Genomic DNA, 72,089 nt, shown 5'->3' with positions numbered 1-72,089 from the left:
TCTCCCTCTCCCTCCCTCTCTCTCCTTCTCCCTCTCTCTCCCTGTCTCTCCCTCTGTCCCCCCCTCTCTTCCCTGGAAGGCAATCAGGAGACACTTCCTTGTAGCCTTGGGCTCTAATGAGGTATGCGGCTTCCCCTGCAGAAGAGAGCAGTGGACCATAAAACCTCCTCATTGCAAGAACAGACTCCCCAGCATCATGTGTCTCACAGCTTGCATCACAGTCATCTGACTCCTTTTGCTCCAGTGGTATCTTTTCTGGTGAGTGGAACAAGGAACTGGGGAGGCCTTTTGGTGTTTCTTCCTTTGACTATCTGTATAAGTAATGAACTGTCTGAATCACAAAGTGACTCAAGGTATCTTCCACATCAGCCAGGTGCTGACCTAGGCTTTGACATGTTTTAGGAGATTCTCCCAGGTAACCTTAATTCAGATATTTTTTTAGAGTAAGCATATGTCAGTCTTCTAATTGGAAAGTAAGGTTACTAAATCTGACTAACGGTGACTGTGAAACTGACACGGCCCCCATCCACCTGCCCCAGAACACTCACCAAAGACTTGCAGCTGGTACTCCTGGGTATGAGTGATAAGGGAAGTCCTCAGGTTAATGTGGGCCCGGTAGTACCCTGCATCCTCTTGGCTCAGATTGCCGATCTGCAGGGAGTGGCCTGGACCCACCACATTCATGCGGCCCCAGTACCGGCTCTCCGCCTGGTAAAAGGTGTCTCGCCCTCCACCTTCTACTATGGTGACTGTGGCAATTGCCCCAGGGACTGAACGGGACATCCAGGAGATGCTCTCTACCTGCTGTTCTGGCAGCACATGCAGGGGCAGAGTGACAGACCCTCCTAGGGTCCCAGTTATCACCAGAGGTGCTGAGTCCTCTCTGGACATTCTTGGACCTGTGGACACAGAAGAAAAACTTCAGGGCATTCTGACTGAGCCAGGAGGTTACAATGGGCCTGAGTCAGGAAAGGGATGACCATCCCCGTGTCATAGATGAGAAAACGGAGACCTCAAGCATTGAGGTGGCCTGCTCAAGGCTCCATAGCTAGTTAGTGGTAGAACTGGAGCAGGAGCGAGTACCCACCCCTTCACGCAGGAGGCTCTTCTTCAGTATCAAACTCATTAACATATGATGAAATAGCTACCCAAATGCTATCCAAGGACTCCCAGGTGCCCAGTGGAAGGGAAACTAGGGCAATTCTGGGGAAGTACCTGATGATCCCTGCTGTCACTGGCTGACAGGCTAGGTCAGAACTCACCCGACCCAGCCCCATCTACAACATAGACTGTCTGTCTTACAGCATCCCCAGAATTGTTTGTCTGTCCAGCCACCTCTCAAACAGAAACCAGCTCCTGTGAGGCCCATCAAGATTCCTGAAGTGCATCTTTCTGGGGCAGAGGGACGAGTGTAGTGCTGGCCAAGCCAGTTTAGGGTGCTCAGTGGGCCAGAGGTTGAGATCCCAGCCTACACTGAACTTAGAGAAGAGTGTAAGCCCTCAGGCACCAGGCAGACTGCTCAAGTTCAAACTTTTGCACTACTAGCTGTGTGATCTCAGGCAGGTAGCCCTCTGAATCTCAGTTTTTTCACCTGTAAAATAGAAATGTCATCTAGGATTTCATAAAGGTTAAATGAAATAAAGCAAGAAAACATTATCTAATATTAGTACTTATAATAATTATTAGAGTAAATTATTAGAATTCCTTCTCTTCCTCCTCCCTCTCTTCCTCTTCCCCCTCCCCCTTTTCAGGACTGGGAAATGAACACAGGATGTTGCACAAGCAGGGCAAGTGCTCTACCAGTTCTTTTAAATTTTTTAATTTTTTGACAAGGTCTTATTAGGTTGCGTAGGCTGACCTCAAACTTGCACTATCCTCCTTCCTCAGCCTCTCAAGTACACTATTAGTATTTTTTTTCTTGGAGACAAAAAGACAAAACTCACTAAGTTGCTTAAGGCCTCACTAAATTGCTAAGGCTGGTCTAGAACTTGTGAGCCTCCTGCCTCGGTCTCCCCAATCACTGAGATGACAGGCAAGCACCACTGTGCCTGGCACTATTAGTATTCTTAAAGATACGTAACATCATTGGAATAAATTAGTGAGTGCACCAAATTTGCACTTCATTAAATCTAGTCATCATCCTTGTAGAACACTTTTTAAGTATTTTTAAAAATTTTCATTCATGCACTATGATCATATACAATAGTGGGTTTTGTTGTGATGTATTTGTACACGCACATGACATAACTTGACCAGTTTCATTCCCCAGTACCTCTTCTTTCCCTTCTCTTTCCCCCTGATTCCCTTCCTCAACTCTAATGGTCTCCTTTCAATTTTTGTGAGGTCTCTTTTTAAGTGTTTTTCTAACTTCCACATAGGAGAGAAAACACCTGACCCTGGACTTTCTGAGACTGGTTTGTTTCACTCAACAAGATGCTGTCCGGTTTCATCCATTTTTCCTCAAATGACATAATTTCCTTCTTTGTGGCAGAGTAAAACTCCATTGTGTATAAATACCACATTTTCTGTGTCCATTTATCTATTGAGAGATACCTAGGGTGGTTTCATAACTTGGTTGTTATGAATTGTGCTGCCACTTCTCAGTAGCATGGACCATCTCTGTGTTTTTGCCACATACACATGCAATCCCAGAAGGCAGAAAATCTGACACAAAGTCTGTCACACAGTTATTTAGAGAGAAAAGGCAGCATGGCTCAGGGAGGGATCTGTGTCCTGATTTGAACTTGGATTTGGAAGCACTGCTCATATCACTAACACCTAAGTCAGATGAGGAGCCTCCTTGTTAAAAGTAGAACCAAGAAGTCCTGTGGTCACCATGAGTGGGAGGATGCACACCACGCTGGGGACCACAGCATCTTGGTGTGTTCACCACAGAACCCACTGGACAGCTCAGGCTAGCTCTGCCTGGAGCCAACTAGTGGGAAGCATCCCACAGCAGGGTGATACTGACCAGTAGACCCTCCTCTCTCCAAACCGGGCCCTAGGTCTGATATCTAGCCTGGGGGAATCCAACCAGGGACAAGCAGCTTTGTGCACCCTTAAACCCTCAAGTACAATAACTCCCTGGGCTCAGTTCAGGTTCTATTCCCTTGATGCAGCCTTGTCCAAGCTCCATACTTCCAGCCCAGCCATGCCTTCCCTTTTTCTGAGATTTTATTGGCTAATTTTGTTTTAAACATGTACTTCCTTCTGCCTCACACAAATATGTGTGCAATGTGTCTATCCCCAGATCCATAGCTCCCCAAAGAGAGAAGATGGTGAAAGGGATTAATGCCTGACTAATAAAACAAGTCAGGCTGGGTGGGTTCACCTCATGGGTAGATGTGGTGGGGTAGATGTCAGGCTCCTTGGCGTGAATCCTGTTTTCTGACACCGATGAAAGGAAAGTGATACAAAGGAGTCAGAGGCAGGACACAAATCCCAACAGCCAGACACTTGGCTGAGCACTCTGTACACATATTTCATTTAATCCTCCTCAAAAACTTGTAAAGTAGGTATTCTTCTTCCCTATTTCCATTTGGAGATCATGAAATTTAAAGAACTTAAGAAACTCGCTCATACTCCTCAGCTAGGGAGGGTAGAGTTCAAACTAAAACCCAGGTGCTTCTGACCCTAAAATTGATGCTCTGTATGCTACCCTGTACTGTCAACAGCAGAATTTCCCACACTGAATTCCTCCCCCATGTCACACTGACACCCCTTTTCTAAAACACACACAGTGATCACTAAGGAAGGGCCTGACCAGAAACCATGACATGGAGACAGCTCCATGTGCATGCTCTGCAGCTGAAGCGGAGGGTGTTACAAGAATCCAGCTTCTGGTTTCAGTTCTCTCTTTAATGGTGGCTCTGTGGTTCTCTGAGACTCTTGTTGCTGCCCTGTTCCCATAGTTGCATTCTGCTGAATAGTTGCACTGTGCTGACTTTCAGTTTCACTGACCACCTGCCTGTGCCAGCGCATGGTCACTGAGGCTCCCAGCCCTATCATCTGAAAACCTGGTGTAATACTACCTGCCTTATTCACATCCTAGTGTTGCATTAGAGATCCAGATTTTTTACACATAAGTGAAAGCCTTTATCATCTGCAAGTTTTAAACACAGTAAAGAGGTTCATCAACGTGTTAAAGGCGGGAGTAGGGACAATCTTGGAGGCAAGTGACTCTGATAGCCAGTATAATCTGGCCCCACCCCCTGCCCACCCCACTCCCACCCCCACTCACCCTGAAGGGGGAACAAAACTGAAAGCTTGGAACTCAGGAGATAGACCAGAACACAGCCCCTCACCACAAATTTCTCAAGAACTATCTTCTTTTAACCCACATGCCAAGCCATCTCCTGCCAGGGATCAGATCCTCATCCGGGGCAAGCAGTGAGAATCCAGAGGAGCAGGAAGAGCCCACAAGGCGTTGGGCTTGAAGTCATTTGGGGGACATAGAAGTCCCCATCCATCATGAGAGGTGACTCTTAGGGACTAGCAGGAGAAGTAAAAAGTGGAACAAGACACAGAGCACCTACTACAGAACACAAACCCCAAGCAGCATCCCTATGGGTCCTTAAAAACCTGAATGTCTCAGGAAACACACTTGAAAGTGCAAGAAGCAGAAAAGGCAGGTCCTGGAAGTGGGTGTGGCTGATCCCCTGTCTGGTGCCCCCATCATTCAGCCTCTCTGGAAATGTTCAGGGTTCTTGAGCAACATCAGTAGAAGAAATGTGGGGATCACAAGGACATGGCTGGGCCTGCATGACCTGAGATTTTTGCAGAGGCGTAAGCACATGTGTGCACATGCACGCACGTGCGCGCACACACACACACACACACACACAGAGTCTGGTTCCCACAGAGGTAGCACCTTCAGTGAAAATTGCCCATTCTTAGACTAAACCATTGTGCAGGGCAGGTAGAAGATGGTGGGAGGGATGGACTTACCCATGAGAAGACTAAGGAGGAGCCAAGACCATGGTAGAGAAGGTGCCATAAGGATGGGCCAGCCTTGCAGCAGCAGGAAGATTGTGTGTGTGAATGTGAGCCCACAATGTGAGCCCACAAACATTTCCTGTATTTGGTGTCACCACTTTAATCATACGTAGTTTTCAAGTCACAAGATGTGAAGATGAGGGGGACACAAAAGAAGGAAGGATGAGAATCACCACAGTGAGCTATTTAAAAACCCAAACCACTGCACATATGGTGCGAGGCTACATCACGTACAACCAGAGAAATGAAAAGTTGAGCTGCAATTGTGCACAATGAGTCCAAATGCATTCTGCTGTCCTATATACCTAATTAAAATAAATTAATTAATTAAAAAACAAACACAAAACTAATGATGTCACAGACTTACTTTAAACCCTTCAGGGGTCTACTATCCCTTACAAGGCGAAGAAGTGCAAAATCAAAATCTCGGTGGGCAAGGCCCTTTATGATCAGCTTGCATCTTGTTCCCAATCCCAGCTTCATGTTTCATCATCAAATGTCACACCTTGTGTGACTCCAGTCATGCAGAATACTTCTAAATCAGTCCCCACCTGCTTTTCACTATTTGTTAAGTTGTAGATGGGCACAATACCTTTATTACATTTATTTATTTTTATGTGGTACTGAGGATTGAACCCAGTGCCTCACACATGCTAGGAAAACGTTCAACCACTGAGCTACAACCCCAGTCCTGGAAATTAGTGCTCTATCTGACCTGCAATTCATTTTTTTTAATTTTTAAATTTGTTTTCATTAGTTATACATGATGGTAAAATGCATTTAGGCACTTTGATATATCATACATAAATGGGGTATAATTTCTCATTTTTCTGATTGAACATGTTAGAGAATCACATGGGTCATGCAGTCATTTTATGTACATAAGGTAATAATGTCTGTTTCATTTTACAATCTTTCCTATCCCCATAACCCCTCCTCTCCCTTCACTTCCCTCTACCTAATTTAATAATACAAGTTTTCCCTAGCACCACTCCCCTTATTGTGAAATGGCATCCACATATAAAAGAAAACATTTGGCCTTTGTATTTTGGGGATTGGCTTATTTCACTTAGCAACCTTCTCCATTTTACCTGAAAATGCCATGATTTTATTCTCTTTAAAGCTGAATATATATACCACATTTTCTTTATGCATTCATCTATTGAAGGACACCTAAGTTGGTTCCATAGTTTAGCTATTGTGAATTGAGCTGCTATAAACATTGACGTGGTCACTGTAGTATGCTGATTTTAAGCCCTTTGGGTATAAACTGAAGAGTTGGATAGCTGGGTCAAATGGTAGTTCCATTCCAAGTTTCCTGAGGGATTTCCATCCTGCTTTCCATAGTGGCTGCACCAATTTGCAGTCCCACCAGCAATAAATCAGTGTATCTTTTTCCCCACATACCCGCCATCACTTATTGTTGCTTGTATTCTTGATAACTGCCATTCTGACTGGAATGAGATAAGATCTTAGAGTAGATTTGATTTGCAATTCTCTAAGTGCTAAAGATATTGAGTATTTTTTCATATATTTGTTGATCCATTGTATTTCTTCTTCTGTGAAATGTCTGTTCAGCTCCTTAGCCCATTTATTGATGGGTTATTTGTTTTTTTGTATGTGTGTTAAGTTTTTTTTTTTTTTAGTTCTTTATACATTCTGGAGATTAGTGCTCTATCTGACCTGAAAGTAGAAAAAATTTGCTCCCAAAATGCAGGCTCTCTCTTCACATTATTGATTGTTTCTTTGACTGAGAAGATACTTTTTAGTCTGAATCCATCCATTGATTCTTGATTTTATTTCTTGACTTTAGGGATATTGTTATGGAAGTCAGATCTTAGGCTGATGTGGTTAAGAGTTGGGCCTATTTTTCCTTCTATCAGGCACAGGGTGTCTGTTCTAGTGCCTAAGTCTTTGGTCCACTTTGAGTTGATTTTTGTGCATGACGAGAGACAGAGGTTTAATTTCATTTTGTTACATGTGGCTTTCCATTTTTCTCAGCACCATTTGTTGAATAGGCTCTCTTTTCTCCAGCGAATAAACATTGGCACCTTTATCTAGTATGAGAAAGTGTATTTGTGTAGGTTTGTCTCTGTGTCTTCTATTCTGTACCATTGGTCTATGTATCCGTTTTGGTGCCCATATCATACGGATTTTGTGACTATAGTTCTGTAGTATTGTATAAAGTCTGGGATTGTGATGCAACCTGCTTCACTTTTCTTTCGAAGGATGGCTTTGGCTATTATGGCTCTCTTATTTTTCCAAATCAATTTCATGATTGCTTTTTCTATTTATATGAAGAATGTTGTTGGGATTTTAGTTGAAATTTTATTAAATCTGTAAAATGCTTTTGGTAGTATGGCCATTTGAACAATATTAATTCTGCCTATCCAGGAGCATGGGAGATCTTTCCATCTTCTAAGGTCTTCTATAGTTTCTTTCTTTAGTGTTCTGTAGTTTTCATTGTAGAGGTCTTTCACCTCTTTTGTTAGATTGATTGCCAAATATTTTATTTATTTTTTGACACTATTGTGAATGAGGTAGTTTTTCAAATTTCTCTTTCAGTGGATTCATTGCTGATGTATAGGAACTCACTTGATTTATGGGTGTTGATTTTATATCCTGCTACTTTGCTGAATTCATTTATTAGATCTAGAAATTTTCTGGTGGAATATTTTGGATCCTCTAAGTATAGAATCATGTCATCAGCAAATAGTGATAGTTTGAGTTCTTCTTTACCTATTTGTATCCTTTTAATTTCTTTCTTCTAATTTCTCTGACTAGAGTTTTAAGGATAATGTTGAATAAAAGTGGTGAAAGAGGGCATCCTTGTCTTGTTTGAATTTTTAGAGGGAATTCTTTCCATTTTTCTCTGTTTAGAATTATGCTGGCCTTGGGTTTAGCATTCATAGCTTTCACAATGTTGAGGTATATTTCTACTATCCCTAGTTTTTTAGTGCTTTGAACATGAAGGGATGCTGTATTTTGTCAAGTGTTTTTTCTATTGATATGGTGAATTACATTTATTGATTTTCATATGTTGAACCAACCTTGCATCCCTGGGATGAACCCCACTTGATTATGGTGCACTACAGTTTTAATATGTTTTTGTCTGAGATTTTCCAGTATTTTATTGAGAATTTTTGTACCCATGTTCATCAGGAATATTGGTCTGAAGTTTTCCCTCCTTGATATGTCTTTGTCTGGTTTTGGTATCAGGGTGATAATTAGTGTCATAGAATGAATTTGGAAGGGTTCCCTCTTTTTCTATTTCATGCAATACTTTGAAGAGTATCGGTGTTAATTCTTCTTTGAAGCTTTTTTGGAACCTGGCTGAGAATCCATCTGATCCTGGGCTTTCCTTGATTGGTAGGCTTTTATGTTGTTTTCTATTTCATTACTTAAATTTATCTGTTTAAATCATGTATGACCTCCTCATTCAGTTTGGGTGGATCATATGTTTCAAGAAATATGTCAATGTCTTTGAGATTTTCTATTTTATTTTATTGGAGTATATATTTTCAAAACAGCTTCTGATTATGTTCTGTATTTTAGATATGTTTGGTGTGATATTTCCTTTTTTATAACATATTTTAGTAATATGAGTTTTCCTCTCTTGTATTTGTTAGTGTGGCTAAGGATTTATCAATTTTATTTATTTTTTCAAAGAACCAACTTTCATTTTGTCAATTTTTTCAATTGTTTCTTTTGTTTCAGTTCTGTTGATTTCAGCTCTGATTTTAATTATTTTGTTTCTTCTACTGCTTTTGGTGGTGATTTGTTCCTTTTCTAGGGCTTTGAGATGTAATGTTAGGTCATTTATTTGTTGACTTTTTATTCTTTTAATGAATGAGCTCACTGCAATAATCTTTCCTCTTAGTACTGCCTTCATAGAGTCCCAGAGATTTTGATATGTTGTGTCAGTGTCCTCTAAGAATTTTTTTATTTATCCTTGATTTCTTCTACTATCTACTCATCATCCAATAATATATTATTTAGTCTTCATTTGTTGGAGTACCTTCTATTTTTATTCTATCATTGACTTCTAATTTTATTCCATTATGATCTGATAGAATGCAGGATATTATCTCCAATTTTTTGTATTTACTAAGAGTTGCTTTATGGCACAAGATATGGTCTATTTTAGGGAAGGATTCATGTGCTGCTGAGAAGAAAGTGTATTCACTTTCTGGTGGATGAAATATTCTATATATGTCTATTAAGTCTAAGTTATTTATTATATTATTTATTTCTATAGTTTCTTTGTTTAGTTTTTGTTTGGAGGATCTATCCGGTAGTAAGAGAGGTGTGTTAAAGTCACCCAGTATTATTGTATTGTGATCTATTTGATTCTTGAAATTGAGAAGGGTTTGTTTGATGTACATAGATGCTCCATTGTTTGGGGCATAAATATTTACAATTGTTATGTCTTGCTAATATATAATTCCCTTAAGTAGTATGAACTGTCCTTCTTTGTACCTTCTGATTTAACTTTGGCTTGAAGTCCACTTTATCTGTGAGGATGGAAACCCCTGCTATTTAACACGATCCATATGAGTGATATTTTTTCCCAGCCTTTTACTTTCAGTCTGTGGATATATTTGCCTATGATATGAGTCTCTTGGAGACAACATACTGTTGGGTCTTCTTTTTAATCCAATCTACCAGTCTATGTCTTTTGATTGATAAGTTTAGGCCATTAACATTCAATGTTATTATTGAGATATGATTTGTATTTTCTGTTATTTTAACTTATTTCTCATTTTTAATTTGACTTAGTTTTTCCTTTGATTGACTTTAGTGTACTTCCTCCCTTTGCTGATTTTCACTATTTTTTTTCACTTTATCCTCATGGAATATTTTGTTGAGAATGTTTCATAATGCAGGCTTTCTAATGGTGAATTCTTTTAACTTTTGTTTACTACGGAAGGCTTTTATTTTGTCATCAAATTCACAGCTTAATTTTGCTGGATGTGAAATTCTTGGTTGGCATCATTTTCTTTCAGAGCTTGAAATATATTATTCCAGGACCTCCTAACCTTGAGGGTCTGGGTTGAGAAATCTGCTGAGATCTGAATTGGTTCCCCCATACATAATTTTTTTTTCTTCTCGGGTCTTTAAGATTTTATCCTTATTCTGTATTTTAGTCATTCTCATTATAATATGTGTTTATGTGGGTCTGCTGTAATTTTGTGCATTCAGGGTTCTGTAAGCCTCTTGTATTTGATTTTCCATTTCATTCTTCAGGTTTGGGGAATTTTCAGATATTATGTCATTGAAAAGATTGTGCATTACTTTAGTTTGTATCTTTGCTCCTTCATCTGTCCTGATAATTCTTTTTTTAAGTTTTTTTTTAGTTGTAGATGGACACAATATCTTTGTTTTTTATTTATTTTTTTTTATGTGGTGCTGAGGATCGAACCCAGTGCCTCACGCATGCAAGGCAAATGCTCAACCACTAAGCTACAATCCCAGCCCCTCCTGATAACTCTCAGTTTTGGTCTTTTCATGTTATCCCATAATTCTTGAAAGTTCTTTTTATGGATTCTTACCATCTTCTCTGCATGGTAAATTTTATTTTCAATATTATACATTTTATCTTCATTGCCTGAGGTTCTGTCTTCCAAGAGATCTAGTCTGTTGGTGATGCTTCCCATTGAATGTATAATTTGATTTATTGATTCTTTGTGTGTGTGTGTGTATGTGTGTGATCTCTAATTCTTTATTGAAGTGATCTTTCACTTTCTGTATTTTCTCTTTGAGTCCACTCTTTATGCCATCCTTTACTTCACAGATGAGTTTATGTACAATCTAAACTCCTTCTCAGACATTTCTTCCACTGTGTTGTCAGTGGATTTTGTTATTGGAGCATCTTGTTTTGTGTGATGTGCTTTGTTCCCTTGTTTTTTCATGTTGTTTGTGTGTTTTCCCATCTAGCAATGTGGACCTGAGGCAGCACAGATTCTACCCTGTAAACTTATATTGTTCCTGAAGGTTTCCAGTACCTCGCCTTTAAGGGTAAGACCAATATCAACAACACTTGGTGTAAATAATATATAGCCTCATACCTAATAGCTCCCACTAAGGCATCTACTACTTTCTTGAAATAAACCAAAACGCTGAGTTCAATAGCTGTCTATAGTATAAACAGAAAATTTGTTAAAATGGTTTATAATTTCAAATGGTGGATGAGAGAACAGAAGTAGCATAGTACACAATATTCATGGGGGAGTAAGAGAGAAGCTAGAGGCAAAAATTTACATCTTAGTTGAATAGACTGACTGGGTGGAAGAGGAACTGACAGAGATTGGCTGTTGGCGGGAGAAAAGATAGAGAGAGAACCCAGGAAAAAGACAAGTGAGAAGAAGAATATAAACAAAGAAAAAATTTAAAATGGAACAATACAACAAAACTGCAAAATACCATTCATATATCACCATCTTCCACACATTGATGCATTAAAAAACAACCTGCTCCAAATATGATAAAGATGTTAGAGAATAAAAAATAAAATAAATCTTGATGGAAATTAAACTGTCTCTGTCCTGGTTCAAAACTTTCTCAGGCCTGTCTCTGATGTCTCAGGGGATTTCAAGGCCCAGATCAGCCCTTGCAGACCCACTCACTATCCCATGGATCTGGATTTCAGATACCCAAGGCTCAGCCACGCTGCAGTCCCAAGATCTCAACAGCTGCTCCCACTTGCAGAGAGACCACCAGGGATATGCTCACATAAAGGAGCAACCCTGAGAAGCAGCAGCAAGATGGGGACCACCAGCACTACCAGCAGGAAGACCCCAAGCACAGCAAAACCCACAGGCACTCCCACACTGGACCGCCACATCCTGGCCAGAGTCCCCAGACAGAGGCAGCTGCAGCAGCAAACCTGCTGGCACCCTGGCCCCACAGGCCCTGGCCAACATCCCAAGATGGATGCTGCCACATGCAACCAAACCTGGAGTCTCCCTGGCAGTAGGCCTCTGGGGAATGGTGGTAGTGGTAGTGGTGGGGGTTGGTGGCAGCAGATGGTGCATCAGTGGCAGTTGTAGTGGGACAGTAGCAGCAGAGGCTGCAGCTGCAGAGACAGCATCACCCAGGAGATCTCGGGGTGTTGACAGTAGTGGTGTAGGGAGTAACCTTGCCCAGAAAAAAAGGTCTCCAGGCTTGGCAGGGGCATCCACCCCTCATGCAATTTCATTTATAGGAGTATCCTTGTCCCTACCTGTCTTGGTGCCAAGACATCCGTATTCTCCTGCTCCTGTATTTTGGTACCTCTTATTCTTTAGACTTTGTTATGGTTTGGATGTGAGGTGTCTCCCCAGAGCTCCTGTGTTGATGCAGGAATTTTCAGAAGTGAAATGATTATATTGCAAGAATAGGAACATAACCAGTCCATCCTATTTGAATAGATTGACTGGGTAGTAGCTGTAGGCAGGTGGAGCATGGCGGTAAGAGGGAGGTCAATGGTTGCACACCCTGGAAGCATTCGTTTTCCCTGTGGTTACTCTCTTCCCCACTTCCCTGCTGTAATGAGTTGAGCAGCTCTCCTCTGCTGTGATATTCTGCCTTACCTCCAGCATAGATTGATGGGACTGGCCAACCATGAACTGAACCTCTCAAACTATGTTTATACAGCCGTCAGTTGTGGAATGGGAAACATCTACCGCCATCCCACCTCCCAATTCTCAGGCCTTTGGATTTGGACTGGGACTTAAACCATCAACTTCCCTGGTTTTCCTTCCTTCAGACTCAGACAAATCACAGGACCTCACCCTTCATAATTGCATCAATCAATTCCTAAAAATAATCTTTCTATCTCAGATGATATGGCAAATATATATATATATATATAATCTGTTTCTCTATGCATTATATTACTGAGAGTGGTTCTAGAGAAGCAGAGCTTTGTTTGGTTTGGTTTTGGGATGGGTTTTCACTATGTCTCCCAGGCTGGCCTTGAACTCAATCTTCCCTCCTCAGCCTCCTGAGTTGCTGGGATTACAGATGTACACCATGGTACCCATAGAACTCTAAGGAAGAGTTCTCTGAGTTGTTTTTGGGAATCCTGAAATTGGTTCTCTAATCTGATTAGATTTAAAATGATAATGAATTTATTTCCAAAGAGCCAAGTGACTCTGTATATCACACTTTTAAGCACTTTAGGAAAACTAAGTAATATAATGATGTTGATTGGCTTGCCCTAATATTACTGGACAAAGTGGTGAAAGAAAAGAGTTCAGGGATTCAAATTCCCAGCTCGAGGATTCCGTAAATGAGGTAAGAACCTGTGTGCAGACTCTGAAGTAGAGATTATTTCCTGTAGCCACAGGGATGAAATTACTGAAAAATAAACACTGAACTCATCTTCTGTTGGCTGAACTACAATGCAAGTAGGACTCTCTTATGGTTTGGATGGGATTTGTCGCCAAAAAGCTTATGGGTGAGACAGTGTGAGAAAGTTCAGAGTAAAATGATTGGGTTGTGAGAGCCTTAACCCAATAAGTGAATTAATCCCCTGATGGGGAAAACTGAATGGTGACTAGAGAAGATGGGGCATTGGGGGCATGGCATTGGGCTATATATTTGTATCTGGTGAGTGGAGTCACTCCCTCTTTGCTTCCTGATCATCATCATGTGAGCTGGTTCCCTTTGTCACACTCTTCCACCATGATGTTCTGCCTCACTTTGAGCCCCAAGGATTGAAGCCTACTGTCTATGGATTGAGACCTCTGAAACTATGAGTCCCTAAATAAGTTTTTCCTCCCCTGAAATTGTTCTGGTCAGAACTTTTAGTTATAGTAACAAAATAGCTGACTAAAGTAAATTCCCAGTCTTGAAAGTTGTCTACTTTAACAATGAAAGCAGGTACTGGAGCAAATGGGATCCTAGATGGATGCTAGTCAGCTTTCTGTTACTGTGACAAAATACCTGAGAAAAACAACTTAAAGGAAGATGTAACTCAGTGCTAAAGTGCCCCTGGGTTTAATAATAATAATAATAATAACAATAATAATAATCTTTTTCCCTCTACCTGGAGATCTTCAGGGAAAGAAAGTTAACACTAAAAATGGGTCAAAATGCCCCTACCTACTAATTTCACAGACTTTGTGTGGGAAATTAGATGACTTTTACCAATGCCATTGTCCTGTTGAAAGAAAGACTAACTTTGGATTATGGTTGTAGAGCTTTCAGCCCATGATTGGCAGGCTCCATTTTTTCTGGGCCTGTGGTGAAGCAGAACATTGTGGCAGAATCGTAAGGCCAAGGAAAGCTGCCCAAATTATGACAGCCAGGAAGCAGAGAGAAAGCAAAGAAGGGGCCAGAGACAGGACAAGCCCTTCCAGGGCAAGCCCCCATGACCTACTTCCTCCAACTGGATTCTACTAGTTTCTGCCTCCTCCCAATAATTCCATCAAATCATCAATATGTCAATGGGCCAACCCTTTGGAGAGTTTAAAGCCTTCATGATCCAATCACTTCCCCAAATCCCCAGCTCTGAACATTGTTATACTGGGGCCACGCCTCCATTCAACACATGATCTTTGGGGGCTCATGACCTAAACCATAGCAAAGTTTGAGAAGACCCAGATGAGCTGGGGATACCGAGGCTACAGATTCTGATGAGTCTTAACCAGAAAGAAGGCTTCCCATGGGCAGTGAATGCAGCTTGTGATTCCCTGCAAAATTAGCTTCCCAACCCCAGTGGAAGTGGACTCCCCAACCCAATGGCAGCAGCATCCCCACCCACAGTGGTAGCAGCTTCATCAATCACAAATGGTGCTGGGAAAACTGAAAATGCATATGCAGCAAAATGAAACTAAACCCCTATCTTTCACCAGGCACAAAACTCAACTCAAAGTGGATCAAGGACCTAGGAATCAGACCAGAGACCCTGCACCTTACAGAGGAAAAAGTAGGCCCAAATCTGCATCACATCATATTAGGCCCCGACTTCCTTAACAAGACTCCTAAAGCACAAGAATTAAAATCAAGAATCAATAAGTGGGATGGATTCAAACTAAAAAGCTTCTTCTCAGCAAAAGAAATAATCAATGACATGAAGAGAAAGCCTACATTTGGGGAGCAAATTTTTGCCACACACATATCAGATAGAGCACTAATCTCCAGGAAATATAAAGAACTCAAAAAACTTAACACCAAAAAATCCACATGACCTAATCAATAAATGGGCTAAGGAGCTGAACAGACACTTCTCAGAAGAAGATATACAATTGATCAACAAATACACTGAAAAATGTTCAACATATCTAGTAATTAGAGAAATGAAAATCAAACCTAAGATTTCATCTCTTGCCAGTCAGAATGGCAATTATAGAGAATACAAGCAAAAATAAGTGTTGGCAAGGATGTGGGGGAAAAGGCACACTTATATATTGCTGGTAGGATTGCAAATTGGTGCAACCACTCTGAAAAGCAGTATGGAGATTTCTTAGAAAACTAGGAATAAAACCACCATTTGACCCAGCTGTCCCTTTTCTCAGTCTATACCCTTGTGAGGAGCCACTCTGAATGACCCACACCTTCCATCCTGAAGCCAGAGGCTCTGACCAATCACTACATTTTGTGGTGACTTGGGCGTTGTCCCAGCCCAGGAAGTAGAAGGCGTGTCTTTAGGAGCTACACTCACCTATTCCTTTGTAATCCTACCCTTTTGCCCTGTTTGGGATAGAATGTTCCAAGGAAATGCTCTTTGTGTGTCTCCTTCTCTTGCTCTGCCTTTGGGTGTGGCCTTCCTACATGTCAGTCAACCTGCTGACAGCAGACATCATGAAGCTAGACTCAGCCCCCTGACCCCTTGCCTCATTTGAAGGTGTCTCCTTAATAAAAGAGTTCAACACATGCTCTCTCTCTCTCTCTGTCTCTCTACTTTTCATAGATCCCTAAGGTCAGAGGAGCCATCACAGGACCCAAAGAAAAAGGAATCTCTGTCTCTTGTGTGATTATTTCATGCATCTCAGTTCACCTGGAGTGACCCTGAGTGTTTTAGTTGTGAGGAACCTAACATACCCTAAAGACTTAGAAACAGCACACTACAGTAACGCAACCTCTTCAATGTTTACAGTGGCACAATTCACAATTACTAAACTGGGAACCAACCTAGATGCCCTTCGATAGCTGAATGAATAAAGAAATTGTGTTATATATACACAATGGAATATTACTCAGCATTAAAAGGAAATAAAACTATGGTATTTGCAGGTAAATGGATGGAGTTGGAGAATATCATGCTAAATTAAATAAGCCAATCTCAAGAAACCAGGGGTTGAATGTTTTCTCTGATAAGTGGATGCTAATCCATATGGGGGGCATGGAACAAGTGGAGAAACTTGGGATGGGGCAGAGGGAAGCAGGGGGAGGGCAAAGGGGCCGAAAAGATGATGGGATGAGACGATCATATTTACCCTAGGTGTATATATGTATGATGTGCGAACGATGTGACCTCATGCACAACCATAAAAGTGAAAAATTCTGCTCAATTTGTATAAAAAAAATAAATAAACAAAAAGTTAAAAAAAAAAAAGTATGACACTGTGGGAGGCCACCCTGCCCACGGGCTGAGCATCCTCTCTCAGCCTTGAGTAAGGCGGGTGTTTGGTCCGGCATCACACGCCATGCACTGTGCAAAGAAAGTGGCCTCCACCTTCACTCGGCAAAGAAGTTTGCTCTCGCCCTGGACTTGGGCATTACCAATGGGATTCGATAACTCCCCTTTGAAACCCTATCCTCTGCCTTATTTAGTGAAGAACGTTCCATTGAGGCTCCTTTGTGTGTTCCCCCCATAAAATAAAGACATTCTAGGGGCACACTCTCTTGCCTTCCAGCGTGGAAGAGGACCCTTGAGGTCACAGAGCAGTTCCACCCTCAACCTGAGAAACTCACGTCTGCATGTTGCATGATTTCTTTGCTGTTTTCTTATCTTAATGTTGCAGCCAGCTCTTCTGAACCCAGCTCACCTTGTAAGAGTGGGCAGCTGGTGAGACATTACATTACCAAAAAAAAATTGCTTAGAGTTTTTTCATTTATACTGCAGAAATACAAAGACCATGTGTATGAATGGATACCCAGACTATGGTAATGGTATAAGGAACATAAAATCAGGCCAAATTTCTTGATATAGGCTCACTATGATGATACTACACTTAATATTGCAACCCAGGGATTTAAAAGGTCTCTATTGGTTGGTTGGTCAGATGAAATATGGACCAAAAGATCAACGACCACAAGCAAATTGGAAAAGCCTAACCTCCTTTAGCTTAATGTAGATAAAAATGTCTCAGACTTGGGACTATTGGATTGTTAGAGTGGATTTGTGATTTAAGACCTACTTGCTCACACTGGGAGAATCCAAAAGACAGAACCTCACAGCCTCTCAATGGGTTCCCAGACTTGAGCCAGTTTGTAGACTCAGAATCCTTGAACAAGGACAGGCTGAATCCCCTGCAGGAAGGACCCCAAAACCCTAGTGAAAATTTATGCTGTTAATTTTTCTCCCAATCTTCCCCCAAGGGACTTAGAGCCCTTGAAAAGGCCAACTATGGATGCGGTGGGGAGGGGGAGATAACCAGATCTTTCAGAGTGGCTTTCAGAGATGCAAAGTCACAATGGCCCTTTAGTAGAAGGGGATTGTGGAAGTCAGGTTGTCACAAGAAAACAAGGAACTAAAACTCCAAACCTCGGATCTTGCTTTCTGACGACAGAAAATTTAAAGTCAGACACCAAAAGTCATGCAAGAGAACTCTATTATAAGTGAAAGTAAAGTAAAAGCAAAGTGAGGCTCAAGCAGAGAGCACTCTCAAGAGAGAGGGCCATCTCTAAGCAGAGAAGGACAAAGGACACACGCCGTCTCCATATTTATTACTTTTGATGTTTACTAGGAGAACTGGGGACCACATTCTGTATTCTTTGCCAATCAGGTGTTTAACTCTTCCTTTTAGCAGGCAGTGGAGTTTTGTCTACAGGGAAGAAAGAAGGTGGGGGATCTATGAAAAATCAAGACACCTCCACTCCCACAGGCACCAGCTCTGGATCCCTCCGTTCTGTTTCTTAAATAGAACTTATTTTTTATGCTTGCCTCAGCATTTCTCAGGTGTTTAATCTTCAACACCAGGGGAACAAGGACCCAATCCTGTTTTCCAAGATTAGGATCAGTGACATTCCATGTCACTCTCACCAGAAGCGACATCCATATTCTGTTCACTATAAGCACGTCACTGGATCCAGCCCTCACTGGAGGAAAGATGATTACCCAAGGGCATGACGCCAGGAGGGGCAGATCGTTAGCAGTCATCTTCAGGGGTCAGGGTTAGAACCCCAGTGCCTTGATGCTACAGCAAGTAATGCTGGGAATAGATCTGAATCTTGACCCCAGCCTGAGGAGTTGAGGAGATCTGTGGTGCTAACACAGACAAGGGTTCCTGGAACACACGCATCCACGCATGCACAAACGTGCACACATACTCACATACTTCCGGAAGCTGAGGTAAGTGCTTCCTCCTTCAGCCTCAGATCTGAAAATCGACGGTCATGGAGGGCCCAGAGAATCATGCGGACAACTGGGCTGTAGGAGCGTTCTTCGATAAACCACAAGAGAGTCAGCCGCAAATACGTTCTGTGCTGTGGACCTCTCTCCTCTTCCTGTTTGTGGGTAAGTCCACATTATGGCAACCATCACCTGTTAGTGGAATTCCTTGGAGGCTTGTAACATTTCCTGCCTGAAAGATTCTCATTTGATAAAAATCAAGAAACTCACCTCCTTGTGGTGATTACTCTGCAGATTCCACTTTATTTTGAGTTCTGTTTGTGTGTGTGTGTGTGTGTGTGTGTGTGTGTGTGTGTGCGCGCGCGCGCGCATTCACACACCATGAAGAGGCGATTTTCCTAGCCCCAGTCTCAAACAACTCTGGGCTCAAACTAGTTCTTCTCACCCTCACATTTCCTGCCAAGAAATGCTAAGTTATGAGTTATGAGTTGGTTTCTGGTACAGTGTGGATACATCCACCAAAAGATGCAGGGAAGTTCTGCTGATGAAAAACCACCTGGCAATTCCCTAAAGAGGGGTCACCACTGCTAGACCTTCTTTCCACTTCCTGTCTTGTTTTCCACATATCCTGTACTACTAAGACTTCACAGAGAATCTGGAGGTGGTCAGGGACCCTGAGCAAGGTAGCCTCTGTCTGGATAACCTTTTTTCCCCCCCACATTCTTCCTCTCCATCAAGTCCCAGCTTTTGGGCTGGGCATGGTGGTAATGCCTGTAATCCCAGCAACCCAGGAGGCTTTATGATGATATATATAAAGTGCTTGGTGGAAGTTATGATTGTTGTTGTGATAATTACTGTTTTGTACATTCTTTGAAAGCAATTAAGGGATGGGTAAGTCATATATAGTTATTACAATCTTTGAACCCTCCTTTTGTATTGGTCAAATGGTACTGTTCAAAAAAAGTGATGTTGTCACTATGCTGGGAGCTACATGGCACTGTTCTGTGAAACCCACATCCTGCTCCTTCTTCTGACAGCCTATGAGGCTTTAATGTGAGAAGATATGAATTCAAAGTGGGTTATATGCACCCAGCCAAGACCCAGCATCTTCTGGGCTTCCAAGATAGGAGTGATTAATTTCTTTCATTTCTTTAAATTTCAGCTCCTTGTCTGTAAATAAAGATAGATTCTGAAGCCCCTGGGTTTTCAGAGTTCATCTCATCCTCCTTCCTCCCTTCCACAATATATTTGTGCCTCTCCTCTTTCTCTGTCTTCTATGTATTTTTCTACCTAGAATTCCTGGAATAGCCTGGGTCTTGAACCTACCTGATTTTGTCTACAATTTCCAGAGTTCTAGCAGAGCCTGAGAAACCCAGAGCTCCGAGAACCCAGGGTAGGCCATACAGCAGATGTCTATAAGGTGTCTAGGAGAAAATGAGCTACACTAGCCAAATGCCAGGCTCTGGTCAGCCTTGGAAACAAGGTTTTATCAGAAATATGCTTCTTCCCTAAAATGATAAAATCAGGAGCCTGCATCAATGATATCAATTATTCCTAACCCCCAGACTTAGACAAAGTCCGTCTGAGATCCCCTGGACAATGAGGGGAAAGGTAGGCTGAGACAGAGGTGAGGAAACTCATTTTATTCCTAACACTTGGTTATGAAAATTGTCAAACACTCAGATAAATTGAAAAGATTTTGCAATGAGCACTCACAGGCCTCCCACCTAGATTCTACCCTTATACCACTTGCCTCTCCTTCTCACCATCCCACTAGGCATCCATCTACTAAGATTGTTTTTAAAAGAACTTTACCCATTCTTTCCAATTCACAGCAACTGCTTTCATTTAATTTTTACCATATTCCTTGAGGAAGATGATGCGGACTGGAGCCCTTCAATCCTGTAGATAAATAAACTTGATTCTCAGAAAAATTCTGAAATGCACCCAAAGTCACAAGGCTAATTCCCCTGTTGGGACAGAAACATAAAAGTTCTGTTTTTCTGGTTGCTGTAGCTGTGTTTGGTGAATGAATGAATGACTTTGTTAGGCACTGGACCTAAAAAAGGAATCTCATTTCATTTTCTCACATCTAGCATTTTTGCCTGAAACATGTTTGTTGATGAGTGAATGAAGGCTGGCTTGAGGAGTCCAGCTGCTCCTCTAAGTCCTTCTTCTGTCTCTGCAGGAATAGGAGCCTCTGAAAAAGACTCAACCCCAATGGTGGTGTCAGGGATCCTCGGGGGGTCCGTGATCTTCCCCCTGAACATCTCAGTCGACACGGAGATTGAAAACGTTGCCTGGACTGGCCCTGATGAAGCTCTTGTCTTAGCACATCCTAGAACACATCCGATCTTTTTGGTCAAAAGCTATGAGAGCCGAATGAACATCAGTGGAAACTACTCCTTGTACATGAGACACCTAACCCAGAAAGATGAGGGATCCTACAAAGCCCAAATAAACCAAAAGAATTCTAAAGTCACCACTAAGAAGGAATTCATCCTGCACGTCTATGGTGAGTTCTAGAGAGCTTGTGGGGATTTTGACCTTTTGTTTTTAAAAACAGATTTATTTGTCTCTCTAGGATAAATATGACCACTATATTGATCATTTTAACCCAATTCCATAGACACTGATATCAAGAGTGGAAAACATAACCATAAAATCCTTATGTGTTTTAAAATTGCCATAATTTATGTAACCGATCTCTTACTTATAAACATTTAGATCATTTCCAATCGTTTCCTCTGACAAACACTGCTTTACTACTGAATATTCCTGTTGACCTGTCTTTTCATGTGTATATGAGTGGGTTATATTCTGAAAGAAAATCTATAGGATTGCTACAGTTTGGACATGAGGTATCCCCCAAATGCCTCTGTTAATGCAGAAATATTCAGAGGTGAAATTATTAAATCATGAGAGCTGTATCTAATCAGTCCACTCTAGTTTGAACAGACTGACTGGTTGGTAACTGTACGCAGGTGACCTGTGGCTAAAGGAAGTGGGTCACTGGGGTCTGCCGTGTGAGGATTCATCCCCTGCTTCACCTCCCACTCCTGCTTGCTGACTCCACTGGCCTTTCCCCCATGATGTATTGCCTCCCCTCAGGCCCAGAGCAAGGGAGACTGCCATCTATGGACTGTGATCTCTGAAACCCAAATAAAACTGGTCATCCAACAAAAAAAAAATTACTGAAAACAGGGATATATTTGTGGAGGCAAGTTGCTGACTTAAAAAGTGTATGCATTTTTTTTATGTTGCTAGATATTTCCTGAGGCCTCCTTGGCTCTTAGATGGCTGCCCTTTCACTTTGTTCTCATATAGGAGTTCTATGTTGTCCGTGTCCTCATCTCCTCTTCACATAAGGACACTAGTCATTTTGTATTAAGGCTCACCCCAACAACCCCATTTTAACATAACTGCCTTTTTAAAAGCCCCATGTCCAAATGCAGTCACATTCTGAGATACTGGTATGAGAACTTTAACATGAAGTTGGGGAGGACAGATTCAGTCCTAACAACTCTGGCCTCTGTTCCCCCAAAATTCATGTCCTTCTCATATGCAAAATACACGCACCCCCTCTGAACAGCCCCTTAAGTCTTAACCCACTCCAGCATCAACTCTAAATCCAAAATCTCATCTGAATATCATTGAAATGGGGTATGAATGAGACTTGAGGTACTATTCATCCTGAGGCAAAATTCCTCTGTGGTTGTGAACCTGTGAAACAAGTTAACTACTTCCAAAAAAAACAGTGTTGGGACATCATAGGACTGATACTACCATTCAAAAGAGAAAAAAATGGAAAGTAGAAAGGGGTTACTGGTCCCAAGCAAGTCTGAAATCTAGCAGGGCAATTTCCATTAAATGTTAAGGCTAAAGAACAATCCTCTTTGGCTTCATGCTCTAGGCCCACTGGGGTGACCGCCCCATCCCCGTGGCCCTGGGCATCAAGAAGAAAACTGTTCAACCCTATCCCAGGCCTGTGTCCTCTAGGCCTCTGGTGACAGTGGCAGCTCTGACAACCTCTGAACTTTGGTGTTATTCTTTTCCTTACTACAGTAGAGTTCTATTGACTTCGTTCAGAAGTCTGACAGCCTTCCTTTGTTTGTCCTGTAACTGTCCCCTCAGTCCAAGCTTGTGGCACGTGCCAAAACACCCAAGAAAAAACAACTTAGAGGAGGAAAGGGTTTTTTTTTTTTTTGGGGGGGGGGGGTTGGTTTTTTTTGTGTTTTGTTTTTGGCTCATGGTTTCAGAGATATCAGTCACTTGGCCCCGGCTGCTGTGACCTTGTGGTGAGGCAGGAAGCTGTGGTGGTGCTCTCCTCCTGCTGACCAGGAAGCAGAGAGGGGCTGGGATGAAGAATACAGGAACAAAATAAACTCTTCAGAGACACACCCCAAGTGGCCTACCCCTTCCAATCAAGCTTCGCCTTCTAAAGCTTCCACCCTTCCCCACAGCTCAATCAGATCAGGGACAAGCCTTCAGCACGTGAGCTTTTAGGGACATTCCAGATCCAGAATATAACACAACATCTCTATACGGTTGATTGGATCCATAAGTCACTCTCATAACCTATTAAGCAAGCATTGTCCAGCCACATGCTGTGTTTCCTCCAAACACACTTTCTTAATTTTTGCAATATGAATAGCTGAAAATTTCCCAGATCTTCAAGTATCTGGTTTCATCTTGTGTAATAATTCCTTCTTCAAGGTATCTCTTTCCTCTGACATTTTGTGTAAACAGCAGGTACTGATACAAGAAGTACCTTCAATATTTTACTTAGATAAGTAAATATATTATTTCTAAGATAATATTTGTTTTATCCTCAGCTAAATACCCATGTTAGTCATTAAAACTTTCTGTTTTCCACAAAAGACTCAAACACAATTCAGCCAAGTGGCATAGGCCACTTTATGTCCCCTAGTTTCCACAAACATATTCCTCATTTCTGTCTGAGACCTCACCAGAAGCACCTTAAGTATTTTTATTTCCACCAACATTCCATTCAGGATGACTCATAAGTAGCTCTAGGATAATAGAAGATTTTCCTACAGCTCCCCTGTTTTCTTTCCAAGCCCTCAGCAGAATCCCTTTAACATCTATATTTCTACCAAAAGCCTCTTTAATACAATCCAGACTTTTCCTAACATGACCCTCAAAATTCTTCGAGTCTTTGCCATTAAGCAGATCCCAAGTCACTTTCTATATTTCTATATTTTTTGGTATTTGTTACACCAGCACCCCCCTTCTTCCGGTATCCAAATCTGTATTTGTTTTGTTTCCAAAACAACCTACTACAAACAGAGTAGTTAACAGAAATGTAACTGGACACAGTGGTGTGTGCCTATAATCCCAGCAGTTCAGGAGGCTGAGGCAGGAGGATGGAGAGTTCAAGGCCAGCCTCAGCAATTTATGCAACTCAGTGAGACCCTGTCTCTAAATACAAAATAGAGTTGGGGATGTGACTCAGGGGTTGAGTGCCCCTGAGTTCAATCCCCAGTACCTGCCCCCCCCCCCAAAAAAAATAATAGAAATGCATTTTCTTAGAATTCTGGAGGCCAGTCAAAATGTCAGCAGGCTTGATTTCTTCTGAGGTCTCTCCTTAGCTTGAAGATGGCCATCTTTGCTCTATGTCCCCATATGACTGTCGTCTGTCCTCTTGTCCTAATTTCTCCTTCTTGTAAGTATACAGTCATACTCAATTAGGGCCCACCCTCATGGCCCCCTTTTAATTGAATCATTGCACTGTCTAAGTACAGACATAGCTCCAAATACAGTAACATTCTGAGGTACTGAAGTTTAGGACTTCAACATATGGACTTTGAAGGTTCTTGATTCACGTCATAACACTTTCTATCAGGTAGTTGACCATTTTATTGATATGTGGGATACTCTTCATATATTCAGGAAATAGAATTCTCTATAGCTAATAGAACTAGAATGAACCAATTCATTATGTACTGACATACAATTTCCAAGATATATTATGTTTTTTCAGATTGAATCCAGGGCCTCAAGCATGCTAGGCAAGCTCTCTACTACCTAGCTACACCCCTCACCACCAGCCCTTTTATATTTTGTATTCAGTTATTTTTAGACAGGATCTTGCAACTTAGTTACCCAGTCTGGCTTCCAACTTGCAATCCTCCTGCCTCAGCCTAGATAGTTGGGATTACAATAAAGTGCCACTGCACCCAGCTTATTTTTAATTTTTTAAAAAGGTTTCAGAGAGTCTTACATTACACTATTTTACACTATTATATATAGGTATGTATAATATAAATATATATATTATAGATATAAATATATATTTGTATACATTATATATAAATATATATTATACAAAACTACTATATTATATTTGTGTGTATATATTATACAATATGCATTATATATAGTATATATTTATAATGTGAAATGATACAATATATTACATTATATATATTGTGTGTATATTTATATTCTCTGTAGAGATCAACAAGAAACTAACAGTAACTGCTTCCAGGGACAGAAATTCTTTTTTTTTTTTTTAAGAGAGAGGAGAGAGAGAGAGAGAGAGAGAGAGAGAGAGAGAGAGAGAGAGAGAGAGAATTTTTAATATTTATTTTTTAGTTCTCCGCGGACACAACATCTTTGTTGGTATGTGGTGCTGAGGATCGAACCCGGGCCGCACGCATGCCAGGCGAGCGCGCTACCGCTTGAGCCACATCCCCAGCCCAGGGACAGAAATTCTTGAGAAGAAATAGGTGAATGAAGGCAAAAAAGAACTTACTTTTCTTTCATTATTTACCATTTTCTATCTTTTCAATTTTGTGCATGTATTACCTGTTCAAAGAAAAAGAAATAGAATATACACACATGCACATGTACCCACACACCCATATACACATATATGTACACATGGGTTGAACAGAAGAGAAGGAATAAATGGGAAGGAGACAATCAGAAAGAAGGTCTGGAAACACAGCAGGCCCTAAATTAAGACCAAAAGGCACGGACAACTCAGATTCTAGAGATTAAGCTCCCCTCTCCCTAGGGTTTGGGGCTGGGTCATTCATCCATTGATTCAACAAACATTCATGAGCATTTTCCAAGGACCATGCTGGGTGTTGGATGTTCAGATGCAGGCATGGTCCCTGTCCTTAAGGAGCCTGCACACAGTTAGGGGAGAGAGAAAAAATAATCTATATAAATAGGCTACAATTCATGAATAGGCTACTATTCATCTTGAGCCATGACAATAACACCTGTAGAGGATATTATGGAGGCATAGAAGAGAAACACCCAACCTAAGCTGCAGAAAACACTTCCCTGGAACAAGTAACGTCAGCCTCCCTGCTGCCCCCAGCTTCTTCTGTCAGTTCTTTCCTGCTGAGGAAGGGATCCGAGTGTCCTCTCAATGTGATTGTCCTTGCAGAGCACGTGCAGGAGCCTCAAGTCACCCTGAAGTCCATAACCGTGTCTGAGAATGCTTCCTGTAACATCACCCTGATGTGCTTTGTGAATGGTACAGAAAATGGTGTCCAATTCAGCTGGACCTCAAGTACTTCTGAATCCTATAGCAGCTCTATCCTCACTGTCTCCCCAAAGCCCTGTGATCCAGGCCTGTCATACACCTGCACAGCCCGGAATCCAGTCAGCCAGAGCAGCTCCCGCCCTCTGCATGCCTGGCAGTTCTGTGCAGGTAACAGCTCCACTTAAGCCTTTCAGGGAGTTCCAGAAACAGTCTAGCCACTGTGGGATCTAAACCTCGGGGTTCTGGGAGAACTCAGATGGGATGGAGAAGGAAGAAGACAGGCCCCCAAACTCTGTTGTCCACTCTCAAGAGCCTCAAATAGGCTACCAGGACTTGGGAACTCTCAGGACACTGTGAAACTCTTAAGAGTAGAGCAAGGGAGAAGACAGTGTACACGGAGGGGTCCAGATGGGTCTTGGCTTGAGTGGAGGTGTCCCCTGTGGTCTCCTCAGAAGGGCCAAGAGGACTAGACAAGTATGCAATGGGCAGAGCCAGGCCAGACACGTGGTTATGGGGAAGCAGCGGGGATGCCACATCACAGGAGGAGCCGGGGGAGAGAGGTAGAGGAGGAGGATGCCCAGGCCCCTTCAGGATGGCTGGGGGTCAAGGGAGGTGGGGAAAGTGGCTAAAGCTGCAATATCTCTTCTCTGACTGCAATTCTAGGAACCTCCAAAGGAAACACAATGGGGGAGACTGTGGTAGGGACCCTGGGAGAGCCAGTCACCCTGCCCCTGGCCCTCCCAGCCAGTCAAGACACAGAGAACATTGTCTGGATGTTTAACACATCTCTTATCAGCAAAGAGTGGAAAGGATCAGCAACGGCAGAGCCACTCGCTACACCCAAGGGTTCTGATGAGAGCAGGGTGTGGGTCTCCAGCCAAGACTACTCCCTGAAGATCGGCCAGCTCAAGACGGAGGATGCTGGCCCCTACCATGCCTATGTGTGCTCAAAGGCCTCCAGAGTCACCAGCATGAAACACGTCATCCTGCTCGTCTACCGTGAGTCTCTGGGTAGAGCGCCCATCACGTGAAACTTCTCTCCCTGAGAAGTTTCTCCTCTGATGCCCCCCCACCCCTTCTCTTAGGCCTCTCTTTGTACCAAAACACCTCCAACTAGTAGGACAGCTATTCAGTTCACACCAGTGAATTCACAAGAGGAGAAATTACAGCCAGCAGCAGAACAAAACCTACCTATCAAGGTGCCCCTTGCTCTTCACATTAGCCCTCGACCACCCAGCTTTCATTAACGGCCTTGTCCTCTTGCATTGGTTCTCAGACGGCACCAGGAACCTGCACTTTTGTGAACCATTATCATTTTGAATCAGGGTAGAACTGACTGGGACAGAATTAGAGGAGTCTGTGGAGAAACCCTTGATGTCAAAGACACTGTGTGCTCCAGAAGTTGGGCCACCAGCCCCGCTGAGTGGGAAAGACAGATGCACATTCTTCCCCCTTGGCCCTGGACCTCATAGGAACTCAGTGTGACATTCTGCATGGGTTAACTCTTCTGTACCATTCAGATATGGTCGACATAACCCCCCACTGAGTTTACTGGTGTCTGGGTACCTGTGAAAAGAATCATCATCTATCCATTGACCTGTTAAAATATGCAACAAGTTGGTCAAGTCCATGTTCATTGCATATACTCAAATGATAAAAGAGCCAGCAAGATTAAATATAAAAAATAGACTAAGAACTGCATCAACCTATTTCTTTTAAAAATAACTTTATTTTAAAATATATTTAATTTAATCTTTAGTTAATAAAGTTTCTTCTTAAAATAAAATTTTCACTTTTTTGAGAGAGAATATTTTAATATTTATTTCTTAGTTTTTTTCGGCGGACACAACATCTTTGTTTTGTATGTGGTGCTGAGGATTGAACCTGGGCTGCACGCATGCCAGGCAAACACGCTACCGCTTGAGCCACATCCCTAGCCCCTTCACTTTTTTTCTTTTGGGCTACATCCCCAGTCTGACAGGGTCTCTCTAAGTTATTGAGGGTCTTACTAAATTGCTGAGGCTGGTCTCAACTTGTGATCCTCCTTCCTCAGCCTTCAAGTCACTAAGATTGTAGGCATATGTCACCACACCCAGCTTTAAATAACATTTAAAAGAAACATTTTAAATGTGCTAATGTTTATTGAGCACTTGTTCCGAATTAGGTGCTGTGCTCACCTCTTTATATTCCTTCTCTCATGTAAGCAGACAAATTACATGATAGAACCTCAAATGAACCTTTAACAGGCCTTCAAAGTGAGTGGAAGCATTGACTTATTTGTGTTGATGGGTTTGCTCACTTTCCACAGGTATAGTGTATGGAATAAGATGGTTTCTTTCTTTTTCCCCCCTTTATTAATTGCCTTATTTTACACCTGACCATCAAGGGCCACAGAAGGGAAATGGTGTGCCTATGATTAGGTGGTTAGGAATGCTCCTAAATACTTGTGACTCCTGGGGGCACTGTCTGCACAGGGTCAACACACAACTTCATGAATAGGTTTTGAATGAACGAAGCTGTAGGCCTCCCTCCTCATGGCTCTGCCTTTCTCCCCCCGCAGGGAGGCTGAAGAAGCCTAACATCACCTGGAGCCTCATGCACACTGAAGATGACATCTGCAGGCTCAGCCTGACCTGCTCAGTGGAGGATGGTGGTAACAATGTGACCTACACATGGAGCCCCATGCAGAAGGGCACTATTCTGTCCCAAGGGAGCTCGCACCTCAATGTCTCCTGGAGAAGTGGTGAAAAATACCCCAACCTCACATGCACCGCCAGAAACCCCGTCAGCAACAGCTCCTGCCAGTTTCTGTCTGGGGACATCTGTTCAGGTTGCTCTTCCTGTTTACTCAGGTCACAGGGCCTGGGGCCTCAGTTCCAAGAGAGTCTGTGTTCCAAGTGGTTCTTTATGAAAATCAGTGAGGGAATGAGGGTGAGAGTCCTCGAGAATGGCACATTTTGATAGAAATGTGTGTAATTTTTAATATTCTAATAACCACATTAGAAGAAGGAAAAAAAAATTTTAATAATGTTTTTTACTTAACCCCAAACCCAAATATCAAATATAATCATTTCATGTTTATTCAAGACAGGAATTATTTACAAGACAGTTTACTGTATTTTTACTTTGTCTTATTTTTTTAAGCCAGTATGCATATATACTGGTGCTAAGTTTTCAGCAGAAGTATTGGATCTGTTTTCAGATTTCAAAAGATTTACAGTTGAAGAAATAACCTTTCATATGCCAATTTTCCCAAATATACTGATCGGTTTTTCAAGAAGGAATTGAGGGCTGGGATTGTAGCTCAGTGGAAGAACACTTGCCTCACATGTGTGAGGCACTGGGTTCGATCCTTAGCACCACATTAAAAAAAAATAAGTAAAGATATTGGGTCCATCTACAACTAAAAAAAAATTTTTTTAAAAAAGAAGGAATTGAGTAACCATTTTAATATTTAAATTTAAATTAATTAAAATTAAATAAGCAAAAGCTTCTCAGTCACACTAGCCACATTTCAAAGGCTTATATTTGGCTTATGTCTACCCTATCGGACAGAAAAAAGTTCAAGATTGATGGGAAACTGACTTGGTGTAGGAAGAATAAAGGAACACAGGCTGTGTGAGTGGAACTAGAAAGGAAACCCTGGTAAGTCTTATCAAATACCAGGCACTAGCCTAGATCTCTGAGATTTTGCAAAATCTTCTCAAGAATCAAAGAAAACAGGTATTCTTATTATTCCCCAGTATATAGACAAAGAAACTGAGACTCAGAAAGGATAAGGTACTTGAGCAAGGTCACACAGTAAACTCTCCTGTTCCCTGGAGGAAAGCAGAAAAAAGGTAAGATCTACACAGGATCCTACGAGACGGGGTCAAGCTATATCTGGCAGACAAACCTAGAGTTCCGCTCTGTAGGAACCTGGACTCTTTCGGCCTTGAACTTGGAGGAAGCTCTTAGACAGACAGCCTGCCTTCAAAACCCAGGCCAGATACTTCAAACTGTGACACTGGGCAAGCCATACATCTTTCTACCAAGGTAGCATATCTGCCTTATGTACTGCTGTCATCTCTGACCTAGAACAATGCTTACTTTTAAAAAATGGTTATAGAACAAGTGAATGAAAAGAATCATTTTAGGCAATGTCAAGGGAGTGAAAGAGTTAGGTAAGATGGCCACTGACCTGTTCTGTCTATGTTTTGCTCTGATCTCTTTTGTCATTATTTTTACTGATTTCATTCATTTCCTCTTCAAAGGGTCTAAGAGAAAAAGACATTTTTGGATTTGGTTCTCCCCGGTTATCATCCTTCTGATCTTGGGCATCTCCAGCTGGTACATTTGGAAGAAAAAAGGATTGTGTAGGTTTCTGAGATTAATGGCATCCACCAACATGAGTCCATTTCCCTAGGACCTTTGGAGGCCCCTCTGTCCTCATATAATCCTTTTTTATCCCTTCCATCCCAAGACCTCGCTTCTCCAAGTGATATGGGGATGAGTTTTAGTAGAGACGCTCAGTTAAGGATAATTGAAACCCAACTAACATTAGCTTAGACTTTAAAAGGGATGTGGGGAGGGGCAGGGAACATGATTTATTGTTCCAGGACTCACATAATCAATCTGTGGAGAAGAGGAGGATGGAGTTGGCCTTAATGTACAAATGTTACCAGAGGCTCAAAAATCACCCGAGCTCTCCATTTCTCATCTCTGTTTTTCTTTTTGATCTCCTACTACAGACAGCCGAAGGGCAAAGGTGGAGGTGAGGGGCAGAGATTTACCACAACTCAACAACTGGTGTTTCCAGACTCGCACATACTAACAACGGGACACCACAGAAAAGTTCCAATTTGAAAAATGTCAGAAATATTTCTGATTGGCCAGGCTAAGGTCATGTGATTGCTCCGTGGGCCAATCACCATAGTCGAGGGGATGTACTATTAGAGTTGCCAGTTCCCTCTAGAATCTTAGTATTAAAGTAGAAATGAAGGAATTTCCAGAAAAGAACAGGGAGGCCTCTGAAAGAATTACTTTGAGCAGGCAAACTACTATTAGTGGCTACGACAGAGGAGTTAGATCTCTCCTTTTTCAGAAGGAGGGCAGGAAACTCCACAGCTTTCCTCTCGGCTGAAGATGAGCCTAAACTCTGGTCAACTCTTGCCATGGTTTTGTGCTCAGGTCAGGGTCCACCCTCTTCCTTAAAGTTTCTTCCGTGTCTGTGTCCCCAGAAGTCTCTCCCCTCTCCATTGACTCTCACAGAATCAAAGATATCTCTCTCCACACAGCCATCTTGATAACCTTCTTTAACTTGGTTTCCCAGATTCCGTGCCAGCCTCCAGTTCCAGCCACGCTGAGGCCCCATCTGACCCACCAGGTAATATCAATGACATAGGCTTTGGGGCCCCAGATTGAGATAGAAGCTCCAAAGCCTGGCTGCTGAGAGTGTGGCCTGCCAACTGGCAACATGAGCACCACCCAGGAGTTGGTTAGCTTGTCCGAGTCTTGGGCACTAACCCCAGAATACAGAAAACAAGTCTGCATCTTAGCAGGATCCACAGGTGATTCATATGCCCACTGAAGTTTAAGAAGGGACAAACTAAAGGTGGGTGGTTTGGAATCAAAAACCTCAACCAAGATGGACCCCTTTGAAATGGTCACTGGAGCTAGGAGGGTCACTCTGGGATCTCTCGGGTTCTTTGAGCATTGTCTGGCATCACTTGAATGTGGGCTACCTTGAGGATGGAGTTATGTTCTCCACTCTTGGGGTAGAGAAACAAAGGACAGATGGAATAACAATGTCCTAAATTTCCACTTTGAACTCCAGAGCTCTAGAGTACTAAGGAACCCCCCAAATCTGCCCACTCGATCACCCCCTGCTTTTGTCTTCGTGGTGGGTATCCCCAAGAAGATGCAATCAGAAGAGGGACAGGAGGCTGGGGGCTCAAGTCATCAGACAATGGCAGACTTTCCTGATAGGAAAGTGTAACCAACTCAATGGGGTCAAGAAATGCCAATGAGGTTAGACCATAGATCTTCCCACTGGCTCCCTCCTCACATCTGGCAGGACAGAACCCTCATCCCTCCACCCAGTCTGGGCCCCCCTCCTTGAATTCTGCAACAAGAGTAGAAGTAAAGATGGATTGAGAACAGCACCATCATTCCTGACCTCCCCCCTCCCCCAGCACCTCTCGTCAACCCCCAAGAACCCTTGCTTCTCCAATCTCTCCCCTCTCTCCAAGGTCTAATTCTGTACAGTTACTGCCACTGCCTTAGTTTATACTGTCACCAATTTTTTATTTGGTTGAAAAGGTTTTTTTTAAAATTTAAAAGTCATATATTCACATGGTATACTGGTAAAAGTAAATACCTTTCCAAATCTCAACCCCCAGTTTCCAGGTCTGTCTCCCACAGAGATCACTGCTAAGCATGATATTTATCAAAATCCTTTAAGATGCTCTTAATGTATTTACAGGAGATATATATATATATAATTGAACCCAGGGTGCTTAACCACTGAGCCACATCCCTAGTCCTTTTTTTAATTAACTTTTTATTTGTTTTAATTAGGACAGGACAGTAGAATGCATTTATGCACTTGGATATATTATACACAGATGGGATATAATTTCTCATTTTTCTGAGTGTACATGTTGTAGTCATATTGGTCATGTAGTCACATATATACATACAGTAACAATGTCTGTTTTATTCTACTATCTTTCCTATCCCCACACCCCCTCCCTCCCCACCCATCACTTCCCTCTACCTAATCTAAGGTAACGTTATTCTTCCCTAGCGCCCCCCACCTTATTGTGAATTAGCATCCACGTATTAGAGAAAACATTCGGCCTTTGGTTTTATGGGATTTGCTTATTTTACTTAGCATGATATTCTCCAGCTCCATCCATTTACTGGCAAATGCTATAATTTTGCTCTCTAGTCCTTTTTTAATTTTCCATTTCAAGACAGGGTCTTGCTGAATTGCTCAGGGCCTCATTAAATTGCTGAAGTTGGCTTTGAGCTTGCAATCCTCCTGCCTCAGCCTCGTGAGCCACTGGGATTACAGGAGTGTGCCACTGCATTCAGCCCCTCCTCTCTCTACTTTTTACTCACCACTTTGCAAAGCTCAACTTTGACCTACTCTAAAACCACCCATGACTCCTCATGGCCTTTGTCAGTTGTTTAAAAGGCAACATAACCTAGTGGTCAGGTTTATGGGTTCTGAGGTTAGAGAATCCAGTATTTATACCCTACCTCTCTTCCTTATCAACGATGTGATCTTGGGAAGTTCAGTTTCTTTACCTTGTGAAATGGAGGCATTTACCTCCCAGAGTTGCTTTGTGAATCAAGTGGAGTGATGCCCACGTTGGTCACTCTATAGATAGTAATCACTATTATTGCTAAGTATTGGGACAAGCCATTCTTTATCTACTTTTTTCCCTACACAAAACCCCTAGGAGGCAGTATTGAGTAGTGGTTAAGAACATCAGAGACCAGGCTACTTGCATTCAAATCCTGGCTCTACCACTTACTTGGGCCCACACTTAACCTTTATGTGCTCCAAACATCTGCAAATAACAAATAAGCGTAGCTCTTGTCTGTGCCTCATGGAGTTTTAGATAAGCTTACTCATGAAAAGCATTTAGAACAGTGCCTGATACAAAATCGACATTTAGTAAATGTGAGCCATGTTTATCCCATACTCAGGTCAAATGGGCTATTCAATGTGTCCAGAGGCAAAGCTGATATTCACTGGGTGTGACATGCTAATTGTTCACAGCAGGTGCCCATTCTGATTGTACTCTGCCCAGGCCATTGAAGTCATTAAGTATTTTGAATATCATCCCTTTCCAAAAGTGAGGGTTCTCTAAGATTTATACCCCCTGTAATCACATTATTACCTCCATCAAGGATTCCCTCTCGGCAAAATCTTGCCCCTACTTCAAGGCAAACTCTATTCTACCACTTCAAGAGAGTGCCTCATGGTTCTCCTAACCACAAACCATCTCCTCTCCCTTCTGCACTTTGCTCCTTTCCATGTGACACGTCAGAGCTGGCCTTACAATAATTGACTTATGTGTGGATCTGACCACCACAACTAGATAGTGGACTCCTCCAAAACTAGTTGTAGTTTATCTTAGTGTCTCCCACTGCTTGATGTGGTTTATCCAACTAAGAAAGCTCTGATAAAAATTGCTGAATACATCATATGTCATACTGGGTATCAGATAAATCAATAAATGAGTGCTTGAAAGGAATGAGAAGGGGAGAAAAACCTAAATGAAGATAGAAAAAAGTCTTCAGTTCATTCAGCCTCATCGGGGCAAAGCAGGTTGAGTCCTTGCAGCAAAAGAACAGTAGGGGTTGGTGCCCTTATGTGCTCCAGAATCCACGGCTGGCCACACCATATACACCGTGATCTCCCAAGGACATGAGAAGCTGGACCCTCTCCCGAAAACTGCCAGGCCTTGGTCTAGGCCCCCCTCAGACACCAGCTCCAATAGCAGCATCACGACTGAAGAGGATGAGGAGAGGACCCAGATGCACAATTCTGTCAATGGAAAAGATGAGGTGAATGACTCGGTCACTCAGAAAGACATTGGACAAGACTTGGCCACTGAGGGGCAAGCAGAGCTTGTCATTCTAGATAACAGAGCAGTTGGATCTGTGGTCGGAAAGAATTTGGAGTATACACAAGTGGTCCTTAATCTGCAGGTGAGCCCTTCTGATCAATGCACCCTTCTCTAATGGGGGTGAGAGCCAGCATGTCATTGGAGGGGGGGGTTCTTCTTCTTGCCAAGGAGGGTATAAGCCATCTGAAAACTTAAAGTCTCAAATATTTAGTGAAAAACAACACAGAAATATATTTACCAAAAGCAGAGCCCCTGGTAGATCTAGTCCACATGTGCTCTGGAACGAGACAAAGGAAAGATGGCTCTGGTGGTTTGTTTAAGGGGGTACATCAACGGCAGGGATAAGGTTCCAAGGGCAGAGTCTTGCTTTGTGATATCTTGTAGTCAGCAAGTTGATTGGAATCTTGGCAGGTCACACCCATCTCACGTGCTGTGTGGGATCTTTGGCAGAGCTTGAGGGGAACATCCACCTGCATCAGGTGGTCTATCCTTGTGGGGGTGCCACGGGAAGTTCCGAATGTCAGACTTATCCCCTCACTAGGCTATGACATGCAACACAGTCCATATACAGCCCACAGATGGCTGGTGACACTTCTCCACCCACTTCTAGGACCATCTAATTAATATCCAGAATCATGAGTTCCTCCAAACTGAGGGACCAAGGCTGGGTGTGGGACAAGGGATATACCAACAGGAACTCATGGCTCTATCTATGTTTACCAAACCTTGGGGTCCCTTGGAATGCAGAAATTGACTCCTCAGTTTCCATTCTTGGGATGTTAATAAGGGAGGAGTTGGAGAACCAGGAGCCCTATCCACTGAACCGCAGCAGCTCCCACCTTTTATCTGAGCCAAGAACCTGGTGGGATGTCCTCTCTCCTCAGTGGTTGAAGGTGAAACTCTCTCTCCTTTGGAAATTAAAACTAGTCTGACATTGTTCTGTTGTAGGAAAAGAACCCAATTCCTCAGAAGAAAGAGAACTCAGCCACAATCTATTGCTCTGTACAGAAACCTCAAAAGGTGAGAACAATTTTCTGTCTTCCAAAGCCCATAAAGCCAGTGGTGGTAGCATATGCCTATAAGCAACTCAGGAGACTGAGGAAGGAGGATTGTAAATTCAAAGCCAGCCTCAGCAACTTAGTGAGACCATGACTCAAAATAAAAATAAAAAGGGCTGGGGATGTGGCTGAATGGCGAAGTGTCCTGAGTTCAATCCCAATCCTCAGTACAAAAAAAGAAAGAAAGAAACTATTTCTCAGACCTTTTGAACTAAAAGTTGTAGATTTCCATGACTGAGGAGATTAGATTATACCCAATTAGATATCACTCTGATATATTCCAGGGGCAACAAAGGTGCTTAAACAAATATTCCTGATTTGCATCTATGTGAATAAAGGTTGAACATTTCCAATCAATTTAATAATATCTTGATATGTTGATTATTCTTCATCTTGACCAGAATGAGAGACTATAAACACAAACACTGTTCTATATGTGTCTACACACATGTAAATGTAAATACTATCCTATATGATGTGATTTTATTATATATATATATATATATATATATATATATATATATATATATATATACCTAATCCTAATCCACCAAAACAGTGACTTTCCAGAACAACTAGAAATTAGCCAACAATTTTATGTCAAGAATATGTACTACAAACTACAGCACACAGGTTTCATTAGAGTGTTAAAAAGATCCCTCAAGGTAGAATTTACCTTTAAATAATAATGATGATAATTACTTTTATATTAATCTGTACAGTTTACAAAACATGAACAAACACTGTCACCTCTGATCTTTGTAACACCTCTAGAAATATGCTGTCATCCACATTTGGGAGCTAAAGGAACTGAGATTCAGAGAAGCACATTTGGCCTACAGTCACACAGATAGTCGTTGGAAGTTCCAGTACTGAGAACCACAAGGAGTTTAAAGAAAATCTTGAATAATCCTTAACAGTTAACTTTGATCCATATCTGGCTAGCCACTCCATTTTCACCTTCCTGAAAACATGGAGTCCATTCATGCTTTTGCTTCCAAATTTCCCCCACCTCCAAATTCCCTCCTTGTAACACATTCAAAAAAAGAGTTTTAAAAACAAAATTCTAAAAGTTTTTTTTAATTATGCTACTTATCTATAATTGATGAATCAATCACTAGGTATTTATTGAGTCTCTTTTGTCTGCCTGAAACTGGCCAAGTGCTATGGGGACTCAGACATGTTTAAAGCACCATCCTTGGCCTTGACAGGACTGTAGCTCAGTGGCAGAGCGCTTGCCTGGCACATGTGAGAAACTGGATTGGATCTTAGCAGCACCACATAAAAATAAATAAATAAAATAAAGATATTGTATCCATCTACAACTAAAAATATGTGGGGGAAAGGGCACACTCTTACATTACTGGTGGGACTGCAAATTGGTGCAACCAATCTGGAAAGCAGTATGGAAATTCCTTGGAAAACTGGGAATGGAACTACTGTTTGACCCAGCTGTTCCACTCCTCAGTTTATACCCAAAGGACTTAAAAAAACAGCATACTACAGGGACACAGCCACATCAATGTTTATAGCAGCACAATTCACAATAGCTAAATTATGGATCCAACCTAAAGAAAATGTGGTATATATACACAATGGAATATTACTCAACATTAAAAGAGAATAAAATCATGGCATTTGCAGGCAAATAGATGGAACTGGAGAATATAATGCTAAGTGAAATAAGCCAATCCCAAAAAAACAAATGCTGAATGTCTTCTCTGATATAAGGATGCTCATTCACAATGGAGATGGGGGAAGCATGGGAGGAATAGACAAACTTTAGATAGGGCAAAGGGAAGGGAGGGGAAGAGGGGTTATGAGGGTAGAAAAGATAGTAGAATGAGACAGACATCATTATCCCCAAGTACATGTATGAAAACATACAAGAAAAAGAAGACAGATAGAGTTTATTCCATCAGCTGAAAAGGGAGAAGTGTGGCATTCCAAATAGAAGTGGGAGAAGTAATGGATATTACTGCAGAAAGTTTTCATGAAAAAGAAATTTAAACAGGACTTTTAAAGATGGATCCAATGTGCTCAGTAAACACTTGCTCAAATATACATTTCAGTTCACCCATCACCTGCCTCATCCTGACTTCCAAGATTGGGATCGAATGCTTAGCCAGCAAAGGACTTCACCTTTGGCCTTCAGGCCAAATCTGTTCTATTCTCTGCATTCCCAGAACTGCTTTCCACTCTGGTCTGGTCCTTTGTGTTTAGGTCAAAACGGGTTAAACTTAAGGTCATGGACTTTAAGGTCATTAGTTCCTGCTGAGTTTCCCAATGACCATGAGTTGCCACACTTGGTCATTCCTCTATGGCACTCACACCATTCAGAGGCTTGGATCCCCTAAATCCACTGTCACTTGCAGTGTAAGAGGAAATCAATGCATTTTCTCAGCCAAGATTTTGAAAGAATTTATCCCTGTCTTTCCGAATTTTCAGGACCAGGAATTCTAGTTCTGGGTTTTCTAAGGCCATTATTGCCTACTTGATCAAGAAAATTCTTAAACCTGCTTTAGTTTTCTGACACATTCTTCTGCACAATATCTCAAGGAAGGTCTATGCTATTCCCAAGCTGATCTTGGTACCTAACTTCCCCCTCCTCAGATTTCATCTGTTCTTCAGAGCCTTCCCTGGGCTCTCTCAGGAGAGGGATTCAGAACCCTTGGAACCTGGAGATCGAATGACCTTGACCATTACTTTGGAACTTAACCTCTACTATCTGAATTATCTCCATATAAATGTTTTCCTTGTTTCTCCAGCTAGTGCATAGATTGAGATCATTCAACAGTAGCTTCTTGAAGGCAAGGCATTTTATTGTCATTTTTTTAATCTCCTGGATTTTCTCTACTAAAATGTCTAGTATTGCCCTTGTAGAGAGTCCAGCCCACAGCATTTATCATTAAAGGAATCTCCATAAGTGCTTGCTTGATGGCTCAATACCTAGGCCCTTTCACATGACCCTACTCCTACAGCATAGACCAACCATAGTCTGGCCTTGCCTTCCTCTGTCTCATCAGCACAGGGCTAAGAGAACCAAAATCTTGAAAGGATTTATTAATCAAATTCTTGTGTGTTCTTTTGGCTCCCAGGTGGTGCCACCCCCACAACAGGATGGTCTTGAGTCTCCTGAAATCCCTACCTATGAAAATTTAACCTGAAAAGAAAAACAATTGCCACCTCTTTCCTGGGTCCCAGTCATTGGAAAAGCAGCTGGACCTTATAAAAGTGGAGTGTTCCTACAGATAGAAGCACATCAGACTTTCTGCAGCGACTCAGACATGCTCGGTTTGACCCCTCCCCCTACTTCTCACCCCTGTGGCCTCCTAAACCCATTACTATTTCAGACACAGGCTCCTTCTTTGATCTACATAAAATGATGTTCACATAGTATTTAAAATAAAGAGTGCAAAATATCTAAATGTCCATTTTGTGAGAGTCTTGTTAAATATATGATAATATACCCAAGCAGGGATAAACCCTACCACTTGGAAAGAAAGCAAAGACTAACATACTAGTATGGAATGAGCTCTAAAATACACTGTTGACTGCAAAGAACAAAGTCCAGGACAGTTCATACTGTATACTACTAGTTGTATTAGAAAACATGTCTATATGTTCAGGTAGGCATAAAGAAGTTCTGGAAGAAAAGGAAAAAAATCTTACCTCCTGGGGAGGAACTAGAAATCCCATTTTTTTTCTGCATACTTTTTTTTTTTTTGCATTGCTGGATTTTTTATAACCCTATGTGTATTACTCTATTGATAGTTCTCAAACAATGTTTATATGGCTCTTTCACGTAAGATACCCATATTTATTCAAAGAGCTTCCCTCCTTATTGTCAATCTGGCCACCGTATCTCTCCTCTTCCCAAATTATGACTGCAGACCTCTCCCCCTGCCTGTAAGATGCACTATATTGACATGTTCGTGATTCTATAGTGTACATTTGTGATTACATGCACTTTGCAGCCCACTTATATCCTTTAATGATGTGTTTCTGCTGCCATACCCTTCTGGCCATGGGCCTTGGAGTCGGTATGGCTTCTAGGACCTGCGATGGATCCTCCCAGGGGTTCAGAAAGTGCTTCATATTCAGCAGGAATTTAATAATTGCTTATTCATTGCCTCATTGCATGGATAATTATAGGTGTTATCATGGAAGTTCAACAGTCTGGCACACAATACGATGCTATACATATCACTCTCCAGAATACAGCATACCAAAAGTCCAGGGGCCCATAGGGTTTCTTCTGCTCCTTAAATACATGTGACCAGTTCAAGGTCTACATAGTTCAAGCCACTTGAAAAGCCAGCAGCAGTCAATGTTCAGTGACTCTGGTGTTCATCTGGACTGTTCTTATCCCATCATTTCTTGCTGCCTCTTTACCCAACTCCTAGATTCTACAACTCAGCTACCAATACCTACCTCAGGAGCCCAGACTCCTTTTGAATATATTTCTCTGGTTTTTAACCCTTGACGCTTACTTCAATATGTGGCCTATCCAGACTTCCCTCTAGGAAGGAGCCAGGCTAGCCACAGCCCCCAGGAAGAGACATCAGGCCAACTTGAGCAAGTGCATGTTTTAGCTATCCTTTGTGATACTGAATGGTCCCAGGCACCTGGTTCTCTGCTGTCCCAGTGTGAATAAAGCTAGGGGACACTGACCGCTTACCAGAAAGTCAGATCCCTCTCTTGCCTATGACCTGTGCAGACAAGAGGAATTGGTTTTGGCTGCAACATTAAGCTAAGAAAGCGGTGAAAAATCACACAACACAGAGATAAGTTTTTCAAATGGAGGGCGGGACGGCTCTGTGACCTTAAGGGTCAGCTTCCATGCTGGAAAGAAAGCACTGGAAAGAGAGCATGAGCCCGTGTTTATTTTATAGGGGGGACATCAGAGGCAGGGATAAGACTTCAAGGGTGGAGTCTTGCTTCGTAAGGTCTTGTGGTCAGCAGATTGATTGACATCTTGGCAAGTCACACCCATCTGAGGTGCTGTGTGGGATCTTAGGCAGAGCTAGAGGGGAAGGCACACCTGCATCATGCAATCACTCCCTGATCGCATGGAGCCCGCAATGCCAGGCCTATCCCCTCATTTGGCTACAATGCACAATAGCTCACACACACAACCCGTGGATGGCTTGTAACAACCTTCTCCAACAGAATTAAACAGGCATGTGTTTGTAGATGGCCCATAAGTCCCCTTTGACTGCTTTAGAGTGTACAAATGCAGAGTGTAGAGAAGATACATAGATTTAATCCAGGCAAAGGATTTAGGCTGCCTCTGTGTAACACCAAATTTTTATATTAAACACATATTTTAAATGAAGGATAGGACACTGAAGAGCCAGGCTATGAGCAGTTATCACCTGCTGTAGTCTCTGAGTCCCCTCTCCTGGGCTCATCCAGAGTCCCAGCCTTGTTGAGGGCTGACCTAAAGACTCGGGGCACCCAGCACAGATGTGGTTCCCAGCTGCCTCATCTTTTAGCACCCGAGTACCCAAGCCCTCCCTCCAAGGTATACAGTGGGAAGGCAACACTAATCAAGACTCAGAACTTAAATAGAATGGGTTTTCCAAGAAGAGAGGCAGACCTCTACCACAAAGGAGCCAAATAGATTTCTAATAATATGTCTTTGTAAATCAAACATTACACTTTGGACAAAACTGGTCTAACTGCCCAGTTCTCAAGAAAGGCTTTGGGTGGTTCTTCTTTCCAATGAAGAGTTTGCTTCTCATCACCCTCTGTTCTTGTGTCTGCCCACTTCCTTTGTGACCAACCGGCCACTGTAAATGTGTTGAGGTTTAGGGGAAATTTTTCACCTGCATTCAAGTTGCAACCTAGGTGCTGGTCCACCTGTGAGAACCTGCTTGCCAGCAAACAGAAAGTACAGCTTCAGAGGAGCCTGCTTCCTCTTCCCCTGAGTCACTGTCGCCTGTTTTTGCTTGGTAGGTAGGCCTGGGTGAGGTGAGGGTCTAGAAATGCAGTCTAGACCAGCATCCCAGATCAGAGAGGATGAGAGACAAGTAACAGGTTAGAAAAACCAGGACCAGGGAATCTCAAGCCTCCATTTACATAACTTGATAGATTACAAGTACTCAGAATGTGGTCAACCCAACCTCTCCACCCATTCTTGTCTAGTATCTAAGCTGGGAGATATTATTTCACAACCTTGCTTGTATCATGGCTGTTAGAAATCATTTTCAAAACAAAATAAAGACCACAAATAGACTTTCATATCCTCTCCCAAATAGGAACTCTTAAAAAAAAAAAAAAAAACTCTTGTGTGTGGCAACATCTATTCCGCTGATTCCCAGCACCAAAGCGGATATGGAAGAAAGGTCTAAAGAGCTATAGCATTTAGGAATAAATATCAAAGTTGTCCAGCTCTTTGCGGCTCAGCCGGGCAGGGTTACGGGCTCTGGACTCTCTTGCTCCAACCTGCAGAAGAAAAAGGGAAATTTCAGACCCTCCCAACAGAAGATCCTTATAATCATTCTATGGTGTATGAATTGTTTTCACTGTTTTATAGATTATGAAAATGAAATTCAGAATGGTAAAATAAATTACGCAGGGTCAAGGACTAGCATGAAGTAAAGAGGGGGACCTGAATCCAGTTTTTCTTCCTTCAATTCCAGGGATCTTTTAACTACACTGTGCTTCTTTGTAACCCCCCACATTACTTTGGGCCCACACAGTATCCTCTATACCCCTGAACTGTCTGTCCAGTTGGCTTTAATATAAAACTATAGCTGAAGGGCCAGGAATCTCAGAAAGTACCCGCCTGCCATCTCCAATGCAATCAAAGACAACATGTCATGGATGGAGGCTTGGGTGTGCCATGATGCTAACAGGAAGAGGTGACATCCATGCCTGAATTTCTTTGGGTATAAATGTGAAGGTAAGGGCTTGGGACATAGCTCCATGGTAGAGCATTTGCCTAGTATATGCAACCAACCACTAATACTACCAAAAAATATATCTAACTTATAGCATTCTGTAAGCATTAAATCAGATAGTTCATGTGAAGACAATGGCACATTGTCTTATGTATAATAATCCCCCAAGAACTGTCGAGTTCCTCCTCTCTCCTCCCTAAATGGCCTCATGGGAATCAGTTCAGCTACCAGGCTCAGTGGTCACCTTCAAACAGTGTCTTCCTTAGCAGAAGCTGAAGATCATCCACATCCAGAGTGGTTCCCAATGCCATGCTAATTTAGAAAATCACTTAGAGTTCCTTATTTTCCCCTCTCTGGATTTCTCCCACCCCACCCTCACATGCAGCCTTTAAATGGAGATGTCTAATTTGTACTCAATAGCCTGGGAACTAGCTTGGGGACAGTCCTAATTTAGAACACAAGCTGAAAGTCAGATCTGAACACCTGATGTCACATTGGGGGACACCCTCACTCTCTTTGGACCTTCATGTCTTTATCTCTAAAATGAAGATTTGGATTTAAAAACCCCTACAATCCTACAACTATCAGACTGTATGGATGACCTTTTCATAAGTACACCCTTCATGGCTTGTCTTCAGGGCTGTGGTATAGACACTAAACCCACTCCGGAGAGTTCCAGAATCTTACCTCTTCATAGATGGAGCTATTGACGGAAGGGTCATGGTTCCTCTCCTTGCATCTGGACTAGAAATTCAGAGAGCAAAGAATTATGCATTCAACATAAGAGATGTCCTATTCCTGACTAACACAACGAATTCCAAAAGAGACTCAAACCCCAGAAGTCTCCTAAGCTTTCCTCAACAAGAAAGTGAAAAGAATCTACCTCAAGATTGAACAGTGGTATTAATTGTCTCCCCAAAAGCACAGTACATCAGTACATACTGGCCTATGATATGACATTTCTGAACCAAAGCCAGAGTTTAGTATCCCATACCCAAATACCCCTAAGTCTCACACACAAACACACATTCCCTGGGCACATGCACACACATGCGCTTACACACACACACACACACACACACACACACACATCCCTCAGTCCTAATGCAATTATCATCCCAAACCATGTATCTCTTCAACACACTTTCCCATAATGTAAACAACAACGTTTTCAGAATATAATACTAAAGCATGTAAACAGAGTACCTATGAGCATCTGGATGTCCTTGGTTGTAGCATATAATTAAAAATCTATCATGGTGAGTCCAAGTTGGTTGAATGACTTATTGAAAAGAGGTTGAATAAGAAGTCTGAATATCCATTCTAAATCCCTTCAAATACACAGTCCCTAACCTATATGGACTCCCACAGTTCTGTGGATTTCCATTTTCCTATTGTACCACGTAGCAGCTCATGGCTTCATACTGCAATTCAAGCCATGGAAACACTACTCTTCCCATCCTCTCCCATACCAAGTAAAAAGGATGAGCAAAGCATCAGGAAACTCAGCTCCAAGGTACTAGGTACACCCAAGAGCTATGAGCTCAGCTTGGAGCAGGATGTGAGTGGAACATGACTGCTGCGGTCCAGGGTCTTCCACCAGCAGGTGACTGACCAGAAAGTTAGCATTGTTTCCCCCTAACCCAGCCCTCCAGCTGCAGGCCCTAAGTCCTTCCTTCACAAACCTCTCCAATATCTTTCACCACAGCCTCAGCTGGTCTACTAAGGACCCTGTGGTCCTTCTGCACAAAGTACCTCCTTCCTGTCCTTGTCCCTCGCATCCCACAAAAGCCCTAGAAAATCCTATAATCCACTATTCTCTGAGTCCAGAGATGTCCTTATCCTCAAGGCAGAACCCTAAAGGCATTTTTCCTCATTGGCCCATTAACATTGAAACACAGTCATGGAATGGAAGCTACCCAGATACACACCGTGGAGGACCACTCACTGTAGCATGCACACACACTCTTGCAAACACATGCCTGTGTATGCACATGCAAAATACACATCTGCATCAATCACACCACACGGAGGAAGAGACTTACCTTCCGGGAAGGCTGTATAACTGAATACAACGTATTTGTAGTTTCTTTTGATGTGGAAGAAGAAGGCTAATGAGAAAAGAAATGAGAGCATTTCAGAAGCATAGATCCAACACAACCCTAGAGGGATCATTGCTTCCATCACTCTGCCTATACCCTGCCTAGACAGAAGCTTTAAGTGTTAGTAAAAAGAACCCTGAATTATCCAGGAGGCCATGAGTCAACGCGAATGCTAGTCCCACTCTGTTACTAAGGGTAACTACTATTTGTTGAGCAGTTATTTTATACATGCATTCTCCCCTAATTCCTATACCACTCTTATAACTTAGGAACAATCATAAATTTTCCCCTGCCACAGAGAAGGCTACAAAAGGGTGAAAAGCCCAAATCAGAGTAAAACAATGGGGTCAGGATTCAAACCCAAGACCCCCCCCCAGGGCTTTTTTCTCAAGGAGTCAAGCCTCCTGTTGGCAACATATCTTCTGTCTCTGGACCTGAAACTAGAGTCCTCCAGGACAGGTAACCATCCTCCTTCTAAGGTACTCCAGAGGAGCGATCTCATCCTCACCCAACACCCTAAGCTGAGAGGAGCTCTTCCTTGAATTTTATCCAATCCCTCTCCTTGAATTTCCATGTGGATAAAGCCAGAGAACTGCAGACATCAATCATTCTTGCAATGGATTTTCTGTCCCCCACAGCTCAGCCACCAAGCCTAAGATATGGCTGCACCTAGCTTGTATAATTTTATCAAAATGGCTTTTACTGTCATGTATAACCAATAAGAACCTATAAAATAAAATTTAAAAAGTAAAAATGGTTTTTTAAGAAAAGAGTCATTTTATCAGAAACTTTTCATCATTGGCCACAAGGAAGCAGCATTTTCCTTGGGAGATCTCTCCCAGCCTGGGTTATCAATAATTTGCTGATCAATATTGGATGTGTCTCCTGTCCATGAGTAAATTTCTATAACCCCAGGCTATTAAAGGTGAGGTAGAAGGAGATGGAATGGAGTTTCAAAAACCCATTTGGTTTGGTTCTGCCACTGCCGAGCTATGTGGCCTTGAGCATATTATCCTGTTTGCTTATCTGTGATGTGGGGTTCAGACTATATCTAAAGCATGAAGACTATTTCATGAGGCTGCTGTGGGAGATTTATTAAGAAAATGGATGTACTGTTAAGTCTAAATAAGACTAAAGAGACCAAAACAGATCTAGTATTTCCTGGAAACAGGTATTAGGGGTAATGAGGATAAATTGTATGAGAGCCCCAGTGATTGGTGCTGAGAGCCATAGCCAAGTAGGAATGACGCATGGCATTTTGGGTTGAAAGGTGACCCTGCTCAGGGATTAGGGTGGCTCCAGGTTTAGGGTGGATCCTGCTGGGAATAGGGCAGCTCCAGGATTAGGGCGTATCCTGCTGCCTCAGGCGCCCGCTCCTTTGGAGTTCCTGTGGAGTTCTCGCGGGGTTCTGAGAGTATTGGTACGCAGAGCCCGGTGGAGGGAGTGTATTTTCCCAGAACGTGTGTGTAGAGTGCTGGTGAGAGTTCGGGAATAAAGAGTTGCTGTTTGAATCTACAAGGCTTTTGTGGTGGCTCGGTTATTTTGTGCCCAGCCAGACTGCAGCATTTGGCTGCCGGTACGGGGAACGCCTGAAGCTTGGAGGTAAGTGAAATTGCTCGCCCCTGAGGAAGAGCGAAAGAATGGGTGACCATTTCAAAAAACAATGTGTTCTTGTTTGGATTTATTTTGTTTTTATTTCAAATTGTCTGTCCCTAGAACTTTCTCAGGCAAACTGGGGAAAATGGTTGACTCAAAGTTTAAAGTTGTTCGCCCCTAAGGAACAGAAATTGTTAGAGGAAGGAGGCACCCCAGTAAGACCAAGAACAATTAGGGCATATGTTGATACAATACAAAAATGTAGCCCATGGCTTTTTAAAGAGAAGTTGTTGAATATATCACAATGGGACCATCATGGTATCCTGTAGAAGGATTTTTCTTCAACAAGAAAGAGATGACTAGTTCTGTTTACTACACTTGTCTAAGATCTTGGTTTTTACAGACATCTGATTAATTTACAAAGATAAAGTGTTGAAACATCAACCACTAATAGAAAATGAAGTACTCTTTACTTATTAAGTTCCATAAGGTAATATATTTAAACATTATGTGTGTTTTCATAAATTGGTGAATGGAAAAATGTTTAATATTACTTTGTGTCTGTGTCTTTGCTGAAACAAGGTTAATAAGAGTTAAGATTCTATCAGGTGTAATTTATATACAAAGAGTATAAGAAGTTTCAGTAAAAGCTATTCAAGATGTGGAAATATATTTTAACATGGAAGGTTAAATAAAGAAATGTTTCTAGATGAGATAATCTTTTTGTTGTAAAGTAAAAAGTTGTAAAATGTCTAAGTAAGTTGCAAAAGGCTTTAAAAGGTTAAATTGAAGGTGGTTAAGATGCCTTCATGACGGAGGAAAGATTGCATCATTGGAAGCCTAGTTAATCTTAAAAGCATTACTTTAAAAAAAACATGAAAATTGAAAGATAATAGGATAAAAGCAATTTGGATAAAGAAGATTAAAAATTTAAAGTGGAAAACTTTAAAGATAAAAGTACAGAAAGGTTAAATAAAAGGATAGAGAAGATGTAGGAAGATAAAAAAGATGTAGGAAGACAAGAATTTTAAACCCACAAAATAGGAAGAAAAAAAAACTAGGAGGAAGAAAAGCAACTAAGGGTAAATTATACAAACCTTAGAAGAAAACTAGAAGATAGAAACAAGAGGATTTTTCTTCAACAAGAAAGAGATGGCTAGTTCTGTTTACTACACTTGTCTAAGATCTTGGTTTTTCAGACATCTGATTAATTTACAAAGCTAAAGTGCTGAAACATCAACCACTAAATATAAAATCAAGTACTCTTTACTTATTAAGTTCCATAAGGTAATATATTTAAACATTATGTGTGTTTTCATAAATTGGTGAATGGAAAAATGTTTAAAATCAGTTAATGTTTTACTTAACAGGAATCCCATACAATTCACAGGGATAAGGCATAGTTAAAAGAGCACATCAAACTATTAAAATGTACTCATTAAAACAAAAAGAGGGAATTGGGAAGGGGTATATATCCCCCAAAGATAAACTTAAAATAACCCTTTTTACTCAAACTTTAAAAATTTGGATTCATCAGGACTTAGTGCTGTGGAAAGGCATATGTATCCAAAAAATTTACATAAGCCTAAGGTACTTTGGAAGGATATTCTAACAGGACAATGAAAAAGTTCTGACCCATTGATTGTCTGGAGTCGGGGTTCTGTTTGTGTGTTTCCACAGGGAGAACAGCAGCTGATTTGGATTCCAGAGAGATTAATTAAAGCGATGTCTACAGACCAAAAAGAAGATGATTTGACTCAAATCCATAACAGCTGATATCCAGAGCTCCAGCTTGGCTATTTTTACATCTGCGACAGTGATTAACCAGGATGCTTTTTTCAATATCTATTTTATTATTGCCTTTTCCCACATCATAAAGTTTTATTTTTTTTTTTGAGCTCATACAGACCTAGGTTAATGTTTTTCTGGTCAGTTTTATTTTTTGACTGTGGAGTTTTTAAACATTACAATGGAGATTTCACCTGTGTAAAGCTATAAGGCCTTTACAAGGCCTTTACTATTGTCTTATGTGTTGTACGTTTGTGTGCACACTTGTGTTTTACTATTGTCTTATGTGTTGTACATTTGTGTGCACACTTGTGTTTTGTGTTGTATGTCTGTGTGTGCATATGTCCATATATCATATATGAGGAGCACTCATGAAAAAATGGATCCGAATTTTTTTTTATTCACGTGATTTTAATGGTTTAATTTAAATTGGGTAAACAGCTGTTGAGGATTGTTTTAATATGTGTACAGATAAGGAGGTTAACAGATCTGTTTGTTTACTTTCACCTTTCCTTTTCATTATATTTAATAATTCTGTTCAGGATAATGTAAATTGTTCAAAAAATTGTTTTCTTAGTACCTGTTGGAATGTTACATAATTTCTTTTTAGCATCATTGCCAGAATTCCTATCTTCATCCCAGTGCCAGTGAAGACAAAGATAAAACCAAACTACAGCTTCTATGATAGCTATCACAGTAAACTGTATAAACTGATGCATCAATGAATAATAACTCAACAAGTAATGGTCAATCAAGGAGTTGATTTACTTTGGGAGGAAATGGACATATTGATAGATTCCTCCGCTTTGAACTGCTTGCAGAACATGCCTGGACTATGTATCACTTGTATGCATTGTGAACTATCTGTTGGTGCAGCAACTTGTGGTAGTGCTGGCGTATCTTTGCTGATGGTGTCACCGGTAATACAATTTTTCCAAAGGAGCCATCAATTGGCTTGGTGTCGTGGCATTTCTGTATCCTCCTCCCTTCTGCTAGTGATGGTATAAAACTTGGGGGACAACAGAGGTGAGGCAAAGAACCTCACCCCCCCACTGGCACCAAGGCCAAATTTGGGGGCCAACAGAGGTGAGGCAAAGAACCTCACCCCCCCACTGGTGCATAGGCCTATCCACAAGTATGGCTGTATGCTGGACAGGTAGTCAGTGACGGGTATGATCCGATTGCAGTGGTACCAACCTAAGACAGGAGGCTGACGCCTAGAGGTTAGCTCATCCAATGACGGGTAAGGACCATATGTTGAATTGGACAACCTAACAGGCACGGTCCCTAAGCCACATTGCTTGTTGTTTAATTAAACAGAAGCGGGGAGATGCTGAGAGCCATAGCCAAGTAGGAATGACGCATGGCATTTTGGGTTGAAAGGTGACCCTGCTCAGGGATTAGGGTGGCTCCAGGTTTAGGGTGGATCCAGCTGGGAATAGGGCAGCTCCAGGTTTAGGGTGGATCCTTCTGGGAATAGGGCAGCTCCAGGATTAAGGCGTATCCTGCTGCCTCAGGCGCCCGCTCCTTTGGAGTTCCTGTGGAGTTCTCGCGGGGTTCTGAGAGTATTAGTACGCAGAGCCCGGTGGAGGGAGTGTATTTTCCCAGAACATGCGTATAGAGTGCCGGTGAGAGTTCGGGAATAAAGAGTTGCTGTTTGAATCTACAAGGCTTTTGTGGTGGCTCGGTTATTTTGTGCCCAGCCAGACTGCGGCAGATTTGAATCAATAGAAAGAGGGAAAAATTGAGTTCCCTAACAAGGTTCCTTCTCCTACAGACAATCTGGGCTAGACCTTCTGCCAAGTGTGGGAAAAGGGAGAATGTCTGCATTGGACTTTCCAGCTCTGTTAAGACACTCCAGAGGTTCCTCAAAAGATTAGGAATGAAAACACCATATGATCCAGCTATATCACTCCTCAGTATTTATCCTAAAGAAAATATTAAAGTCAATATACTATAGCAATAATGCAAACTCATGTTTATAGGAGCACAATCCACAATACCAAATACCCTAAACTAAGAATTTAGGTGAATTAGACCGAGAGCCTTCAAAGACCTATGTAAGTGTCAACAGTTAATTCCTGCACTAAGGGCTGCAAGACTCTATCTTACATCAACTGAATGCAATGGAACCAACCTTGGTGTCCGTCAATGTATGAATAGATAAAGAAAATGTGACATGTACACACAATGGAGTTTTAATCAGAGAAGAATGAAATTATGTCATTTGCAGGAAAATGGATGGAACTTGAGAGCATTATGTTAAGCAAAATAAGCCAGACTCAGAAAATTAAGGGTTGTATTTTTCTCAAACATATGGAAGTTTGAGAGGAAAAGAAAGATGTGGCATAGGTGGAAGTCTTATTAAAAGAGATGGGAGATCAATAGAGAAGAAGAAGGGACCAGGGAGAAAGGAGGAGAGGAAAGGGGGAAATAATGGGGAAAGTACTGGCCAGATTTTATTGTTATATCATGTGCATATACAAATATATCAACAGATTCCACTATTGTGAATAATTATCATGGACTCATAAAAATATGGAAAATGACACCAGAATATACTGATCTTTTCAACTTGTTAATGCACCTGAAGCCAAGCTAGGCTCTGGACCCCAGGAACACCCAGATCCTGCCATTGAGGGGTATAAATTGGGGATGGGGCATTAGGGAGCCTCATAGATGGGAATGGAGAGTATTAGAGAAACCAGAGTGGTACCTGGGACTGGATCACAGAGTAAATGGTGAATCCTTCTTCAGGGACTTCCTGCTGCTGTAGAAGAAACAATAAAGGAACATGAGGTGACATGGGTAGACAGCGGGGTCTTTCCAGGTTTCGATTAAACAGGGAAAGATAGAAAAAAGAAGCCTGGGAAGAAGGTAGCAGGACTGGGAAAAGCCTCATCATTGAACACCCCAGGAGGGGGAGAGGCAAGAGGAGTTACAGGAGGTCACAATGGAGCAATTAGTGTCAAGAGCAACTCATGGCTCTTGACACTAATTGTGTGACTGGATTCAAGCAATCCTGTCCATTGGGTACCCCTGTTTCTTCCTTTGCTTTGATAACTTAGAAACCCCTCCTTGCCTTGGCTGACTTGAGGACTAAATTTTCCACGTAACCACTGACAATGGGCAGAACTCCAGGCAGAGCTACGATCCGAGCCGTACCTCAGGGCACCGAAATTCAGAAGGTCTAAGCATTTTAAAGACCCAGCATTTTAAGCACCACCCCCCTCAGTCTATGTTTCATAACCAGCTTGCCCTTGGCCTCAAGCCAGTCCTCTTGGCAGCTGTGATGCTGGGTGGAGCCCTAGACCCAAGGCTAAAGGCAGGGGGAACACAGCCCTTCCGGTTTCCCTCCCTCAGGCCTCTCCCACAACAGATTAGGAGTGGAGATGTTTCACGCTGCACATCCCTGAGCACATATTTCCAGATGGAGCTCTGCTGGGGAGCCAAAGAAGGTCAGCAGCGTTCATCAGACAAGACGGAAGCTGAACTCCCCAGAAACAAAAAGCTAAGAGGAAGAGAAATGTCAAGCCATCTTTGGGGGCCAGAGAGTCATGGGCATGTGTCAAGAAACAGGAGTTGTTTGGGTTTTTTTCCTCTCCTGTGGATGGTCTCCAAAGTGAGACCACATGAAACTTGGGATTTAGGCCTTCAAGCTGGGGTCTGGAGACAGGGACAGGCCCCATAGAAGGCTGAGGCTGGGCAGAGAGGAACCTGAGACAGAAGCAGTGTAACAAGCCTGAGTCTCCCAACAGGTTTCTTTTACTCTAAATGGTTATTTCCTCCTGTTTTTCCTGTTTCTCTAAAGTCATCTTCATTTGGGGAGAGCGGGGAGGCAGGAGATAAATGGCTAAAGCTAGATGCGTGTGCCCTTAGAAATCCGTACCTGAATCTGGAAGTAGTCAAACAATCTCCTCTTTTAATTTTCACACCCCAATATTCCATTTTGAGGGCAAAGAAACAGCGAGGGGAGCTGCCCTCATTCCCACGGAGGAAATAGACCTGAGGGAGGCTGCCTCACGAGGCCTCGTCTCTGTGACGAGAGGAGGAATTCCTCATTGTTGCCTCCTCTAGCCAAGCACCAAAATTGGCAGTGGGGACATGGGGCCTTCCTCCCCACTCCCACCTGCTACCCACCAGTTCAGTAGGCACTGCCTGATCCATCAGAGCCTTTCCCCAGGCTTGTCACCACATCCTGCCTGTGGTACTGGGGGCATCTTCAACCCCCCTGCAGCTTCCTCTTTTACATCCCTGGACGACAGGAAGAGGTGGCCACCACCCTGCTGAGAGCTGGCGAGAGAGGTTCCTGGGGGAGACACCCAGGGCTCATCCATTTAAAATCAAGCTGATGACTCTCTCCAGCACCTCAGCCAGACTCGGGCCTCTTCTTTTCCAAAAGGCTGAGAACATAGATCAATGAGCCAGTTACAGAACTGTTATGCTTTGGCTGGTCACACTCCCCAGACCAGGGTGACCGTGAAAAGACCCACCCAAGTAAGCTCTTAACTGCTAGAGAAACAGAATTTGTGGTCATGAAGTGGCACCCCCTTTCTCCACAGAAAAGCCCTCTTCACCATGGCTGATTTTAGGACTGTCAGAAAAAGAGTCCATTGTAGATAAACTTCCTATTTTCATGTTACCCTGTTCACTTGGCCACTGGCCGAGAAGATACCAGCATTCCAGGTGCTGGACACCCCTTACTAGTTTTTCACAAACATATCTAGTAGAATACTTTGAAGAAATGTGCAAACAAGGCCTCTGGCCTTGAGCTGGGCTTCACAGAGATGTCTACATTTTTAAGATAAGTTACAATTGGGCTCCATGGTAACAGCTGGCAGGGGGAGGAAAGAAAGGGGAGAAGAGGCTCTCCCCTTCTCAGATGTTGTCCTTGAAGTGTTAACTTGCCCAGAACAGTGAAAGAAAAAAGCTGCTTTTATGTGAACTTCTGCAGACTGGGAACTTCTGAGCCCCTCCCCTTACATGCTAGGTATAAAACTCTGAAACTCCCTGAACTCAGGGTTCAGGGGACTGATTGATTACAGCAAAGGCTGTGCCCTCTGAACCTGGCTGCAGCCAAATAAAACTGTTTCCTGCTATCTTCGGTGCCTACAACAGTCAGAAACAATAAATACAGGAAGGTTTCCCTCCTCTTGGCACTCAGCCCATCTGGAGAGGCTGAGCAGCTGAGAACACCGTGGTGCTGTCTGGGGAGGAAGGAGCAGCCTCTGCCCTCTGGATTTTCTTGTGCTTCATCCCTTCGCACCACGCATGTCATGTCTGCCTCCCTTTCATTTTCTCTGCTTCCTTTGTTTTCCCTCATCTCCTGTCTGGCCAGAACTAAGAAACTGATGGAGAAAAGAAATGGGGGAGGGCTGAGGATAACTTTGAAAGGATCAATGTTCATTTCTCTTTGTCCCCCTGCTCTGAATGGCCATTCTCCTAAAAGCAACTTCCAGACCAACGGAGAGAGACCCCGACCCATAGAATGCCATACTTCATTCCTCCTCATCTGTGGGTTTTTGACATCTTCATAAATTGTCAGAAGTGTCTCTGGGCTGGTCTCTGTGGAAAGAGGTAAGAAAGGAACAGAGCTTCAGAAACGTCCAGAGGGCTTCCTGTCCAGCTCCCACTTTTGATGGTCCTGCCTCTCCCCAAGATGGCCCAGGCCTTAAGAACGGCTCTAGAAAAGAGGCGGATTAGTGCTCTTCCCACAGTACCTAAAGAGCATGTGACGTGCCCATCCCTGACATACCTTCTCTATCAAGATGGGCAGACCCCGATCAAACCAGGCAACCTGCAGATAAGTCTGCACATTGAGGATCAGATGCAAACATCTGGCAGCCAACACAGAAAGAAGCCTTGCTGCCACCGGTTGCCCTCCCTCAACTACATACATGCATCCCGACACTCCCGGAGGGAAGGGATACTATGCATCCAGGCACATCCCACTGAACACAGGACCCAGCCACTGAATCTAATGTATCGGGCCACAGCACCCCTCAAGGACCATCCACTTACGTGACTGCTTTCTCTTTCTCTTCCTCACACAGAAGCAAGTGAAAGTGACAATAAACAGTATGGCCAGAATAATGACAATCACCATAAAGGGCAGAATTCTGGATCCTGAGAAATTAAAAAAAAAAAAATTAAAGGTGCAAGGACTGAACTCACTCCACCTCTTGCTTCCCACCTGCCAGCTGCAGCAGCTGTTTCAAAACCCACTCTCCTCCCCAGTGTGGCTGGTCTCCTCCTGCCCTATGAATCCCGCACCAAGGTTGTCTCTCTGCTCAATTGGGTAACTTCCCATAAGTGATGCCAAGAGTTTGGACATTAATTTCTGACAGGTCTCGTCCAAATTGTAATTCTGTAGGCTCAGTGTTACTGATTTAACTCTCTGAGCTTCAAATTTTCTCACGCATTAAAAGGAGCTAAAGCTATCCATCTACAGGGGATCATCACACAATCTGATATATGGAAAGCATCTGGCACAGCAAATATTTTATCTATTCATTGTTTGTAATTTAACAAATATTTATTGCACACCTACTATGCACGAGGCAAGTCTTCCATTTCACCTTCCTGCTATTCCTGCCTCCACTGCTCTTCCTCACCTGAACTTCAACATTCAACATTTGTGTTGCATGTGTTGCCTGATATATAATCCAGCCAACATGAGAAGGGAGAGGAATTAAGTGTTTCAGGGCCAACTGACTAACTTTCCACAAACATTATCTCACTAAATCATAACAGCAATCCTGTGAGGCGCCCGTTATTGTTACCCACATTTTACCCTAGAGAACAATTGAAACTCACAGAGGCTAATGAATCTGCCTGGGATCACAGAGCTTGTTCATGTAAAGTGCAAAAACCAGTGTCCTTCTCACTACATAGTGCCTCCATCTTGTTTGTTTCTATTTTGCCCATAAGTACTTGGTTTTGTTGCCCCAATTTTGTTGAAGGTTCTTAAGAAAAGAGACTGAATGGTTTGGGTTTGGGTTTAGGTTTTTTTTCCATCACACCAATGCTGACTGGCATCTGGCACATTGTTTACCTAATAAAAACCGATGTAAACTCAGGTGATTCTCAGCATAAGCAATAAACCCAGATCTCCCCCAGGCATCGTGTGATTCTCCTGACCCAAGGCACTATTGGACAGTGTCATTACCTCCTGGAGAGCTGCATGGTGAGCCACCACTCAAGAGGACAGAGCAGGTCTCCATGTATCTTTCAGAGGAAGAAGATAATGGTCAGGAGCCATTGCAAGACTCACCAAACAACCACGAATTCCCTGTGTGTAGAGAAAACTTGCATCTCCAGAAGGATATGGAGTTAAAATCTTCCCAGACTAAGACAGGCCTGGGTTATAGAGACCATGTGCCTAGAGGCCAGGCCCTTGCTGAGGGAGGGCTAAATGACACTGGGGGAGGAAGCCCAGGAATGGCATATCCAAGTCTCCCTTGCATGTGAGCCTGGTCATGGGGTCCAATACCATAAGCCTGTGTCATAGCCTAAAGTGCTCCACTTACTCAGGGGGACACGTAGACATCCCTGGGTGAGGCTGAGGGTTTGGCTTGCCCAACTGACAAGGTTGCTAACATTGCAGGTATATGTGTTCTGGTCATTGGGATTAACCAGCACCTCCAGATGGGTAAAGTTCTCAGGCTCCAAGATCAATTCATTGTCTCTGTACCAAGTGTAGGTCACATTGCTGTCCCCGGATACCAAGCAGGACAGCACCACTTGGCATTTCCTTTCATCCAGGAAGGAAATGCTCCTTCAGAAGAGGCTTCCCAACATGATCTGGAAGCAAAGATTCTGATCAGAAAGGTGCTGGAAATAAAAGTCCTACAGGAATTGAGGGGACTGGGTGAGGAATCCTGGAGACTCACCAAATACTAATACCTTGAACTGGACCACATGCACATTTCCAGACTGATTGGTCACCTCCAGTTTATAATAACCACTGTCCTGTGGCTTAGCGGCCTTGATGAGAAGGGTCAAGTTCTCAAATTTAAAATCAAGTGTATTGTTGAAATGTTTAAGAGCTAAATCTCCATATGTCGGAGTAGAATGATTCCTCCAAGTCAGTATCACATAAGTTCCTGGATGTGAGAATAGCTCCATCTTCCATTGAACAGAAGTTTTCTCCATCTGTGTGTTAGAAGGCCGTAGATGGAGGGTCTCTCCCGAGAGACCAATCACATCGTGAGTAGAATCTGGGGATCCTAGGAGAGAAAAACCAGGCTGACAGTGACAGAAAGAGTGTGAGGCCTGAGCAATGTGGGCAGTTGGAGGCAGTCTCCCTTAAGCTAAGAGGATGGAATCATGTGTGAGGAGTCTGGAGTCAAAGAGAATATGAAAATATACTTCCTTTATCTGCCTGTCCTTCTTCCCAAGCTCTGTCCTCTAGTCTGAAGGAACCCACAAACCAATAAACCATAGTTAGGACCTCTCAAGTACTTACCATGGGACAGGCAGATTTCAAACATTTACATGTTTTAACGACTTAATTTCACAGGAACCCCTGTGAAGGTCTCATCCTTATTTTATGGGTGAGGAAACTAAGTTAGAAAGCACTCAAGTAACACAGTGAGAATGATGAGCTCGAAATCCAGCTGCTTTGTCTTAGGGGATGAGCTTTTAACCAAGATGCTATAAACACCGTGTCTGATGGGACTGCCTTCCAGCAGCTTTGAAGCAACCACTAGTGATAACAATGGCCAGACCTAGTGGGACAAACCCTCCAAGCTGCTCCTCTTCTGTCCTCCCATAGAGCTGAATTCATAATCCTCTCCTACGGCACCTGGCACGTTGGTGTGTGGGCTTTACTCATTGACATTTACCAGTCTTTTACCAGAAACTATCCACAAAGATCACTCCCTAAAATTAGAACAATTAGAAAAACAAAAATAAAATTATACTTCCCAAGTATACCACAGAAGCTGAGTACTGTCGGTGAAGAAAAGCACAAATCCCTATGGCCATTTTTTGGCAGGGAAGCTACGTGGCACAGCTCACTGCATGAAGGAAATAACCTTGAGCATGCTTGAGAGTCACAGCCTCAAGGTTCTGCACGGCCTCAGGCTGGCATCAAGGCCCAGGCCACAGCTGGGAGTCAGTTGGCCTGGATTGGAGAGAGTCAGGGAGAATTTAAAGTAGAAAACAGGATCTGGGGATAGTTACACAAATGGTTCTTTTAAAATGAGGCCAAGGGAGGCAAAGCAAGATGGTACTTAAATAAGATCCTTGAGTGATCATCTCCCCACGGGGCATAGCAAGTTGAACAGCTATTCTCCCACCAAACTACCTTCACAAGAGCTCAGGAAATGAGGTGAGAGAACATAGTCCTGCTTATGATGAAATGAAAGAAGTATTGAAAAAGGCAGAAAAGAATGAGAAGCCCATGTCACCCCTTCCCCAATTCCAAGCAGTCCAGTGTGGAGAGAGACTCTACCTGCTTGAGATAGTGAGCAAGTTTAGGTCATGCCTTACACTTGAAAACTACTGCTGGACAGAATCCCAAGACCCCTACCACCAGGCCAATACCCACCAATTGAGTAGGCACCCACATGCCTACTCCAACCTTAGGAGGCAGAGTGGGAAGCAAGACTCCACCTGCTGCGAACAGGGCACAAATCTAGCATGGGACTTGGTCCCGGAGTTCAGTACCAGATCTGCAGCAGTAAGAGCAGCATCCGGTAGAAACTGAATGCCCCAAATGCAGGCCAGAGCTCACAGATGGAGAATTTAGCCAGTCCCAGCATCAGGTGCAGACCCATGCACCAGTGGGACAGGATCCTACATCACCCCCTACATCACCACCAGCTGTGGCCTGGGCCTTGATGCCAGCCTGAGGCCGTGCAGAACCTTGAGGCTGTGACTCTCAAGCATGCTCAAGGTTATCATCAGTCTAGGTGGCCAAGGAACTGCCTTCACCAAATCTTGGGCAGCCTGGTATGGAGTAAGACTCCATTCACTGAGGCCGGACAGGGTGGTAAGCAGAGAACTTTGCCCTCGAACTTAGTGGGGGGCTGGTGAAGCCCATTGGGCAGATCCTCAAAGACCCCACCCACACGTTTACCTGTGGATGAAGCCTCTAGAACAGCTCTAGTGCTGGGGAAGACATGTGGCCCGAGTCTATTGGCTTCTATCTATTCCAGCTAGCATCAGCTGGGCCTAATGGCAGCCATGAGTCTAACTCAGCAATAGGTAGCCCCCAGCAATGTAAGCTACCACAGTGTTCTGATCTTGGTGGGCTTGATGGCATCAGTGGTCACAGGCATGCCATAGGAAACTAGTGCTGGTCCATCCATGGTAACTCTGTCCAGAGCCAGAAAAAATTCTGCAGGACCTGACCACAGGTGGGCAACTGTGGATGTGTCCTTGAGCCTACCCTAGCCCCAGGAGAGGATTGTAGGATAACCACTCTCTCTAAATACTCCCCTGGTCTGTTCTGAACAGCACACCAGCAATGCATTTGGGATACACTAGGCCTGGACACCCATTATTACTGAAACTGTGACAATTTACCAACAGCAGACTCCCAGCAAACCTGGACCTGCATGTCATCCAGTACTGGAATAGTAGAAGTGTCTACAGGCTCAAAGAAAATAAGCAGCCTACTTAGAATTTCTGAAAAGACATGCACAAACCACCAGATTGGGAAGACCAGAATAAATACCTAATGCTCAGATAATGCCCAGACAATGCCCAGATAATGTCATATGCCCATAAGCATAAAGGCTTTCAGAAAATGATGACCTCACCTAATACTCAAAGTAAGATGTCAGAAACTGACCAGGTGGCAATCAGTATGGGAGAATGCTCAGACAGACTACTTGTAACAGCTGTTTTAAGGAAACTTGAAGAAAACAGAAAAAAACATGTCAATGTTCTAACAGAGAAACTGAAAAAAAGAGTAGAAGCAACTGTTCTTAGTCTAGTTAGTGAAACAAGGAGCTTTTAGTTTTAAGATAAAGAAACTAGCAAACCTTTTTCTAGACTAAGAAAAAGAGAGAAAAAAAGTAAATGAAAGCAGAAATGAAAAAGAAGAGATTATAATTGACACCACAGAAATAAAAAGAATTCTTAGAGATTTTTATGAACAAGTTGTCAACAAATTGGATAATCTAGAAAAAAATGGAAAAATTCTTAAGAAACATAGGCCCCATCAATATTAAGTCATGAAGAAACAGAAAACATGAACAGAACAATAAGAAGTAATGATATTGAATCCATAATTAAAAGTCTCCCATAAAAAAGGAAAATCGCAGTGGGGCTGGGTATGGAGAGTATGTGTCTAGCATGCATTAGGCCCTGAGTTGGATTCAAAGCAAGCAAAAAGAAAAAAGAAAAAAAGAAAAGAAAAGCCCAGGATCAGAGCTTCACTGATAAATTCTATCAACCATTTAAAGAAGAATTAATATTAATTCTCAAGTTACTCCAAAAAATAGAAGAGGAAGGAATTCTTCCTAAAGCATTTGATGAGTTCAGCCTTATCCTGATACCAATACTAGATAAGGGCACAATAAAGAAAAAAAACTACAGGCCAATATCCTTTGTGAACATCAATGCAAAAATTCTCAACAAAATACCAAAACTCAGCTAGGGATGTAGCTCAATAGTACAGTGCTTTCCTAACATGTACAAGGTCCTAGGTTTGATCACCAAACACCCCCAACACACACACATACACCCCTAGAAATCTGAATCCAAAAGCACATTTAAAAGATTATTCATCATGGGGTTGGGGCTGTAGCTCAGTGGCAGGGCGCTTACCTAGCATGTGTGAGGCACTGGGTTTGATCCTTAGCACCACATTTAAAAAAAAAAAAAAACACTAAACAAATAAAGGCATGCTGTCCATCTACAATTATAAAACAAACATTTAAAAAAAAAAAAAGATTATTCATCACAATCAAGTGGGATTCATCCCAGGGATGCAAGAATGTTTCAATGTATGCAAATCAATAAATATGATACACCACATCAACACAATAAAAGACAAAAACCACATGAGCATCTCAATGGATTCAAAAAAGGCATTTGATAAAATCTAATGTCCCTTCATAAAAAGGCTGAATAAATTAGGTAGAGAGAACATACCTCAACGTAATAAAAGCCATTTATGAAAGCCATCAGCTAAAATTATACTGAGTGGGGGCATTCTGAAAGTTTTCTAAGATCTGGAACATAACAAGGATGCCCATTTTCACTACTTTGACACAACATAATCCTAGCCAGAGCAATCAAGCAAGAGAAAAAAATAAAGAACATTTAAATTGGAAAAGAGGAAGATGAATTGTCACTATTTGCTGATGATATGATCTTCCATATAGCAAACCCCTAAAACTTGAGAAAACAAAAACTACTAAAGCTGATAAATGAACTCAGCAAAGTTACAGGATATCAAAAATCAAAATACAAAAATCAGTAGTATTGCTCTATATAGCAAATTATCTGAAATAGAAATCAAGAAAGTAATTTCAGTTATAATACCTACAAAAAAAAAACCTGGAATAAATTTAATCAAAGATGTGAAGGATGTCTATGATGAAAATTATAAAACATTGATGAAAAAAATTAAAGAGTCTACCACGCGGCCTGCGCAGTGGTTTCATTAATGAGGTTCTAGGCATAAAGTTAGTTAGACGAGATCGAAATAAAAACACAAGACTCAATTACCTTAATTCTATTGCTAGGTCCGAGACGGCTCCCCTCTCTGGTTCGCTCCTCTAGCCGCCCAGCAGGGCAGCAAGGATTACTCAGGGCTAGCAGGAGAGAGAGAGCGAGCACGCCGGGGAGTAGCCTTTTATTAGGGAACCAGAGATTCAGGGGAGAATTCCATCCAATGAAGGTTGAGGGGGGGCTGCACTCCAAGGTCAGGGTCAGCGATTGGGTCCCCGGGGTCAGTGGTCAGGCACACCCCCACACGGATGGGCTCTCTCATCAGGAGAGGGCCGGGAAAAACTTCGACTTATGCCAAAGTGCCTCAGACCCTCAACGGGAGGCACCCGATCACGTGTGAGAATGGTTTCCCACAAAAGAGGACATTTTAAAAAGTGGAAGAACATCCTCTGTCCAAGGATAAGAAGAATCAATGTTGTTAAAATGTCCATATTCCTTCCCCTAAGTGATCTACAGAGGCAATACGATTCCTATCAAAATACCAGACTTTCCACAGAACTCAAAAAAAAAATCCTAAAATTTATATAGAAAAACACATATACACACACTTGAATAGCCAAAGCCATCTTATATAAAAATAATAAAGCAGTAGGTATTCATTATCTGACTTCAAAACACTAAAAAGCTGTAAGAATCAAAAAAGCATGGTGTTCATGGTACAGAAAACCTAGAAGTAAGCCCATGCACCTACGGCCAACTGATTTTTGACAAAGGTGCTAAGATCATGCTTTGAAGAAGAATATGCTCTACAGCACGATAGGCTAACTGTGGTCAATGATGATTATTTGTTTTCTTTTTTTTTTTTTTTTTTTTGAAAGAGAGAGTGAGAGAGGAGAGAGAGAGAGAGAGAGAGAGAGAGAGAGAGAGAGAGAGAATTTTTAATATTTATTTTTTAGTTCTCGGCGGACACAACATCTTTGTTGGTATGTGGTGCTGAGGATCGAACCCGGGCCACACGCATGCCAGGCGAGCGTGCTACCGCTTGAGCCACATCCCCAGCCCAACGATGATTATTTGAATATTTCAAAACAGTTTCTGAAAAATCACATGCCAGTATCTCTTATGAACAAACATGCAAACTGAATATTCTTAAACCAAATCCAGCAGTACATCAAAAATAACATATTCTGAATAATAGAGGTTTATCCCAAGTGTTCAAATTTATTAACATTTTAAATTCATGAATATAATTCACCACATTATTCACCACACATTCACCATAGTAACAAAATAAATGAGAAAAATAAAATTATTATCTCAATAGGTACAGAAGAGGAATTTATTAACATTCAGCAGAAGTTCATGATTTTTAAATTCAATTTAAAATTTTTAACTGAAGCATAAGATGCCAAAATTTTACATATTAATGGGGTACCATGTGATGTTCCAATAGATGTTTAAATCAAGTTAAATATCTGTCTCTTTTGACATGCATCATTTCTTTATGGTAAAAACCCTTATTCATAATTATTTTTAAATTTTTCAACCAATATCAGGAAACCTTTTTAATCTGATAAAGTTTAGAAGCCAATAAAATGCTTTTCCACTAAGTTCAGGAACAAGACAAGGATTCTATAATCGCCTCTTTGAATCAACATCCTACTGGTGGTCATGGCTAATTCAACAACACAAGAAAAATAAATGAAAGAAATAAAAATTGGAAATGAATATATAAAACAGTGAGTATTCATGATGATATAATTATATATGTAGGAAACACAGAGGAATATATGAAAAAACAGTTAAATTTATAAACCAGTTTAGAAAGGTGGCTCTATATAAGGTCAATATATAAAAAAAAATCATTTGTATTTCTATATATAACTGCAAACACCTAAGAAATCAAATTTGAAAACAATATAATTAAAACCCTACAAAAAATTAAAATACCTAGAAAAATTCAACAAGAAATATTTATTATCTAGATACCCAAGGTAACAAAAGATATCTGAGAAAGACATAAAGAGCGAGATAAAGGGAGGAAAATAACATGGATTTTTAACTGGAAGACTTATATTGTTTTTGTTTGTTTGTTTTGTTTTGTTCAGCTGTAGTTGGACACAATATCTTTATTTTATTGATTTATTTTTATGTGGTGCTGAGGATCAAACCCAGGGCCTCACACACGCTAGGCAAGTGCTCTACCACTGAGCCACAGCCCCAGCCCAAGACTTATATTGTTGAGACGTCAGTTCTCCCTAAACTAAACTACAGATTCGATAGCATTCCAAGAAAAAAATCTAGAAAGTTACTTTTGCAGAAATTGGTAAATTAAATCTAAAATCTATGTAAAAGTGCAAAAGATCGAGTGTCCCTGAGTTCAATCCCCGGTACCTCCCCCCAACAACAACAACAAAAAAGAATGTTCGTGGGGCTGGGGATGTGGCTCAAAGCGGTAAACGCGCTCGCCTGGCATGCACGGGGCGCTGGGTTCGATCCTCAGCACCACATAAAAATAAAAAAATAAAGATGTTGTGTCCACTGAAAAATAAATGTTTAAAAAAAGTTCTCTCTCTCTTTCTCTCTCTCTCTCAAAAAAAAAAAAGAATGTTCGTAATGACTTTATTCATAATAATTCAAAATGAGAAACAATCCAAATATCTGTCATTGGAAAATTAATAAAGAGATCATTCCATATTCTGATAAGGCAATATTGCACAGCAATGAAAAAGAAAAAAACTATTTTGAGGCAACATTGTGAACGGATTTCATCTGAATGAAGATTAGTAAGAAAGCCAGGCACAAAAGAATTCCTAGTGAATTATTCCATTTATAGTGACATTTAAAATTAGAAAAAGCTAATCTATAGTGAGCAAGATTAGAATGTTGGTTACTTTGGGGTTATTGCCAACTCAGAGGGAAAGAATCCTGCTGGGTGCTAGAAATATTTTACATCTCAGTGTGGGTGGTGGTTATGTGTGCATACGTATATAAAAGTCCTTTAAGCAATTCCCTTAAATTTTGTGCACAACACTGTATATTTTGATACAAAAAATAATAAAAAGGAATATCGGCTACCTCTCATAAAGTTGTTTTGACCATTAAATTAAGACATACTTTGATAAAAGCAAAGTGTGATGCTGTTTGTCACTGTGGAAACACTGCCACAGCAAGAGCAGAGTCAGACGAGAGCTCCCCGGGCATCTATTAGCTAAACCCATCTCTTAGATAATATCAGAAAAGTCTTCCTGAAGCTGTTACTAAAATGGCAGACAGAAATCAGTAGATCAGAACACTGACTTCTTACAACAGACAAGAAAGTACACCGGGCAAATTTACAGATTAACAAGGAAAACGCTCAGTGTTCAATGAATATTGGACTCACTACGTGTTGGCAATGCTCCAGGACAGAATTTAATTAATAACCTTGGCTCTTGACATTTAGGGCCCAATAATTCTTCACTGTGCTCTGTGTTGTAAGGATGTTTAACGGCATTCCTGTCCTCTACCCACTAGGCTCTAGTAGAACCTTTCCCTGTTGCCAAATATCCCCTGGGGTTGGGGAACTGTCCAGTTGAGAATCCCTGCCCTGGGCATTAGGGCATAGGGGTGAGCAAGAGAAACAAAGTCCCTGCTGTCATGGAGTTTACATGCTCATGTGAGCACACACCATAAATAAGTGAAAAATAAGAAGGATTCTTTCAGAGAGGCATAAGTGCCTTGCATAGAGTTTTTAAAGGTCACAAAACAGAGTAAGAAGTGTGGGAATTTCTTTAGACTCAAGGATGAAAAGACCTTCCTAAGCAGCTGGACACTCGGACTGAGAAGAGAAAGACATGAAGTTTCCAGTCAGGAGAGGAGCTAGAGGAAAAGCATTTCATGTAGGTGGATCAGCCCTTTAAGATCCTCCGTGGCCAGAGGATAAAACATAAGGTCCAAACCTTACGCAGAGTATTAAGAGTAGAAGAAGTAAGAATAAGAGGTTTAGTGATTTTCAGCGTTTGCAAAGAAATAAAGTATCATAAAACTTCCTCTCCCAGAAACAGGACATCACCTCTACAGGCTATGGAAAAGGTAAAATAAAGCAACCAAATTACTTTTCAAACATATTATTTAATTAGTATTTTTATTTATTTGGGGGATTTTATTAATTTCTTTTTTTTTAACCAAATTGCCTTTAAGAAACTAACCCAGGCACCCAGGTACCATTAACAGAATGGCACCCAGAAAGATGTTCCTTACAGAGAACCAGCAAGTGGTAAAGGAGAAGGAGACGGACACCCAACACTGGTTAATTGGCAATAGCAATGTCAGCAACACGCAGGGTCCAGAGTAATGCCCGACAGAAAGGGAGCCATCCCAATGGATATACATTGCATGAGCAGGCTCCAGGATAAATGATTGGATGTCCATATCCCCATTCCATCTAATGCATTCATGGTCTGAGACTACAGATGGATCCTGAGTATTTCACAGGAAGAGACACCAAGAGCAAGACCAGCCAAGTCTACAGGCTCAAGTACAGAAGCCAGAAATGCTTGTTACAAAATCAAAATCCATAGGGCAGGGCAGGATTTTAAGTAAGAAATAGAAGCCAAATCACAACAGGAGAGGAGAAGAACGGACCAGAAGCCATGTAAGGTTAACACCCAAGAACTGTGACCAGCCAGCATCGTTGGAGCACACATGAGTAGATCGTGTTGGCTCAAAGGTGGAGCCAAAATTCAACCAATGCACATCAGCAAGCCTATCTGTGTCGCTCAGAGCCGGCACCTGTTGTTGCTCATGCCACACCTATAGGCAGATATCTTTGGCACACTCCTATTTTAAAGACTAGGGTTATTAAGGGCACAAAGTCAAGACATAAAGGAAATGTTTTAATCCTTGATTTAATGTCCTTATAATCCAAAACAGCCAACTGAGATGTGCTGTGAGATGCGCCTTGAAGGTGTGCCCAAGGTGTGATAATGGCATGAAGGGTTAGCGTGTCTTCCTCTGTTCTGGGGCATTAGGAGTGGCTGCTCTGAGGAGGTGTCTAGGAGTCGCCATTGAAAGAGATTCAAGGCCTGCTTGGCGGATGGAGAAAGGAATCGGGAAGAGGATCTTACAGGCAGAGCAGCAGCGGGGAGGAAAGACACTCATGCTCTGTCTTATTGGTCTGGTTAAGAAGGGGCAAATCTCTCTCCAGCAGGTTTGGAAAGTGGAGTGATGAAAATATGAGCTTAATTTTTAGGTTTTGGGTGGTTTTATTTTATTTTTACCTTTATAAATTTGCAAGAGAGAGAACAAATATTAAAAGGTGCTTAATATATAAATCTATAAAAATAATCATAAAGTATACTTCTATATTACCAACAGCACTAGAACATAGAGTTATTTCATAGAAAAATGTAGTTCTCGGGCTGGGGCTGTAGCTCAGTGGCAGAGCGCTCACCTAGCATGTGCGAGGCCCTGGGTTTGATCCTCAGCACCACATAAAAATAAATAAGATAAAGGTATTGTGTAAAACTACAACTAAAAAATAAATATTTTTAAAAAATGTAGTTCTCCACTATCACAAAACTAAATATGGATTATACATGGAAATGGTTAAGTTATTAATTAGACTGTTAAATGCTTAAAGAATTGAGTTTGTAAACCAGAGTCCTAATGATATACTGCCTTGGAGCTCATTTTTTTATTATATCATTTTTTTATATACTATTGAATTAGTTTACACACACAAGATGGATTTTTTCTGCAAATAAAAAAGGGCCTAGGACCATCATGTTGGTGTCATGTTGATTTGGTCTTTCTCTTTCTCTTTATTCTTTCTTTTTTAATGCTGGGACTTAAACCCAGAGGCACTTTCCCACTGAGCTATACACCCAGTCCTTTTTTTATTTTTTATTGTGAGATAGAATCTCACTAAGGTACAGAGGCTGGCTTTGAACTTGCAATTGGTTTGCTTTGACCAGGGACAGGACAAGAGCCCCCTTTCCCCTGAGCAGAGGCAAATGTGGCAGTTTGCAGGAGTAGATGAGGTAGGCTAGTATTGGGGAATCCTTGGTGGGGCTGGAGGTACGAATCCCTAATTTATGGTCCTGTTTTCTGAGAGAAGAAGGTGGTCAGCAGGTAGAGGCTATGATGGTGAACGTGGGCCCTGAAAAGATGGTAAAGGCGGGAAGGATCACGGGAGCCAGCACCGAGTGTCAGTGGTTCAGAAGAGAAAGGCCCATGGCCAAGAAGGTCTCAGGGCCACAGCCACGGCCGTTGCTACTGCTCAGCAGCCTTGGGGGCCTTTTCTGGTGGTTAGGAAAGGAAGAGTTAAAATAGAAACTCTGCAGAGAAAGGGCAGGGGACCCAGGTGATGAACTTTAGTACAGCCTCCGGAAGAAGTGGCCTCAAATATAGAGGACTGTCAAGGAGAGACCATCTGACTCGCAGGGAGTCCCATTGGGCCCTGCAGCCTGACTCAAGCTGGAGCCAGCATCAGCGCAGCTTCCTGCCACCTGGACCTGCTGAGCAGAGGAGGCCTGAGGCCCCCCGAGAAAAAGCAAAAGAAGGTCTCAGAGAGAATATAGCTTCCACCAGCCAACACGAGGATGTTGAGGTTTTCTCAGCTTGAGCCTGTGCTACTAGGCTGGGGGGAGAGGAAACAGAGGTGGTCCCTGCTGTGGTCTAAGTAAATAGAGCCCAGTGAGATCCCCAAAGTGCAGGGCTGGGACAGCCCTAGTCAAGCCAAACTCAAAATCACAAAGCATCCTCCACAGCCTGCAGCCCGCTTCTCTCTCCCTCTCAACTTAGCTTCAGACTGACCATATACAGGCAAAGGAACTCCCTCCCCTCTATCAAGATGGGCCTAGCCCAGGGCCCCGTTAACTGAATGGTCTCCTCTATGATAGAGAACTATCTCTCTCCAAGGTAACTATTGCGTTTGCCTTTCATGCTTCCCATTCAAACCCTGGGTTTTCTTTGCTTTTGTTTAGTATTCCTCTGCTTGGATTGTTCTACTTTGTTCTGAACACCTGGACACTCGTCCCCCAAGGCCAATCCCTGAAGGACTCACCATCTTCTCAGCTACCATTTCACTCAGAAGGGATCCTGCCTGTCAGAGACACTTAGCATTTTCTACCTTCCTGTATAGCTGTTATTGTGCCCACCTATTTTCTTCTGTCTGAAAGAAATTCTTATGGGTAGAATTAACATGTTTCTTCTGTTTCCTCACAAAAGCTTGCACAATTCTTGGAGCTTTGTTAGAGCTTCATGAATCTGTTTAATTCATTCAAGAGTGACTCTCACCAGGCACAGTGATACACACCTGAAATCCCAATGGATTGGAAGGCTGAGGCAGGAGAATTGAGAGTTCAAAGCCAGCCTCAATAATTTAGCAAGACCTGTCCCTAAATAAAATATAAAAAGGCTGGGGATGTGGCTCAGGGGTTGGCCCATGTTCAATCCCCAGTACCAAAAAAAAAAAAAAAGAGTGACTCTTCATTTAACTCCCCAAAGTGACTGTAACATAGGAATTTCACACAGAATATCAGGGAGGCCTTATAGGCACCACATCCCTGCAATTTCACTCCCCACTCACAGGCCCTCAGAATAAAGAAACAGTAGCCCTCAAGTAACATGAAATCCCCACACACAGCTTGATTTCACCACTTTAGAAAATAGTGTGACAGCATTTGGTGTGTGGTAAGTATATTCTCATACCCCACAATTCTACCCTGGAAATATACCCAACAGCCATGCCTGTATAAAAAGCTTGTAGCAGCATCATTACATAGGAAAAAAAATGGAAACAACCCAAAACTCATCAATGATAGAATGAATGAACTAGGATACAGTCATATAATGAAACACTATGCCACCATAAAAATGATCAGTTACAAGTTACAACATAGATGAATGTCACAAGATATTGAGCAAAAGAAGCTAGGCATGAGAATGCATACCAAGTGACTCCACTTATAGCTGGGTAAAACTAACCTATGATGTTAAAAGTCAGAACAGTGGTTTTATTTGTAGAAGATGAAGTAGGTAATAAAAGGGAAAGAACACATGATAGTTCCAAGGGTATGTTCATTTAACAATAACTCCCTGAGATGTACATTTATAATTTTTTTGCTTTTCTGTACATATCTTGCACCCTAATAGGAAATGTTTCTGTAGAGATTGGTGGCACGTCCTATAATTCCAACCAATTGAGAGGCTAAGGCAGGAGGATCACAAGTTCGAGGCCAGCCTGGGCAACTTAGTGAGATCCTGTTTCAAAATAAAAATAAAAAGGGCTAGGAGTACATCTCAGTGGTAGAGATCCCCTAGGCTCTATCCCTACTACTGCAAAAATAAATAAATAATAGGGTTTGTTTATAAAGACAATAGCCAGGTTACCCCTATAGTGATTTCTACGGCTGAATTCCCTTCAGGATAGTGCTGCAGCCAGGTTTCTATGTCTTCTAATCTCTCTTCTAGCTATTTACATCATTCTTACTTTGAGAGGAGGTGCGTCAAGGAAGAGATAACTAAAAATGACTCCAGCCTTCTACAGCCGACCTGGATCCCAAACAGAACAGCCCCAATTAGAGAGCACTCCTTTAGAAGGGAAAGTTTTCACATGATCTACATCAATAGCTGGCAACCCTCAGAGATAATTGGAAAGACACTATCCCTACTCTTTTTTCTCCAGCATATCTTCTCACCCTATACCCAAAATACCTCAGGATTCACAGTCTCCATCCCATCCCTTGGGATTTCCTTAAAATAAACAACTAAAACTTAAATTTAGGGACCAAATGAATGTTAGGGCCCAGGCTCACTCCTGTGGGCAGTGATTTGAAGGTTCCTGCTCCCCTACATATCTGACCCCAAAATCATTCCAGTCTGCCTCTAAGATGCCTGTAAATAATTCATGTATTCACTCAATAAACATGCTTTGAGCACCTACTAAATTGGGCCCCATGCTCTGCCCCGATCACAGCTGTAATTTCCTATTCATTCTGGTGACAGAATGTAGATCCCATGAACAAAGGAGCTATGGACTTATTGAGCACTGGATTCTCACTGCCTAGCCCAGAGGCTGGTACAGAGCCACTCAAAACGTACTCAGGGAAGGAAGGGGAATAGAGAGGGTGCTGTTGTTATGGACATAAATATTTATTAAAGGTCTTGCTTGTGTCTGGATGGTGGGGGTACGGCATGAACAATGCACAAAATCCCCCCATCTCAAGTTTTGCATCCTACCAGGCTGAATAAACAAGTAAACAGTGTGGTCTCTAAGATGAACATGGGTATTATGGAGAAAAATTAAGTGGAGCAAGAGATAAGGGATTGCAATGTAGTATCATGGATGAGGAAGGCCTCATCAAGAAGACAGTATTTGAGCAAAAGCATGAGAAAAAGGAACGAGTTCAGGGCCAAAGAGGAAGCAGCATACCAGAAAGAGAAAGTTGTGGATACAGAGCCTTTGCAAAAGTTTTCCTAAGATCTCCCTTCCTCACAAAGCAAAAGCCATGCATTTTCCAATGACCTAGGTGACCTGTGTGATCGGGGCCACCTCCCTTTCCTCTCTCTCTTGCTCACCTCATTCCAGGTGATCACATCAGGTCTGGATTCTAATCTCCCAAAAGGACACAGCCCCGAGTCTATGGCAGCCCTCACCCCATGTCAAGCTGAGGATCCTTACCTTGGCCGTGATGCCCCTTGAGGAGCAAGAGATGCAGGAGGGTGACAGCTAGCCCCAACATCCCCAAAGGGGCCCCTCGCTCCCTCCGACACTCAGCTGTGCACGGGCTTCACTGTCACCAGTCCGAAGGAGAAGGGAGGGGAGAAGTGCCTGGCTGCCTGTCCAGCCACAGTTTCCTCAACTCAAGGCTGTTGGCTTCTGCTGTGAGTTGATGAAGCCACTGAAAAAGTCCCAGCCCCCAGATCTGCTCGGAAGGTTCCCACAAGCTGAGCTCGCGAAGTTTGCCTCAAATGGGCAGGTGCTCAGAGTCTGCGGTGACTCACAAAACCGGTTTCAAAATCTTATCCCTTGCTCTGCTCCAGTCCAGCCGCTTCATGCAAAAGGCAGAGGCCCCGGAAATGTCCCTTCTTCCTAGTGGCGGTAGGCAGAGACCAACAGGGGGCCCGAACAGCCATTATCCCAGCCTGTTCCAGTCCCACAGATATTGTGGAGATGAAGGGGAAAGGTTTTGGGGAGGATGTGGGCTGAGCAGCAGAGCCCTTGAAGGAGAGAAGGAGTCACTGGGGTGACACAGGAAAGGACCTAAGCTTTGGGGACAAAAGAAAAATCTAACAGGCTCAGAGATCCTATGTAGTTTGATACCCAAGTTTAAGAACATGCAAATTATATTTGTTTCAGAAAAATCTGCTTTTGCTCCAAGTGTCCCATCAATACCTCTGTATTCCTTCCCTTTCTCTTTCTCTACTTTCCTATAGTAGTTCTTTCTTCCTGCTCTTGCTTGCCCTAGAAGCACCTAGACTCATTTTTATTCCCCTCCCCATCCCCATTGTGATTTGAGCCTCCAAAAGACCAGGCATCTTTGGATTTTTTTTGGGGGGGGGCTTTTTTGGAGAGATGTGGACAGTGACATCCTATCTCCCCCTTAGGGTTTGCTTCAAGGCCATACTCTAAGATTAATGCCCCTTTTCTTCTTCATTCCCCTTAGAAACAAACCCGTTCAGTCCTCCCCCTCCCAAGTCCTCTTTCTATTTTTTTTTTCATCCTTTGATTCTTTTCCAGTCGCCCTGTTGGAAGCTGGGCAGAGGGGAGGCAGACTGAGACCCTCCGTTGCCCATGGAAGCAGCCATGGTGCTCTGGACAGAGCACTGGATTTGGAATAAAAAATTGGGACTTGCGGCTCAGTTCTGCATTTACACCTGTGTGACATTAGCCGACTTACTTTCTGGGTCTTCAGAATCACCATATTTGGTTCTCCTTCTTCACAAAACGGTTTTCAGCATCAAATTAACAACTATACCCGAGACTTTTTATGTAAAACTGGTGCAATCATCTGAATGTTTGTATCCCTTAAAAATTCCTATCTAGAGATCGAATCACTGTTGGGATGGTATTAGGAGGTGGAGTCTTGGAGGAGGTGATGAGGTCTTAAGAGACAGCCCTCTTCAATAGGATTAATGTCCTTATGAATGAGGCTCCAGGGATCTCACTTGTTCTTTCTTCCACATGAGGACACAGCAAGAAGCCAGCAGTGTACATCCCAGAAAGGATCCCTCTCCAGAACCCAACCACACTGGCCCTCGGATCTTGGACTTACACCAGTCTCCAGAACTATGAAAAATACAGCATGTTGTTGTTGTTTATTTAATTTTTGAGGTGCTGGGGATAGAACTTAAGACCCGCACATGATTGGCAAATGCT

General features: G+C 42.3%; 2 protein-coding genes across 2 annotated transcripts; one reads left to right on the top strand and one right to left on the bottom strand.

The window, feature by feature from the left end:
• Positions 1-18,538: 18,538 nt before the first annotated feature.
• Ly9 (lymphocyte antigen 9) lies at positions 18,539-39,052 on the top strand. The gene is made up of 10 exons (XM_026381839.2): positions 18,539-18,661; positions 20,685-21,011; positions 25,920-26,186; positions 26,682-27,017; positions 28,579-28,848; positions 30,272-30,373; positions 31,330-31,383; positions 34,396-34,724; positions 35,591-35,662; positions 38,799-39,052. The coding sequence occupies exons 1-10, from the start codon at positions 18,541-18,543 to the stop codon at positions 38,865-38,867; spliced, it is 1,947 nt and encodes a 648-aa protein (XP_026237624.2). The 5' UTR covers positions 18,539-18,540; the 3' UTR covers positions 38,868-39,052.
• A 2,909-nt stretch (positions 39,053-41,961) lies between these two features.
• Cd244 (CD244 molecule) lies at positions 41,962-56,586 on the bottom strand. The gene is given in 10 exon segments (XM_026381837.2): positions 41,962-42,150; positions 43,296-43,352; positions 44,654-44,719; positions 50,811-50,864; positions 53,592-53,659; positions 54,116-54,220; positions 55,624-55,865; positions 55,867-55,897; positions 55,987-56,322; positions 56,562-56,586. Coding segments are annotated over 10 exon segments (1,065 nt in total). The 3' UTR covers positions 41,962-42,069.
• Between the last annotated feature and the right edge of the window lie 15,503 nt (positions 56,587-72,089).

Source organism: Urocitellus parryii, chromosome 11 (genome assembly GCF_045843805.1).
Source record: "Urocitellus parryii isolate mUroPar1 chromosome 11, mUroPar1.hap1, whole genome shotgun sequence".
In the NCBI taxonomy this organism is placed as follows: domain Eukaryota; kingdom Metazoa; phylum Chordata; class Mammalia; order Rodentia; family Sciuridae; genus Urocitellus; species Urocitellus parryii.
The sequence above is the reverse complement of the archived record's forward strand: the minus strand, read 5'-3'. Positions and strand labels throughout refer to the sequence as shown.

Coding starts and splice junctions, on each gene's coding strand:
- Ly9 (XM_026381839.2), top strand. CDS start 18,541: ATGGAGGGCCCAGAGAATCATGCGGACAACTGGGCTGTAGGAGCGTTC. Junction 34,725..35,590: donor AAGTGGTCCTTAATCTGCAG/GTGAGCCCTTCT, acceptor GTTCTGTTGTAG/GAAAAGAACCCAATTCCTCA. Junction 35,663..38,798: donor CTGTACAGAAACCTCAAAAG/GTGAGAACAATT, acceptor TTTGGCTCCCAG/GTGGTGCCACCCCCACAACA.